Raw genomic sequence first — 72089 nt, 5'->3', positions numbered from 1 at the left:
GCAGGCCTACTAGCAGTCTCCTGACTCACCTAAATTTGGGATTAACGCATGCCCCCCTAATTTTGGGATAAAACTAGTTTTTATCTCAAAATTGCCACTCAAAACCGATACGAACATATTGATTAGTCTGTTTCCTCCACTGTCTTCTCTGTTCATCGGTATTAAAAGCTAGGGTTTCCCTCCAAACATCTTCAATTGAAAATTCAAAACCCGCACAATCCACTGAGTGTCTACGCAATTAAATCCCAACACACTGAATCCTTACAACTCTGCGATTATTGCTCTGATGGCGTCCATTGACAATATCCTAGCGGTATGCTTCCTTTTTTGGTTTCTCTAAATTCTCCTGCTCTATCATCCCTTTCTTAATTTTTGATTTCCTTGTCTCTAGGATCTCCAAAACCAAGTCTTCATCCCGCTTGAGGACAATGTACACAAGATTTTCCTAGGCCCGATAGGTGATCCAGATCCTAGCAAGGTCATTGTCGCCGAAACTAACAAAGTTCCTTACAAGGAGTCCAACATGCACTTAGGCCTTTGGGACAAAAGGACTTCTTTAGGGAACTGACCCTCAATCATTATAGGCTGGAGGAACTAGCTAATCAAGGTAGCAGCCAAGAAGAGAGTAGACTGGACTACCAGAAATTTGGACCAATGCATCTCCTTATCCCCCTTTGATATTAGAAAGAATGAACCGATGCTCAAAGCTGCCTACTTCTTTTGTCCAATACTTACAATGCTTTCCTCTTTAGGCAAGGCCCAATGTCCCCAACATTAGCCGATGTTCACATGCTGATAATCACAGGACACATCAACCATTTTAGTCTACCGGTGAAACCCACTGCTAAACTAGATAGCACAAAGACTAGAGGTTGGTCCCAATACATCATCAAACACAAGGCTGATGGCATATCTGTATCTGATAGAGAGCACATGACTTTTCTGAACATGTTGCTGGACAGATATGTCTTTTGTGGTCAAACCTGTTCTCCAACTTCCAATTATCTGACCTTGGCAGAAAAGATAGCAGACAACTCTGAAATCCCACTTGGAAAGATTCTTCTTGGAGCTTTATACAATCTACTGAACAAAGTTTATCAGCATTTGATGCAGAATGAAACTGTTCCAACAATTACAGGCCCCTGGTGGCTGCTACAGCTATGGCTCAACTTACATCTGCACAAGTTAGTGACTCCAAAGTTGATCAACCTGTCTTTCCCTTCCTTGGAATATCAAGAAGAACAAGAGGAACATCTTCTAAAAAGCCAAAAATTTCACCGATGTATGTCCTTTGGTGAGGCAGCATCGGCAATAACCATTGATGCATCGATTACTGACTTCTTCAAGCTTTTCTACAAAGATTTCCCAGAAGCAACTCTGGAATAGTTTGTATATTCAGATATTCCAGAATTTGAACTCCCAGCTTCATTCAGATTCCAGAATATTTATAGTTATGCTGAGGAATTCAAAATCTTGAGTCATCGGGTAAGGCCATGTCTTCTACCTGTTGAGATCAGGCATGGCAGAGAAAAACCCCCAACTTCTTATGAGTTCTATTGTCCTTCAATAGTAGCTAGATAGATGGGTTTTGGCCAAATGCCCCTGGCTTTATATTTGGCTGATAAAGTGAAGCCGAGGGAAGCCATTACCACTGGGACAGAATATAATAGGCTTCTTCACTTTGAGCAATCTCTATTGCTATAAGCCATCAGTGGATGGGAATGTACCCCTTTTACCTACATAGCCTTTGATCATTGGTGGCAAGAGTGGAGCCAGTATATTTTCAATGCACCAGTATCTACTTACTGCTCCCTCCTAGTCCAGATTTTCAAGCTACACCTGAGGTATGTTTTTATGCACTGTATTCCCAAATTCCCATACCTCAAAATGTTTTTACTTTGATTAACCATAGGATCTTGCTAGCTTGGTCCCTCCATTGGTAAATTATGATATATGGTGCCCCGACCCAAGACTGGGTAATGATGCACCTTCATTAAAAGCTTTAATGAAAAAACCGGTATCAAACCTGCCCGATGATCAGCCGATCACTACACTAAAAAGGAAACATCCGGCTGCCTCTCAGAAGACAACTTCAAAGAAGACTAAGACTACTTCTAAGCAACTCAAATCTCTAGTCGATGCAGCTATCAAGGTATCCATTCATAAATACATAATATACCCATGCATCAGCTAACTTTCTAACTCTCTGACTTTTCAGGATGTTGTCTAGAAATCTGCTGTTGAAAAGGAACCTGAACTTCCTAATCCTTTAGATGATGTATCTTTCACCAGCAGTGACCATGATATCAATTCTGACTCAGGCAACATTCTAGAAGTTTCTTCAGGTAATATTTCACACAATAGCCGATAGGGTGAACTCTTTACTTATATTAACTTATTTTCATGAACTCAGATTTTCAAACTCTTGAAGTCACTTCATCGGCTATTCCCAGCTCAGCTATGATCTCAGCAGAACAGGTATGTCAAATCATTCATCTTCACTTACTGATATCTTCTAATAAGTACTAATCTATTTATTCATTATAGGAACAAGCTTCTTCACCTAATTTGCCCTTTGCTCTGGATTAATATCTTGATGAAGAGCCAATCTTGATCTCAAAAGACACACCTCCAACCATACCTGACTTCATCAAAGCCCAACTACAAAGATTGATCGATCACCTAGAGCTGCATACTTCAATCTTGGTTCAAGATGCAGGATCAATTAGAAAAATCTTCAACCAAATTAAAGATGATCTTCCTTCTTTTCTGAAAGAAATAATTCAGCCAGCTGCATTCTTGGAAGGCAATGGCCCCAAATTCTTTAATGCTCAATCCAGACTAGCAGCTTGAGAGGCTCAGAAGAACTCAACTATTGCAGAAGGCCAATGTATCCAAGAAATCCTATCAGTCAAGAAGATAGTCGTTCTGCTCAAAGAGTCTCCTGCTGAAATCAATAAAGATCTGGCTGCTCTTAATGAAGAAAGGACACAGTTATTAGCTTAGCTGAAGACTGTTGAAGATGCCATCAAACAGAAGGAAGAAGCCTTATCCTAGATCCCTGCATCTTTAGCCGATCAGAAGAAGAATATGGCAACTTTGAAGGCCAAGCTCGACCAAGCAAGACAAGAAGGCCAAGATTCCTGGATCAGCTGAAGAAGATCAACAACAAATAGCTAAAGTAGATAGCATCAGGCTTTCTGCTTTGAATTCCATTAAGTCTGCTCTGAATATGTAATCTGAATATTCCCTATACTTTATCTTGCATTTTTTAACTCTCACACTTAACTTTATTTACTTAGACTCATTTTTTCTTTTGGCAATTATATATTTTAAAATCTTATTAGCAACATTATCTGAGTCCAAGTAAAGTAGAATCTCATCGGCAAAGTTAGCCGAACCACTACTTAAACTTCCCGCAGTCATAGTTAAGCTGATCAGCCATCTTCTGTCACCCATGTCCCTAGGACTACGGAGATGTTTTAACTTTAGTCGATCCACTTATTCCACATTCTAGGGATTGTCTTCACAATAGCCGATCCACTTCCTTCAGGGGATTAACTGCACGCTGCTTCAACCTTCACTTACCCCATAATAAATAATACTAGAGCTCCAAGGGGTAAAAGTTACACAGTCAGACTCGCATCCTCCTCCTTTCAATCTTCAAACCTTCTGCCTTCTCACCTCAGAAACCCTAAGCTCCTGATCAATGGCGGACAACAGAGGCAAGCGCCCAGCGTCACCCTCTGAGGATGCAAACTTCGCTAAGCGTCGGCGCCAAGATAGGTATCCTTGATCAATATAGTTCTCAATTTTGTCTTGATCGGCTATTCATCCCCTATTCTTCTAGTAGCCCTGCCCCCCATGTTAACCTAGGGGCAAGCCCGAGCCATCCTGTTCCTGCTACGTCAGCTTCTTCCCTGCCTCTGGTGACAGTGGCCATTGAGGAGGCTGCTGCAAGCCAGGCAGCCGAGGCAAGCTAGGCAGGCTCAGAGCCGCTTGGCGACGATGATGCCACCGACAATGCCACCTTCGAGCATGAAGACACCTGGGGTTTCCTCTAGCGTCTTAGAGTAGCCTAGGACCTCTACTCCGAGGAGTGCAAGAGGTCCCACCACCTCTAGGAGCAGCTCGACGCTTTGGAGGCGGTGTTATCCAACACCGAGGGATCCTTGGCCTGAACCAAGGAATAGCAAGCAGAATCTGACTCTACAGTCGTCAGTAAGTTCACTCCCTCTGCATTTTTTCAGTTGATCGACTAATCTGCTAACACATTTACTTGTTTTGTCGACCGCAGGACTATAGGAACAGTTCAACACCCTCTCCGCCACCATATCTGCCGTCACCGGGATGGTGAACGCGTGTGGGGAGACTCAGGCAGAATGCCTCCAAGACGTACCTGACCATGTCTAGGAAGCCATCCTCCACAGCGTTCGTTCAGGGGTGGCAAACGCTCTAGCAGCAGCCCAACTCCACCACAGGGTTCAACTTTCGGAGTCCCTAACCCCGAACTTCATCGCGGAGAGCAACGAGGAGGGCTTTGAGGAGCTGATGGATGAGTTTGCCCCTATGCCGACACCATGGCGCGATTCTCGTCAGCTGATGACATTATAGCATGTGTCTTCAACGACGAGGATTAGCTTTAGGTTTTTTTTATTTCATCAATGTAAAAACTTCCCCTGATCCATGAAGAACACTGCCCTGGTGGCAGTTTTATCTCATCTTGTGTTGTTGATCTATGCCATTTGTTGTCTCTGTAATATTGCCCATCGAGGCAACCTTAATGCAATTTTGTATCAGTAAAATTGTTCTGTGTTCTTGATTCTTGTGCTAAAGGCGATATCTATAATATCGGCTATAAAACCATGACTCTGGACATTTGAACAAGACAGACACTGCATCAATCTCCTTAACTGTCCAAAATTCCTTAATGTTTAAACTAAAGGCGATACTCACTGTATCGGCTATATTCTAAATGTTCCAGTGTTTTGAATTCTCAAGCTAAAGGCAATACTCAGCGTATTGGCTATCAAAACACCTATCTATATGACTTGATCGACTAAAGAAGATCAACCCAGACACTAGGGTAATACTTCTTAAAATATTTTCTATTAATAGCTCTGGAATACTCTTCTCCTTCTAAAGTTTCATAAAAGTAAGTATTTCTAGGAGCAACCCTAGTAATCCGATATGGTCCTTCCCAATTAGGTGACCGCTTGCCAAATCTACTATCTTTGGATCCAACCGGCAAAATCACCTTCCAAACTAGTTCACCTTCACTAAATCTCCTTTCTCTCACTTTCTCATTATAGAACTTAGCAATTCTGATTTTATTAGCTCTAATATTCTCTAAAGCTTTTAGCCGATGAAAATTCAAATCATCCAAATTGTCCAACATAAGGTTCTTATAATCGTCGGCTATTAACTTATCCTGCTGAGATATCCTCCGAGATCCCAAACTGATTTCCCAGGGTAACATAGCCTCATGTCCATAAACCAATTCATAAGGTGAACATCTAGTCGATCCATGACAAGCCATCCTATAAGACCAGAGAGTTTCACTAAGTACTGAATGCCACTTCTTTGGATTTTCTCTGATCTTTTTCTTGATGATCTTAATAAGAATCTGATTAGAAGCTTCTGCTTGTCCATTAGCTTGAGCATAGTAAGGCAATGAATTAATTAACTTAAAACCTATACTGGCAGCAAAATCTTCAAACTCTTTAGATGTGAATATCTTTTCTTGATTAGTTGTAATGGATTGAGGAACTCCAAATCTATAAATGATATGTTCTCGGATGAACTCAATCACATTAGCTGATGATGCTATCTTCAAAGGAATAGCTTCCACCCATTTAGTAAAATAATATGTTGCTACCAATACAAATTTATGCCCTTTACTTGATGATGGAAATGTCTAGCCAATTAGATTTATTCCCCAACCTCTTAATGGTCATGGTTTCACAATAGGATTCATAGCCGATGTTGGGGGTTTTTGAATGTTACCAAATCTTTGACATTCTTAACATCCTTTATAATATTTAAAATAATCCTCCAACATGGTCGGCCAAAAATAACCTGCCCTTCTAATCATCCACTTCATCTTATGAGCAGACTGATGAGCACCACAAACTCCTTCATGAATCTCTCCCGTCAAAACCTTAGCTTCTTCTTGGCTGAGACTAGGGATGAAAATGGTACAGATATTTTCCGACCGTATTCGAGATCGAATTTGTTTAGAGGGGTTGAGACCTGTCTGTATCCGAGTCCGAATGTTTAATATCCGATACCGTATCCTGTATCCAAATACTTAAATCATATATTTATGGTGTTGACATCCAATCGTAGCTTATCCAACATTTTTGACATTATCCGTATTCGAATTCGAATCTGACCAAAAATATGAAAACAAATATGATATCAGTGATATCCGTCCGTATCCGATCCATTTTCATACCTAGCCGAGACACTTAAGGAGTACACCATCAACTGTTCTATGATATAGCTGATCATCTAGAAGAACAAATTTAAGATCTTTGTACTTCAACTTCCTAGATACTTGTTGTGATGGATTTTTCAAATACTCAATGATATCCTTCCTCCAATCATCATCAGCAACAACCTCATCGGTTAAAATTTCAATAACTTGTTGATATCTAGAAGCACTTTGAGCTAACCAATTAGCTTCCTGATTCTGATTCCTAGGAATATGCTTTATAATTACAGAAGAAAAAGAATTAAGAAGTTCTTGGCATTCTTCGTAATATTTCCTTAGGGCATCATCTTTGCACTCATATAGGCCGAGCAATTGGTTAATCACCAATTGAGAATCACCAAAGACTTCAATACTCTCGGCCTTTACCTAATGTAGATGTTGAACACCTATAAGAATGGCTTCATACTGTGCTTGATTATTAGTAGATGTCAGTTTTATAGGAATAGCATATTCAAAACTTATACCTTGTGGAGAGATCAACACAGTACCGACACCTCCTCCTTGCTTATAGGTAGATCCATCAAAGAACAAAGCCCAAGGGGTTAACTCCAACAATGTTACCTCCCCTTCTATATGATGAGTAATAAAATCAGCTATAGCTTGACCTTTAACTGCCTTAGTCAATTCATACCTTAAATCAAATTACGCAAATGCAAGAATCCACTTACCAATCCTCCCATTCAAAAATAGGCATAGATAGCATATGTTTGATTACATCAAACTTGGACACCACCGTGCCCTCTAAAGACAACAAATAATGCCGAAGTTTAGTGCACGAGGTCTTAAAGCAAGTCCACCGACCGGTCTCAAGTTGAAACATCATTGACCATAAGAGTATTCCACAACAACCCTTCAAACTTTCTTGTTTGAAAACCTATCTAGTAGCAGGGCTAAGCATCACTACGCAGTTTTAAAATAAAACAGGTGCCAAGGACAAGATAACAAATATCAATGTAGTAAATGCAACAAGTAGGTTAACCCAATTCTCAACTACCTAATGCAGCATTTTCAATCCATAAGTGATAAAAGATTTAAAACATTGAAGGAGGGGTTAATGCATCTGGGGCTTGCCTTGGTTGCAGAGCTGAGAGGGACCCTCGGAGACTTCCCAAGTCTCGGATCCTATTTCCTCGAAAGGAGCACCGACCTCGGGGTTCGGTTCAACGGTCGCTCCTTTGGTCACGTGAACATAAACATATCTTTTCAATAGGAGAATATCTGGTTTCTGGATCCAACAACATTCTACTGAAATAGAAAATCACTCTTTCTTTTCCTTCAAATTCTTGCATTAAAGCCGACCCAATAGTATTGTCACCGGCTGCTACGTACAACTTAAAAGGCTTTCCCTTCTGAGGAGGGACCAAAACTGGTGAAGATTTCATATACTCCTTGATCTCTTCAAATGTCTTTTGTTGTTTGTTTCCCCACTTGAATTCTTGATCACTTTTTAATTTCAACAATGTAGAGAACGGCAAAATCTTAGCTGATAAGTTCGAAATAAACCTCCTCACAAAGTTGAATTTGCCGATCAAAGATTGCAACTCAGTCTTTGAAGTTGGTGGTACTATCCTGCTAATTGCTTCAAAGCTCTTTTGTCCAACTTCAATATCTTTTTCACGCACCATGAAACCCAAGAACTGTCCAGCTGATACTCCAAAAGCACACTTATGTGGATTCATCCTCAATCCATGCTTTCTGGCACACATAAGAGTCTTCTTGAGATCTTCTAAATGTTCCTAATAACCCTTTTCACAACCACGTCATATATAAATTTCAACAATTTTGCTGATCAACTCGTGAAAGATATAATCGATTGCTCTCTGGTAAGTAGCACTGGCATTTTTAAGTCCAAAAGTCATAACCACCCACTAATATAAACCCAATGCACTAGGACACCTAAAAGTAGTTTTATGAATATCTTCTTCTGCCATGAATATCTGATTATATCTGGCATTATCATCCATAAAACTAATTACTTTATGTCCTGCTGCTGCATCAACTAACATATCAGCAATAAGCATAGGGTAGCTATCCATCGGGGTAGCTTTATTCAAATCTCTAAAGTCAATACGGCCTCTTACTTTACCATTTTTCTTATACACAGGAACCACACTTGAAATCCATTCAGCATATCGACATTGTCGAATGAACTTTGCTTCATATAACTGAGTGATCTCTGCTTTTACATCGGCCATTACCTCGGGCTAAATTTTCCTTGGAGCTTGCTTAAAAGGTCGATACCCAGGTTTAATTGGTAGCCGATGCTCAACTACTTTCTATCAAGACCAGGCATTTCATAATACTCCCAAGCAAAACAATCTTTATATTCTCTTAACAAAGATACTGACTTTTGTTTGTACTCAGGATCTAACTTAGCACTCACATATGTCGGCCTAGGCTTATCACCATCACCTATATCTACTGCTTCTAACTCATCAGCTGATATAAATCCTTTGCCCATCTTGCCTACATCTTCATCGACTAAAGAATCCATCAATTTAAAACTCTGAGAGCCGACTGCTTGTATCGACTATTGATCATCATCAAACACTTTGATGACACCTTCTTCGTATATCTTCCCATAGAAACATTCCATGCCTTCAAAATTACATTCATCTATTCCAACATAAGAGATACTAACAGAAGAATCAGCTAGAACAACTTCTACATCATCCTCAATCCACTAAATTAAACTTTGATGCATAGTGGATGGTATACAACAATTAGCATGGATCCAATCTCTTCCTAAACGCAAACTATATGTGCCTTTAGCATCATCCACAAAGAAAGTAGTAGGCAAGCTCTTACTACCAACTGTCAATTCAACACATATAGCATCTTTGGTTACTCAAATGTTGCCACTGAAATCTGTCAATCTCATATCGATCGGACATAAATCTTATGTCCTCTTACCAAGCTTTCTGAATGTAGATACGACATTAGATTGACACTTGCACCTCCATCGACTAGCATCTTGGTCAATGGCTTCCCATCAATAAACCCTTTGAGATATAACGCCTTTAAATGCAGATGCTTTTCAGGTTTCTCAAAGGTTGCATTTTTTGCTTGACAAACCCACTAAGCTAGCTACTTCTCCATCTGATTCTACTTCATTACTGGCTCTAAATTCAGCAGGTAACATAAAATAGCAGAAATTCTAGCTGGTGCCTTACCTTTGTCTTTGTCAATTGTCTATTTAACTTGCCACACTTTGTCTCTTTTGATGCAACTCATCATTTCTCAGACATTGAACCCTCCTCTTTTGACTTCTGGTAAGTCCACTTGGGCACCATTGATTTTTCTGCCAAACATACTCCTTATCGACTATATCTTGATCAACTATTTTTGCCTCGAGCCGATCATGAATATTTTCTATTTTACACGCCGACTTGTTCTTTCAAAACTTAATCTTTTATGTATAGGTCGGCGGTTGACCTTTGCCTGACTATACTCACAATACTGATAACTGCATTCAGGGCAATTGTTGAGAGTTGGCAACTTCAGGCCTTCATTCCAATAGTGTTGAAAGAAAGGACAATTCCATTGATACTCATTTTCTTTCTGAATTCTCTTCCTTTCTTATTCTTCTTGATACTTCCAATAATCTCTTTCTTGACGCATTTGTTCTTTTTCCTTCTGTCTTTGCCATTTGTTTAATAAAATTCTGACAGTAGGGCATCTGCGCATCTCACCGCTTTTAGAGGTTTTTGGAATGTCTGATCGACTAATTTGCCGATCTTGTCTCTTCTTCATCTCCTAATACTCAACAGCTGATATCTGCCTTGCAAAATCTACTGCTTTAGTTTCCTTAGCTCTCTTAGAGGTGAGTACTTTGAACTTTCCTTTTGAAAAAGAAGAAGAAACCATATTTGCTGGGAAAGGATGTACTTCTATACCCATACCACCTTTAGCTTTTTCCATTCCAATCTTTCCTTTATTGATAGCTTGCTGGATGATATCTCTAAAAACCTTGCAATCATTAGTATTATGAGTATTAGAATTATGGTATTTGCAATACCATCTCTTCTTAAGCTCTTTAGCCAAAGGGATCTTATGATTTCCTGTCAGCCTAATTTGTCCTTTCTCCAACAAATAATCAAATATTTTGTCGGCCTTAGTGATATCGAAGTTGAATTTCTTCTTTTCTTCTTCTATCGACTTGTTCTTGTCCCATGGAATATACTCAGAATATTTCCACACCCAATCTACAGCAGCCACTTCATCATTTTTCAACTTCTTCATCACTACTATCGACTGACTCTAGGTCAGACTCACAGCCGACGTTATTCACCTTCTGAGGCCTGTCGAAGCGTGCATATTTGAACTGAGTCTTCATGCTAGATAATTTTCTGGCCAAAGTAGCTAAATTAGGACAATCAAACCCAATCTTCTCTTTGATAGCTGATATTAGCCCTCGAATTGCAATGCTAACCAATTCAGCTTCTGAAAGTGTCAAGGTATAGCATTGATTCCTCACTTCTTTGAACCTTTGTAAATAATGAAGTGCAGATTCATTGCACCTCTGTCTCACATTGACTAAATCTGTAATGCCCTTCTCCATAACTCCAGAACCAAAATAATGAGGAAACTTGGTCTCTAGATCTTCCCATCCTTCAATGGAGTTATGTGGCAAAGATGCAAACCATGAAAATGTTGGACCAGACAGAGAAAGAGGAAAGAACCTCACTTTGAGTGCTGGTTCATCAGCAATCTCACCCATTTGAGCCAAATATTGGCAGATATGCTCCATAGTCGATAATGAGCCTGTTCCAGTGAATTTAACAAAATCTGGCAGTCTATATCTCGGAGGTAAAAAGACCTGATCGAACCATTCTGGATATGGCTTTTTGTACGACACCATCGTATTTTTAGGCTTTAAACCAAACTGTTGCTGCACCATATCAGTAACTTGATTCATTAGTTGATCTATCTGAAACTGATTTCCATGCTGACCATTCGGTTCTAGATACCTTTGATTCTGCATTCTCTAAACATTTGGTTGATATCTAGGGTTTTCACAACCATTTAAAGTATAGTGCTCAGCAACATAGTGATAGCTAGGAGGTACCTCTCCAGGTGCCAATCTTTCTTGATAAGGTGGAGCATTGAAATCTCTAGCAATCCTCTAGCTCTGAGGAGCAACTTTTGTAGCCGATTGACCATAGTCTAATATTGGTTGTTGCACTGACTGCTGAACAGTGTTGCAGTGTTGATTCATATTTGGAAATTCTCCAGATGCTTGATCTCTCGATGTTTGTCCAATGAACGTCTGCCTATTTCCAGTAGGGACAGAATATGTCAGTCCTCTATTCTGTATATCCAGATTGAAAGCTTCCTTAATGGTATTAGTGATACCTTCAGTAATATTTCATTATGATTAGTCAAGGTTGACGCCATGGCTTTGCTGATAGTTTCACTCAAAGCTTGATGTTAGATCTGAACAGCAGGATGACGTTCTCCTTCCAAAATTACTCTCGCGAAAAGAGTCTTCTGGTATACCTTCTTATCTCTAGTTCTACTAAAAGAAAGCAAACACTTTTCCTGATATTGGTTCACAGTAGTTTTAACCAATTCCTTTAACGAATCTGGGAGTTCATCCAGAGTGACATTGAGCACGTTCTCATTCTCCATGTTGATGACTGATGGTCCTACCGAGCGTGCCAAAAGATGTGTTGGTGCAAAAATTGGTTTCTCACACCAACAATCTCGAGGGCTCTCAGAGGAAGTGCAGGAGCTGGAGTCCTAGACCTCCTGAGCCACAAACACACGAGCTTGGTAAATTGATTTCGGGGCGTGCCAATCAATTTAACCTGAAAATTGACAAGGTAGAAATCCAAATGTCAAATTAAGGAACCTACCGGTTATTGCCAGACAGTTACGAGATGTATGGCCTTAAGAAGCCATTGAATGAAGGAAATTAACTAGAAAGTCAACTCCTTGAAATGATGCAAAAAGATAAACACTATCGATTGGATAGAACAATTGCATCTTACAGGTATAAATTACCGGATCAGCTATTTAGCCGATACACTATGTATAATGATAAAAGATAGCTCACATGCATTATCCTTTTATCCATTACATAAACAATAACTTACTAAAACTGGTCTAACGGCCTGAGATTTCAGCATATTACTTTCGTAATTTGTATTAAATCTATATTCACCTGGTCTAACGGCCAGCGGGCTTCAATAAATCCAACACAGATTACTAGTTCATTTAATGCATAAACAAATCCATGCACACGCGCTATTCGTTAAGCTTAACTGGATCGACTATTTTAGCCGATACAGGGTCCATAAAGCATGAACAAGATCTATCTATATTGTTATAGTCGGGTTTAATTATTAAAACCAAATTAATCATAACAAAATAAATATCTCAAACACACAAGATGTAACGATCAAGATCAACAAGTTAGCCACCTTATATTCGCTTAATAATTGTTATTTACTTGAGGTTTATGATAAGCATTTAGAGTTGAAGCTTGAGCCAACTCGTTAAACCTTGATTGGGCAGAATATTGTTACAATAAATAAAACATTAAGCTTTGAACAATATTGATAACTTGATGAATCTATTAAATTGCCAATTTAATAGAGCTGATAACTAACTTGAACCGAGATTTATAAGAGATTGAAACAATGTAGCCTTACAAACATAATTCAAGTCGATAACTAGTTCATAATTAAGCCTGACATGAGGTTGAATGATGCAGCCATGACAAACTAAACATGAACCATGACACTACTTACAAGCAAACCGAAGGTCGAATTCAACCGATGCAGCTCGATTTGTTGAAGGTCTCGTCGAGATCTACTTCTACTCCTACTCCTAAGGTTGGTGGCCGGAACCAAAAGGGTTTGTATTATCATTATGTATATTTTTACAAGGATCGGGTTTGTAATATTTATAGTCCGGAGTCCTAGTCTCATGTCCTAATATGACATTTTCCTCAAAAAGGTAACCTAGACTCTAACTTTTCCTTTCTAATTGAACCTGACACGTCTTCTTTCCTCATGCCTTGTTCTGACACCCTTTTGATCGACTAATTTCATTATGCTCCTGGTTTAGTCGATCCACTCATCCGGCCGCCCCTCCTTCTACGAAGCAGGCCCACTAACGGACATGCAAAGAGAGGAGGAAAATGAAAGGAGAAAGCTAGGAGAGCTACAAGCCAAGTTGGAAGGCATGAAAGTCAAAGATCTAGCACTCAAAGCAAAGAAATCAAATCAACAAAGTAGTTGCAGCAAACCTAAAAACAGCAAGCAACCATCAACAACCAAGCCCAAGAAAGCATAGCAAGTGCAAGAAAGTGATCCACTTCTTCATCCACAAGTGAAGATGAAAGTGATGGTGCCGAATATGAGAAGATCAATGATGTTGCTTTCTTCATAAGGAAGTACAACAAGGGGTTGAAAAAGCAAGGCTACAAAGTTGTACCAAGGAGGTTCTCCAACAAGAAAAAGAGAATGTGCTATGGATGTGGCAGCACCGAACACCATATTGCAACTTGTCCACTTGAGAATAAAGAGAGCAATCACAAACATAGCAAGAAGGAAGAAAAATATGAGAGCAAGAAGAACTACAAGAGAAGTGGAGAGGCACACATTGGTCATGAGTGGGATTCAACTCAAGAGACCTCAAGTGATGAAGATGAGAAGATTGCTACCATGGCTGTCCTCAAGGCATCTTCCTCACCAAGGCTCTTCAATGACATGACCAATGATGATGATGATGATAGCCTCTCCCACACTTGCCTCATGGCAAAAGACAAGAAGGTGAAATCAAAATCCAACATTCTCTCACCCTCTCACAATATCTCAAGTAGTGATCTTAGTGATTCATCTAGTGATGATGATGTCTCTAGTGATGAAGAAATAGATAACATTACAAAGAATTGAGATCCTAAAACTAAACTCTTTATCACTAAGCTCTTAGAGGAATTAGACGGTGTTCATGCTGAGCTTGACGCTAGAGATAATGATCTTGATGCACAAGAGAAGATCTATGTGTCTTGCAAGGAGGCACTTGCAGTAGAGAGAAGTGAGATGGCTGCCTTAAAGAAATCTTTAGTAAAAGAAAAAGAAAGTCATGCTCTCACAAAGAAGGAAAGTGTTGCTCTCAAAGAAAAGTATTGTGTCTTAGATAAAAAGCACGAAGAAAAAGAGCTGCAATAAAACCTTCTTCGGGAGAGCCACTCACAACTCTCTAGTGATGAAGGTTGTGGAAAATGCTATAATTTTGATTTGAATATGTATTCCACTAATCTTGCAAACATGGAGGTCATGAGGAAAGAGATCACTAGACTTAATGATCTGCTGAGGACAAAGTGTAAAAATGCAGCAAGTGGCAAAGAAAATCAACCAAAGAGGCCATTATACAAGGATGGAAGACATCCACACATGAAAGATGGGCTAGGACACACCAAGAGTGGAAAATGCAATGGAAGAAAAGTAATCAATGGCTATGAATGTGTCAAATTCATCAGTAATGGTAAAGTTGGTACAAAACAGCCTGCACACAAGGTGGCACACAAGTCTCCCCAAGCAGCACAACCAGCCAAGGCCGGCAGTGCCGCTGTGATGGGCGACACTGCCGCCCCCCACAGAAAAAGGGAAGGCTACCAACTTTATCTCTGAACAGATCAAGCTAAACCAGAAGGTGTATCAGCCTAAGAAGAAGCCCCAGGAAACAAAGAAAACCATTTGGGCACACCAAACAAGTACTCCTATCAACCAAAGGCATTAGCACAAAGACAAAGTTTAAGTTCTTGTTTTGTGTTAAAGAACAATAGATATGGAGCAGTGGTTGCCAAGTATATTGGCAGTGACAGAAACATTTATCTTAACACTTCTATTTTGGTACCTAAGTTTCTTGTGACTAACATGCAAGGCCCCAAGAATGTTTGGGGACCTAAACCAAGGAAGTAAATTTGTTTTATAGGCATACTCCTCCGGTGGGTCAAGTTGGGTGCTTTACAGTGGTTGTACAAATCACATGACTGGAGAAAAGATTATGTTCTCATCATATTCCCCAACAACTAATTCAAATGAGACAATCATATTTGGTGATAATTCTAAAGGGAAGTGATTGGTCTTGGTAAGGTAGCTATCACGCTTGATCATTCAATCTCAAATGTCTTACATATAAATCCGTTAGGATACAACTTACTATCGGTTTCACAATTGTGTGCAGCCGGTTACACTTGTCTCTTTACGAATAAGGGTGTGGATGTCTCTAGGAGAGAGGATTCCTCTGTTATCTTTATGGTTCATTTCAAGGGCAATCTTTACTTAGTTGATTTCAACAAAAGTGAAGCAAAGCTTGAAACTTATTTAGTGGCAAAATCTAGCAAGGGCTGGTTATGGCACCGCCGACTAGCTCATGTTTGGATGAGGAACTTGGACAAACTCCTAAAAGACAACCACAATCTTGGACTAACCAATGTTGAATTTGAGAAAGATAGGATATGCAGTGCTTGCCAAGCCAGAAAACAAGTAGGTGTACCTCACCCACCAAAGAGCATCATGACCACTACACAACCATTGGAGCTGATTCATATGGATCTCTTTGGACCGGTCGCTTACATAAGCCTCGAGGGCAACAAATATAGTTTAGTGATTGTTGATGATTATTCACGTTTCACCTAGGTGTTCTTTGTGTATGATAAGTCAGAGGTACAAGAAAAGGTGAAGATCTTTGTGAGACGAGCACAAAAGGAATTCAGTCTCCCTATCAAGAAAATAAGAAGTGACAATGGAACTGAATTCAAGAACACTCAAGTTGATGAATTTATTGATGATCAAGGCATCAAGCATGAATTCTCAACTCCATACACCCCGCAGCAAAATGGTGTAGTAGAGAGGAAGAATAGAACACTCATTGATATGGCAAGGACAATACTTGATGAGTACAAGACCTCTGACCTATTTTGGTGTGAGGCTATCAACACTGCTTGCCTTGCAATCAACCGTCTCTACCTACACAAGAAGCTCAAGAAGACATCATACGAGCTGCTAACCGGTAACAAACCATAGGTGTCTTATTTTAGAGTGTTTGGCTGCAAGTGTTTCATACTTAACAAGAGACCCAAAACTTCTAAATTTGCACCTAAAGTTGATGAGGGTATTCTTCTTGGTTATGGATCAAATGAACATGCCTATCGCATCTACAACAAAACCTCTGGTAGAGTTGAAGTTGTTGTAGATGTGTCATTTGATGAATCTAGCAGCTCTCAAGTAGAGCATCTTGATGAAAGTGTTGTAGGAAAGGAGGATCCACCATGTGATGCAATTAAGCATTTGGCCACTGGAGAAATTAGGCCACAAGAGAACAAAGACACAGAAAAGGAGGATCCCTAAGATGTTGCTGCAAATTCTTCCACTGACTCTCTTGATGCAGATGTGCAGGCCACACCTACTGCTGACTAGCAGGGCGGCAGTGCCGCACATCCCTCTGCAGCAACAGAGACAACACATGTACAAGGATGTGATGTCTCACCTATTCTTGAACTTGAGGTTGATTAAGTCTTAGCTGATGATCAAGAAGATGTGGAGCATCCAATACTACGCCAAGCAATTCAAAGAGATCATCTTGCCGATAATATTCTTGAAAGTCTACAAAAGGGAGTTGACTCGAACTCATTTAGCAAGTTTTTGTCAACATTTTTCTTTTGTTTCTTCTATTGAACCAGATAAGATAGAAAAGGCATTGGCGGATGAGGATTGGGTCTTGGCTATGCAAGAAGAGCTCAACAACTTTGAGAGAAATCAAGTATGGACTCTTGTTGAGAGACCCAATACAAATGTCATTGGCACCAGGTGGGTTTTTCGCAACAAGCAAGATAAAAATGGTGTGGTGACAAGGAACAAGGCAAGATTGGTGGCTTAAGGATACACACAAGTTGAAGGATTGGACTTTGAAGAAACATTTGCACCGGTGGCAAGGCTTGAAGCTATATGGATGCTTTTGGCCTTTGCTGCCCATAATGACTTCAAGCTACATCAAATGGATGTCAAAAGCGCATTTCTTAATGGTCCCATACAAGAATTGGTGTATGTTGAGCAGCCACCGGGTTTTGAAGATCCCAAGTTTCCAAATCATGTCTACAAACTCCAAAAGGCGCTCTATGGGCCCAAACAAACACCAAGAGCATTGTATGAATGTGTCGGTGTTTTCCCCATGGGGGGTCACACTGACGAGTAAATTTGTATGTGTGCTCCCTTTCCCAGATGGTGATGCAAGAAGACACAAAGATTTATCCTGGTTCGGGCAAGAGAAGGCCCTACGTCCAGCGGGGGAGGGAAGTTTGTATTATCTTGCACCTAAGTGCTTGTACAGGGGTGAATACAAGCGCGGTATGGAATGGAGTATGGGAGTTCTACTGAGTATGGTGTCGTGTTGTGTCCCTGTTATCTATTCTCGGGTCCTTCCTTTTATAGCACCAAGGAGAGATCGAGGGTACATGCATAGGTGTCAGAGTAGGGGTCGATAGAAGCATGGCGCGCTGACCTACTCGAGGCCTCCGTACCGGCGTGGTCTCGAGCCATCCCGTCTCGGTAGCTTGATGATGATTACGCGGGCTCCTGTACCCTGCTCTGCGCGCCGTCTTGGGCTGGTTCACCGGTCGCACGCTTGTACGGTATGGCGGCAGATCTGGCGCAGTGGTTGCGGTGTTGTCAGTCGACACCCAACTCGTCTCCAAGAAGGAACCATGTCTTGGTCGAGGGCCGGACGCCGTGCAATCCCCTGATATCCGGAGCGCTGACCTTGGTTGTCTCGAGGGGGTCCTGATTAGACGTTCCATTCATGTTTCCCACGTCCTGACACGCCCTGGGTCGTTTGGTGGGGAAGGCTGCAAAAAGAACGACGGGATGGGTGCCTGTTCCCTATCACGCTTTCCGTGATCAGCGCGTTAGGTGGGAAAGCGACAGGCGCATTAAATGCCCTGGCTCTCGTGCGCGCGTCAGGCGGCGGGCGGCGTCCTTGCGCTCGACGCCTCCTGGTTCGCGCAAGCCTGTTTCCGTATTCGACGGTAGCTGGTGCTCGACCCCTGATCAATTCGCTCGACGTCATTTCCGTCTTCGAGGCTGCGGCCGTCGACGACCGCGCATATGTATGACCAAAGCGTCGAGTTGAGGGCCTCGACCTGCATACGGGTAATCATGTTATGTGCATCAGTGAGGGTACCCCTTACTGATACCCTCGACAGTAGCCCCCGAGTCTCCGTTTGAGCGGTGGCGCTCGAGTGGAGGCTTTGTTTTGCGATCGAATTTCCGTGGGGGCGCGCAAGCGACCCCGCGGGGGTAGCCCCCGAGCCTTTGGAGGAGTTTTTGACTCCTTCGAGGGCTATATTGCCTAATTCGCAGAAACGCCGTCGACACCTGTGGTGGAGGGTTCTGATTGGCTCGTTTTGTGCGGAGGTTTTGACGTACTCTCGATAGAGCGAGCGTCATCCACCCCAAATTGAGTTCATAGCAGGTAGTCCAAGTGAGAACCTGTGCCCCTTTCGAGGGGGTCAGCTGTAGCCCAGAGGCGTTCTCATAAAGCAGGGTCGACGTGGTCGGGGATACTGGTCTCATTCGATAGAGTCCAGCGGCTCGACGCCTCCCGTCGGGGGGATTCCTCTCGACTGTCTCGACCCTTCCTTGGACATCACCGGCGAGTCTTCGAGGCGGGCCTCGATCTTCGATCGCTCGCTGGGGATCCCTGACTCTGGTGCTCGAGATCGGCTGTCGAACCCTTTCGGTGGGCCAGCCATCGACCTCTCGAGACTCTCGTGGACACATCCCTTGGCTTACAAGGTAAGGAAGGAGTCGTGGCGGTTCGCCTTTTTGCCCGTTGGGCACGCCTTTTTAGGTGGAGACGTTACGACACTACGTCGGCGTGAAATTCGGAGCGCCCCACCTGTGAGGAGGGAAAGGACTGTTAGATGGCGCATTTATGGGTGGAGTTACCTCATTTCTCGGATCTATCCATTGGCGGACTGCTGCCTATAAATACGCCATGGCGTCGCCGCCGTTCATTCTTCTGCCTCCCGTCTTCATTCTTGCCTTAGCCCTCTCGCCGCCTTAGCTTTCTTGCCGTCTCACGCGCACACACCCCCTCGAGTAGTAGCGGATCCGATATCCTTCCGGTCAGGATGCCTGTGAGACTTGTCGCTGCCGACGACTGGCGCCCGTCGTCGATGACGGAGCGCCGGCTGCAAGAGCTTGAGAGGGAGGGACTCCTGCGCCGCCGCACCTCGCTGTCGTCGCCGGAGTGGATCGCGCCGCCGGCGGACCACAGGGAGCCCAGGCCGCCCAAGGGCTATGTGGTTTCGTTTGCCAAGTTCCACGGCCATGGACTGGGTGCTCCCCCGAGCCGCTTCATGCGGGCGCTCTGCCACCACTACGGGGTGGAGCTTCAGCACTTCTCCCCAAACGCCATCACCGTCGCGGCGGTCTTCGCCGCGGTGTGTGAGGGCTATTTGGGGATGATGCCCCACTGGGAGCTGTGGCTCCACCTCTACAGGGGCGAGCTCTTCAACGCCCCCACTGGGACCACCGACGTGAGAAAACCTGTTCGGGCGGGTTGCCTCAACCTCGTGTTGAAGACCGGGAAGACGGAGAGGCCGCGCGAGTACATCCCGGTGGGACTGTCGACCAACCACGCCGGCTGGGATTCCCAGTGGTTCTACTTGAGGAATGACGACGACCTCCTGCCCGCCTATACCGGGCGTCTGATCACGGAGCGTCCGGAGAATTAGACGTACGGCGTCGTCCAGGTTCATCAATCTCGGCTCGACCCCCTCCTCGACATCATGAAGAAGCTGCGCTCGGAGGGCTTGACCGCCGCCCTCGTCCTCTCGGCTGTCCACCACCGGAGAGTTCTCCCGCTGATGTCTCGACCGCTGAGGATGGACGAGATGGCTCCCGGCGCCTCATCTCGGGACCTCGAGGCATGCCGGATGACAAGCGAGGCTCCGGCGAACGACGAAGTCGCGGCTCGGGTCAGGGCCGCCATTGCTGGTGACTTCAAGCCGGAGCATGTTAACTGCTTCCCCATGAGGCCAGATGCTGGCTCGATCGATCTGGTATGCTTTCTTTTCGTGCGCAGCTTTGATTCTGGGTTTCTTTTCTTCCCTTTTTTCTAAGTCCACCTTTGTTTTGGCAGGGACGGATTGATGTCCGGTCCTCGAGGCCTCCAGTAAAGGAGGACGAGGTTGATCGTGACGCGCGGCGCTAGTCCGCCGAGAAGCAGAAGTCCGCCAAGGATTCTGCGAAAAAAGGGGAGAAAAAGAAGAACCTCGACCGCCAAGCGTTAGAGGCGCGTCGGGCTAAGTCCAGGCAGAGGGGGGAGCCTGAGGAAGAGTCCCCCAGTGACGATGATGGTGGGGATGAAGACAGCGACGACTCTGAGGGGATGGCCTCTCGCCTCGACCGGATCCTCGATGGTCCGCCTCGAGGCGACGTCGGCGCCCCACGGACGGAAACGCCGAAGGAAGGTCCAAGCGGATCTTACCGCTCCCGTGCTGACACTCCTCCCATGCCCGCGACGGGCCAGATCGCCCCGTGCCCTCCTCCGGTGCTGAAGATGGGTAGCCATGCTAAGCCCCAGGCGACGGGACCGCTGACCCGCGGTCGTGCCGCGGCCTCCGAGAAGGGCGAGACTGGGCGCAGAAGCGCTAGTCCCGGGGCCCGCCTGGCGGAAGGTGCCGAGCCAAGGCCAGCGCCTGTCCTCGAGGAGCCCAGGATCTTGACGCGGGGTGGATCGAGACCTGACGGTCGGGGCACCGGCAGACGAGCTGTTCTCCCTGTGGGGTAAGCTCTTCGACGTTGTGACTTTTGTTCTCCTGTTTTCCTGCGTTTCCTCGTATACCAACCATCTTATGTTCGTCCCTTTTCCTCAGATTAAAGCGGACGCTCGAGCAAGCCCAGCCTTCAATGGCGAAGAGGCTCAAAGCGGGAGCGGCCTCCAAAGAGCCAGGTTTGTAGCTCACTTCTGGGACTTGTGATGTTCTTATGTTTGGTCGTCATAGTGACCGGCCTTTGCTCTTATGTTTTACAGGCTCCTCCGACTCCCATCCTTCGACTGGTGCCGACAGTGCTCCGCCTCGTCCCGAGTCTGCCTCGTCGCCGCCGGCGCGGACCGAGGCGCCCCGGAACCAAGGGCAAGAAGGAGCCCCCGAGCCTCCTCGATCGGGGGTCGAGGAGGATCCCATTACCATCAGCAACACATCTGGTGGCAACGAGATCTCGAGGGATGCCCGCCCCATGGAGGAGGACGCGTCGACCTCCCTCATTGCGGGACGGACTCCCTGGCCCGCCGGTCTTCGCGTCCTCGAGGAGCAGAAGAAAAAGGAGGAGGAGGAGGAGGAGGAGGAGGAGGACCGCCAATGAGAGCTGCTAGAGCTCAAGGGGCATCAGCAGCAGCAGCCGCAGCAACAGGAGCAGCAGCAACAGCAGCAGCAGCAGGAGCAGCAACAGCAGCAGCAGGGGCAGCAACAGCAGCAGTAGGGGGAGCAACAGCAGCAAATGCTCGAGGGGCAGCAGCAGCATCAGGGGGGCAAGGAGAAGGACCGCTCGAGCCCCCACCTCAAGAGCCCAGAGAACAGGAAGAGGATTTGCCGGTGTACGGCCCTCCGACCCCAGCGTGGCTCCTTCCGGGGGTGCCCGCCTCGATCCGGGCAGAGCCGGGGCGGGCGGATGGTGTGGTGGCGCTTGCCTGCATGATGCGCACCCCCACCGACCCCGAGTCCGAGATCAGGAGGACGATCTACGGCATGGACGGGATCACCCCAGGGTTCCTCCGGGAGCGTTGGGCGTGGGAGGACCGTTTTCCCTCTGAGGAGGACGAGATCGGGACGTCGGGGAGTAAGGACGGCACCTGGAAGACGGTGGACGATGACGGGTGGTTCCCATGCCTCGTCGACCTGTTCTTGCGCCATGGGGGCTCCCTCGAGACCGTCGAGGACCTTATCCGCGGCGTCAAGGCGCGGGCTAACCGGGAGATGGAGAACTGGTGCCCCGATCGGATCCGCATCCGGGCTTCCACCGATCCGTCCGAGCCCAACATCTTCCTGGACGATAGGAAGGAGGCGGAGAAATGGGAACACGTCGAGGAGCTCCGCCTTTGGATGAAGCACGTGGTGGGGCTCTTGTCGGACGTCATCAACAACGGGCTTGGGCCGGCCTACTTCGTAAGTATTTTTCGGTCCTTAGTTCTCATAGATCCTTTGGTTTCGTGTTCTAACCGTTCAACCCCCGGTTCGCAGGACATGAAAAAGACCTCCCATATCAAGTCAAGTTTCATTCACGCCACAAGAGGAGGCTGGGAGCAGCTCCCTGTCCTCAAGGACCAACTCCTTGAGTCGCAAGAAAAGCTCCTTAAGGCCTATAAAGACCTCATAGCGCTCGAGGAGGAGAAGAAGGCGAGGGAGGCTGCCTTGGTCGAGGCTCGAGAGGCCTCAAGGAAGGCGGAGGAGGAGACGACGCTGCTACGAGAGCGGGCTCTAACGGTCGTGGAGGCCACATCCAAAGCCCGGGAGGAGGCCCTGTCCTACAAGCATGTCATTGCCGATCTGGACAAGGAGAAGGGCCTTCTCAAGACCGACCTGGACTCCCTCCGAGAATCCTTCCAAAAGATAAAGGTGGCGTATATGGACAGTGAGGTCGGCAGGGGTGCCGCAGAGGACGCAAAGAAGAAGGCCCTCGAGGACCTCGAGGTGGAGCGGGCTCAATCCCGCAAGCTCTCTGACGACGTCGAACGTCTGAAGGGAGAGCTGTTGGAGAAGAGTGGGGCCATTGCTCAGGCTGGCAAGGCGATCGAGGATCTCCGCGTTGCCAACACTGAGCTGGTCCGCTCCAACAAAGAGATCGAGAGGGCCAATACCAGACTAGTCCGCGAGAACACGGCCTTGGAGGAGAGTGTCCGCGGTACGTTTCCTTTGTCAGATTTCTTTTTTGAGGTGTGTTTGGTTTTTTCTAAAGTTTCTTGTATTGGCATTTACAGGGCTTAAGGACGAACTCTTAGCCGCCCAAGTCGAGGCCCGTAGTGCTAAGGCCCAGCTCGAGGCGGAGGTTGCTTTGAACCGTCGAGTGCGGACGGCGATAAACGACCTCTCGACCTCTTGGGAGGTCGAGCCTATGGACGAGTCAAAGGTGGACGCACGAGGCGACACATTGGTCGACCAGCTATGCTACTTAGCCGCGACGCTGAGAGATCGGGTGCGCGATGCCCTCCACATCGGGGTGAAGCGGGCGATGGCGGTTGTCTGCTCGGGCTTCTCCTACGACATGGAGGTGGTGTCCCACGGCTTCGTCACCGACATCTCTAAGACCGACGCGGAGAACGAAGAGAGGCTCCACGCCTTGATCGACGACGCGGAGGCTCCTGGGGAGAGGCTAGCCAAGCTTTTTGAGCCCGAGGTGCTTCCTCCTGAGACTAGCTCGGGCACAGGCGAGGGTGGTGAGGATCGTGCTGTAGACTAAGGCCTGCGAGCCTACTTTGGGTGCCTGGGGCCCCTTGTACAGTACTCTTACTAACTTGTTTTTTAAGTGATATAGTGTCTTTAAGTATTTGTTAAATGTTCATCTGTCTTTCCGCTCGAGGCTCTTTTATTTCCTTTTGCGCCTACGTTTGTATTCCTTGTTCGATCTTTCGTTAAAAACAGCCTTGATCACCTCAAGGGTGGGGAAGCGAGTAGAGTTTCCATAGCACAGGGGCGTAGGAGTCCTCAGGCTCGTTGTCCCTCGGCCTTTAAGGGGCTCGAGGCGCCTCAACTACTCGAACGTGCAAGGTTTACTAAGTAGGGAAGAGAGAATTTCTTGGCTATTTCGACATTTGGGGGGGGTCGTCCCCCTGGTAGCCCCCGAGGGGGTATCGACTATGATGGGTCATAGTGGATACCCCCTTCTAACGTCGAGATTTGTGAGAAAGTAAATCGCTTGAGGGAAAGGCTTCATTTATTCATACATTCATTTACAAGGCCTTGGTACAGAATGTGCGTAGGAACATAAAGTTTTGAACTTCTAGGGGTACAATCGACGTAGCTATTCGATGTTCCATGCGTTGGTGAAGATCGCCCCCTTTTTGTCCGCGAGCTTGTATGTCCCTGGCTTCAAGACCTCGGCCACCACGTATGGGCCCTCCCAAGGTGGAGTTAGCTTGTGGCGTCCTTGATTGCTCTGCCGTCGTCGTAGGACAAGGTCACCCACGTTTAAGTCCCTCTTGCGCACGTGCTTGTCGTGGTAGCGTCGAAGTTTCTGCTGGTATCTAGCAGAGCTAAGGAGGGCCATGTCTCGAGCCTCCTCGAGTTGGTCGACCGCGTTTTCTTGAGTCTCCTTATTTGATTGCTCGTTGTACGCTTTAAGTCGAGGGGACCCATACTCGAGGTCTGTGGGGAGGACAGCCTCAGAGCCGTAGACCATGAAGAATGGGGTGTACTTTGTGGCCCTGCTTGGCGTTGTCCTTAGGCTCCATAGGACCGAGGAAAGCTCCTCGACCCACTTCTTGCCGAATTTCTTCAAGCGATTGTAGATCCTTGGCTTGAGCCCTTGCAAAATTATGCCATTGGCACGCTCGACCTGGCCGTTAGTTCGAGGGTGGGCTACTGCAGACCAGTTCACACGGATGTGATGCTGATCGTAGAAGTCCAAGAACTTTTTCCCGGTGAACTGAGTGTCATTGTCGGTGATGATGACGTTGGGAATCCCGAACCGGTGGATGATGTCGGTGAAGAAAAGGACGGCCTGCTCGGAGCGGATGTTGGTGATGGGTCGAGCCTCGATCCATTTGGAGAATTTATCGATGGCCACCAACAAGTGGGTGTACCCTCCTTTCGCCTTTTGTAGGGGCCCTACTAAGTCGAGCCCCCACACCACAAATGGCCATGTGATGGGGATCATCTGAAGAGCGTGGGCGGGTAGATGCGTCTGTTTGGCGTAGAACTGGCACCCATGACATGAGCGTACGAGCTCGATGGCATCTGCTACGGCCATTGGCCAGTAGAAGCCTTGTCGGAAGGCGTTCCCTACGAGGGTCCGTGGAGCAGCATGGTGGCCGCAAGCCCCTGAGTGTAGGTCCTCGAGGAGTTTCCGGCCTTCTTCCATGGTGATGCAACGCTGCAAGACCCCCGTCGGGCTTCGTCGATATAGCTCATTGCCTTCGCCATAGATCGCATATGACTTGGCCCGTCGAGCGATACGGCGGGCCTCAGATCGATCTTCTGGCAGCTCGCAACGGACTAGGCAATCGAGAAACGGTGTGCGCCAATCGAACGGTCGACCGGGCCGCTGGTCTACCTCCATTACCTCGACTGCCATCAATAGTGCGTCGATGGTGTCGGTTTGCTGGGGAGGAGCGGTGTCGACCCCAGCCCCCGAGCCCAAGTCGATGGATGGCTCGTGAAGATCTCTTGAGAACGCGTCAGGTGGTACCGTGCCTCGGGTCGACGCGATCTTGGCGAGTTCGTCGGCTGCCTCCTTGTAGCATTGGGCGATGTGGACGAGCTCAAGGCCGTGGAATTTGTCCTCGAGTCGACGGACCTCCTTGCAGTACGCCTCCATTTTCAGGTCGTGGCAGCTCGAGGTCTTCATCACTTGGTCGATGACGAGTTGGGAGTCGCCTCGGATATCCAGGCGTCGGACTCCCAGCTCGATGGCTATCTTGAGACCGTTGACAAGGGCCTCGTACTCTGCGACATTGTTGGATGCAACAAAGTGAATTCTGATGACATACCTCATATGGACGCCCAAGGGCGAGATGAATAGCAGGCCGGCTCCGGCCCCCGTTTTCATGAGTGACCCGTCGAAATACATCGTCCACAGCTCCGACTGGACCTGAGTCGGGGGAAGCTGGGAGTCTGTCCATTCTGCGACGAAGTCCACCAGGGCTTGCGATTTGATGGCCTTGCGAGGCGCGTAAGTGAGAGTCTCACTCATGAGCTCGACCGACCATTTAGCTATTCTTCTCGTGGCCTCCTTACTCTGGATTATCTCGCCCAGGGGAAAAGACGAGACCACCATGATAGGGTGGCCGAGGAAATAGTGCTGCAGCTTGCGGCGGGCGAGAATTACAGCATAGATCAGCTTTTGGATTTGGGGGTAACGTGCCTTGGTCTCCGAGAGCACCTCACTGACGAAATAAACTGGCCTCTGGACTGGTAACGCATGCCCCTCCTCCTTCCTTTCGACCACCACTGCTGCACTGACAACCTGGGTTGTCGAGGAAACGTAAAGGAGCAGTGGTTCCGCAGGTTGAGGTGGGACCAGGACTGGTGCTGAGGTCAGTGTTTTCTTCAGACTTTCGAGGGCTTCCTCGGCCTCGGGGCTCCAAGAAAAACGCTCGACCTTCTTCAGAAGTCGATACAGCGGTAACGCATTTTCTCCTAATCTCGAAATGAAACGGCTCAGCGCCGCTAGGCATCCCGTGACTCTCTGCACACCTTTGATGTCTCGAATCGGCCCCATTCTTGTGATGGCCGAGACTTTCTCGGGGTTGGCCTCGATGCCGCACTGGGAAACAATGTAGCCCAAGAGCATGCCTCGAGGCACACCGAAAACGCATTTCTCGGGGTTGAGCTTGATCTGATTGGCGCGTAAGCAGCTAAAGGCGATCTCGAGGTCCTGGATCAGGTCTCCTTGCCGCTTTGATTTGACGACTATGTCGTCGACATAGGCCTCGACCGTCGACCCTATATGCTTGCCAAATACGTGGAGCATGCAGCGTTGGTACGTGGCTCCCGCATTTCGAAGCCCAAACGGCATGGTTATATAGCAATACATCCCAAAAGGTGTGATGAAAGAGGTCGCGAGCTAGTCGGACTCTTTCATTTTTATTTGATGGTAACCAGAATATGCATCAAGAAAAGAAAGGGTTTCACATCCCGCAGTAGAATCAACAATTTGATCAATACGTGGTAACAGAAAGGGAACTTTTGGACATGCTTTATTTAAACTCGTATAATCGACACACATCCTCATTTTCCCATTCTTTTTCTTAACTAGTACAGGGTTTGCTAACCAGTCGGGATGGTGAACCTCCTTGATGAATCCGGCCGTCAAAAGCTTGTGGATCTCCTCGCCAATGATCTTGCTCTTCTCCTCATCGAATCGGCGCAATCGTTGCTTCACTGGCTTGGAACCGGCTCGAATTTCCAAGGAGTGCTCGGCGACTTCCCTCGGTATGCCTGGCATCTCCGAGGGACTCCATGCAAACATGTCGGCGTTTGCACAGAGAAAGTCGACGAGCATAGCTTCCTATTTGGGGTCGAGGTTGGCACTGATCGTCAGCACCTTGCCATCAGAGTTGTTGGGGTCGAGTGGGATCTTCTTGGTTCCCTCTGCCGGCTCGAAGCTGCCCGCGTGGCGTTTGGGCTCTGGAGCCTCAGCGGCCAGGGCCTCGAGTTTCGCGACGAGCTCGGTGGAGCTCTCGAGTGCCTCCCCGTACTCGACGCACTCGACGTCGCACTCGTAAGCGTGCTCGAAGGAGGAGCTGATGGTGATGACGCCTTTGGGACCGGGCATCTTCAGCTTCAAGTAGGTATAGTTGGGTATAGCCATGAACTTGGCGTAGCCCGGGCGCCCGATGATGGCGTGGTACGTACCCCGGAACCCGACCACCTCAAAGGTGAGGGTCTCCTTCCTGAAGTTGGCCGCCGTGCCAAAGCAGACCGGTAAGTCGATTCGACCCACTGGCAGTGCCTTTTTCCCTGGTACGACGCCATGGAAGACGCCGGCGCTTGGTTGGAGCCATCCCCTGTCGATGCAGAGGAGGTCAAGAGTCTCGAGGTAGATGATGTTGAGGCTGCTGCCACCGTCCATCAGCACTTTGGAAAGTCGGGCGTTGACGATGATGGGGTCGACGACGAGCGGGTAAACGCCTGGGGCGACTACCTTGTCGGGGTGGTCCTCTCGATCGAAGGTGATGGGAGTGCTCGACCAGCTGAGGTACTGGGGTACCACCATTCTTACCGCAAAGACCTCACGGCGCTCCCTCTTGCGCTGCCTTGTGGTCAACTGCGTCGAGGGCCCCCCATAGATCATGTAGCAGTCGTGGACGGCTGGGAAACCGTCGTCGTCTTTGTTGTCCTCCTTGTTGCCGCCCTTCTCCATCTTGGAGTCGTCACGCGCGTCCTTTTTGAACCCCAGACCGTCAAAATGCTTTTTCAGCATACGACAGTCCTTGAGCTTGTGGTTGGCGCCTCCTTTATGGTAAGGGCATGGCTCTTCGAGCATTTTGTCGAAAATGCCTCCATCTGGAGGGCCTCGAGGCTTCTTCCGCTCCATGGTGGCGACGAGGTCGTCGTCGAAGTTCTCCTGCTTGAACTGCCGCACTTTTTGCTTCTTCTTGTTCTTCTTGAGCCCTCGACTGGGAGCCCCGTCTTCATCGGCAGGCTGCTTGCCTTTCCTTCCTTCACAACTAAAGAAGGCGCAGACTGCTTCCTCCCCTGCTGCGTAGTTTGCCACTACGTCCATCAGCTCATCAACGGTCTGAGGGCGATTCCAGCCCAATTCCCGTACTAGGTCTCGACTGGTGGTTCCAGAGACAAAGGCCAAGATGACGTCGTGGTCTGGGATATGTGGCAGCTCGGTGCGCTGCTTCGAGAAGCGTCGAGCATACTCTCGAAGAGTTTCTCCTGACTTCTGTTTGCACTTGCTGAGGTCCCACGAGTTCCCAGGCCGTATGTAGGTCCCTTTGAAGTTGCCCTCGAAAACTCTAACCAAATCGACCCAGTCGTGGATCTGGTTTGCTGGAAGTTCCTCGAGCCACCGACGGGCGGTGTCAGAGAGGAAGAGCGGCAGCTGTCTGATGATGCCTCAATCATCTCCTCGAGCGCCTCCTAGCTGACAGGCCAGCCTAAAATCGGCCAGCCACAATTCTGGTTTGGTCTCACCATTGTATTTTGCGATGCTGGTCGGGGGTCGGAACGGACTGGGCAGGGGCGTGCTGCGGATTGCCCTGCTGAACACCCGTGGGCCCGGTGGCTCGGGGGCCATCCGATCCTCGTCGCTGTCGTACCTCCCGCCATGATGTGCGCTGTAACCGCACTCTTCCGCGTCCCCATGCCGGCGGCGTCGATTCTCTTCGATGTCGTGGGACGCGTCGTGTCGACGCTGATTGTCGACGGGGAGAACAAGCGTGGTCTTTTTTCCTCGAGGGGGTGGCAGTTGATGGACTGATACCTCCTTTTCGTTTTGGGGTGGCTCGTTGCGCTTTTCAGTAGCAGCCCCTCGACGTCGAGAAGCCGAGCTTTCGGCTTGTTGAACCGCCGCTACCTGGAGCAGGGTCTGCACCTCGTCTCGAATGCGTCGAGCCTGGGAGTTCGATGGCTCTGGCATGTTGTGTAGCAGCATGGTCGCCGCCACTACATTCTGCCCTGCTAGAGGGAAACGACTGACAGGCTGCTCTGACTCTGCGTCTCCGACGATTTGTCGGTGTACCTCTCGAGCGCGTCTGCGGACACTTCCGCCAGGCTGGTAAGGCAAGTCTTGCTCGAGGATTTGCTCGAGCAGGACGAGGCGCTCGCGATCCTCGTCAAGCTTGGTCTTGAGCTCTCGTAGCTATGCGAGTTGTGCGGCCCTGTCTTCCTGTGGAAGCGGGTCGACCTGTCCGTCGTTCCCAGGTGTCCTGGGATCTTCTCTTGCCGCAGGGGCTCGACCGCCGGCAGCCGCATCCTGCGTCTCGTCGATAGTTTCTACCGCCCCGTCGATGTGATAGCATTCCCTTGTAGGGTCGTAGCTATCAGTCTCGGAGTCGGAATCTGGCTCGGCGGCGTAGTAACATCCACGCCCTTCCTCCAGCAGCCGCTCCCTGAGCGAGGTGATCGTGTATCGCCCAGGGCCTAGGCGATGGAGGCCTCGTACCTGGGAGAAATCCGGCAGCCTGGACGTCGGCTGCTGTGCTTCAGGGTTACGCGGGAGGACCATTGGTCTCTCCACGTACGTCTGGGCATTTGGGCATATTGCTCTGGCGAGCGACGCCGCGGCGTTGTCCAATCCGAATGGCAGTGCCTTTCTTGGAGTGAACAACCCGTGTGGAAGTAAACTGGCGGAGAGTGCGTCACCTCTTGTCGTCGTGTGACGCTGAACCGGCATGTCCACGGTTCTGGCACGCGGGGCTGCCGACTCCCGTGTCACCTCCTGCCTAGCACGAACTGCTAGTCGTGACGAGGCAGAGGGGTGACGATGATGCTGTCCACGCCTCTTCTTGGGCGGGGAGGCGTGGTGGCGAGGGCATCTCTGGGCTCTCAACCGTGCTGGCGTAACGCGGGCATCCCCGGTCCTTTGACTGAGAGTAAGATCATGTCATAGCCGGAGCCAGTCGACATGAACTCAAGACTCCCAAACCAAATCACCGTGGAGCGCGGAATCGGTGAAACGAGAGTGGCCATCTGGAAAGGAGTGGGAAATCGATGAAAAACACGCAGGACCCCTACCTGGCGCGCCAACTGTCGGTGTTTTCCCCACGGGGGGTCACACTGACCAGTAAATTTGTATGCGTGCTCCCTTTCCCAGATGGTGATACAAGAAGACACAAAGATTTATCCTGGTTCGGGCAAGGGAAGGCCCTACGTCCAGCGGGGGAGGGAAGTTTGTATTATCTTGCACCTAAGTGCTTGTACAGGGGTGAATACAAGCGCGGTATGGAATGGAGTATGGGAGTTCTACTGAGTATGGTGTCGTGTTGTGTCCCCGTTATCTATTCCCAGGTCCTTCCTTTTATAGCACCAAGGAGAGACCGAGGGTACATGCGTAGGTGTCAGAGTAGGGGTCGATAGAAGCATGGCGCGCTGACCTACTCGAGGCCTCCGTTCCGGCGTGGTCTCGAGCCGTCCCGTCTCGGTAGCTTGACGATGATTACGCGTGCTCCTGTATCCTGCTCTGCGCGCCGTCTTGGGCTGGTTCACCGGTCGCACGCTTGTACGGTATGGCGGCAGATCTGGCGCAGTGGTTGCGGTGTTGTCAGTCGACGCCCAACTCGTCTCCAAGAAGGAACCATGTCTTGGTCGAGGGCCGGACGCCGCGCAATCCCCTGATATCCGGAGCGCTGACCTTGGTTGTCTCGAGGGGGTCCTGATTAGACGTTTCATTCCTGTTTCCCACGTCGTGACACGCCCTGGGTCGTTTGGTGGGGAAGGCTGCAAAAAGAACGACGGGATGGGTGCCTGTTCCCTATCACGCTTCCCGTGATCAGCGCGTTAGGTGGGAAAGCGACAGGCGCATTAAATGCCCTGGCTCTCGTGCGCGCGTCAGGCGGCGGGCGCCGTCCTTGCGCTCGACGCCTCCTGGTTCGCGCGAGCCTGTTTCCGTATTCGACGGTAGCTGGTGCTCGACCCCTGATCGATTCGCTCGACGTTCCGTCTTCGAGGCTGCGGCCGTCGATGACCGCGCATATGTATGACCAGAGCGTCGAGTTGAGGGCCTCGACCTGCATACAGGTAATCTTTTTATGTGCATCAGTGAGGGTACCCCTTACTGATACCCTCGACAGAATGCCTTAAGGATTTTCTACTGAAGAAAGGCTTTGAAATAGGCAAAGCTGATTCTACCCTTTTCACTCGCAAAGTTGGTAATGATATATTTGTGTGCCAAATATATGTCGATGACATAATATTTTGTGACTAACCAAAGATTTTGTGAGGAGTTTAGTAGGATCATGACAAAGAGATTTGAGATGTCCATGATCGGTGAGCTAAAGTTCTTCCTTGGATTTCAAATCAAGCAATTGAAGGAAGGGACTTTCATTAGTCAAACCAAGTACACCCTTGACATGCTAAAGAAGTTTGACATGGAGAAAGCAAAGCCAATCAATACTCCCATGACAACAAATGGACATCTTGATCTTGATGAGAAAGGGAAAGTCGTTGACATCAAGGTATATCCTTCCATGATAGGCTCCCTACTTTATTTGTGTGCATCTAGGCCTGATATAATGCTTAGTGTGTGCATGTGTTCTAGATTTCAAGCTAACCCAAAAGAGTGTCACTTAGTGACTGTGAAGACAATCTTGAGATATTTAGTACACACTCCTAACCTTGGCTTGTGGTATCCTAAGGGCTCCAAGTTCAATCTACTTGGCTATTCAGATTTTGATTATGCCGGTTGCAAGGTAGATAGAAAAAGCACTTTGGGGACATGTCAATTCCTTGGACAATCCCTAGTGTCTTTTAGTTCTAAAAAGCAAAATTGTGTAGCCCTTTCCATAGCCGAGGCTGAGTATGTTGCAGTCGGTGCATGTTGTGCTCAACTACTTTGGATGAGGCAAACCCTTCATGATTTTGGATGTCATTTATTGAAATCCCACTTTTGTGTGACAATTAAAGTGCCATAAAACTTGCAAACAATCCCATAAGTCATTCAAGAACTAAGCACATAGACATTCGACATCACTTCTTGAGAGACCATGAAGCCAAAGGAGATATCAAAATTTGTCATGTGAGCACCGAAAAGCAACTAGCAGATATCTTCACTAAACCTCTCAATGAGTCAAGTTTTGTGCTTTGCTTAGTGAGCTGAATATACTTGATTCTCGTAACGTGGTTTGAATTCCAGCACACACCTTGTTTGATCTTTTAGTATGCATAAGCAAAAGAATTTGGAAAGTTCAATTATGTCTTTCAAAACCTTTTTAAAAAATTGTCTCAAATATCATGACTATAGCGTGAATGTTGTTATGATTCTAGTCATGGTGTTTGAGTGGTATGTGTTCATGTCTGAAGCAATGGGAAGAAGTATAGAGTTAGTATAACTTCCTGTTATCAAGGAGGGCGGCACTGCCTGTTCTTGGCGGGACACACTTGAACAGATCCTCATGGGCCCACTTTTCTCTCTTACTTATTCTTTGGCCCGTGATCTCTCTCCTCTCTCCAACCTGTCGTGCCGCCTTTCTTCCTCTCGCTCGCGTGCCTAGGAAGGCTGCAGCCCTATCCCTCTCTCGTGGGGAAGAAGGGGGAAGGAGGAGGCCATCTTTGGCCTTCTTTAGTGCTACAGCGGGCTCTGCTACTCCCTCTCCAAGGGGGCATTCTTCTCTCACCCTCTCAATCTAAGGAGACAAAGCAAGGTGAAACCCTAACCGATCTTGATCTATGCAATGTCTACTTTTAGGCATGGATTTCTATCTCTAGTGGATGGATGATGAAGTTGGAAGAGGTTTAGTAGATGGATTTGAATCAATTTGATTTTTCATGATATATTGAAAGGTGCCCTCCGGCATTGCCGGGGCTAAAGGTCGGCAGTGCCGGCCTTGGCAACTGCATGACTGCAGTTTCAATATGTTGAAGGAAGATTAAATAGGTCAAAATCCATGGATTAAATCTATCCTAGTTCATTATTTCACTTCCTTTCAAATCTATGCCCAACTAGATATAGTCTTGCTTATGAACTGTTTTAGGAATTGTATGATGGATTGTGGGATAGTTGTAAGACAAGTTAGATGAGCAAGAAGTAGACTGCAAACTACAGAAGTCTGTAGGGTGGCAGTGCCGCCCTCAGAGGGCTGTAGTGTCGCCCTACCCTGACCAGCACAGGTTGGGTGACTCCTGAAGTTTGTGTTCACTCTTCTTGCCTGTCTAACTTGTTTTAAAGGTGCCCCACTACTTATCATTTGTACAGTTTTTCATTTAGTCCAACTTTTGGCATAGATGGACCATGGAAAGCGAAAGATGACCACCAAGCAACAAGTTTGCAGAGGCAGGGGGAGAGGCAGCAGCTCTGGGATATTCTTTAGAGATGGTCGTGCAGCAAGGCAGCAGTACATACATCAAGAAGAGATGCTACAGCAGGCTGGGTACACCATCTCTCCTAGAGGTTGTCCTAGCACCCCTTTGCACATTGTTGAATTTGATAACAGCTATATGAGGGACAACACTCATGAGTTTGAGCTAAAAGCTCCTAGTTAATTATGCAACTAGTTGGAAAGCTATGGAGGAAGCTAGAGAGATGGATTCGTATGCTCACAGCAAGATAAGTGGTGTTGATTACCATTTTTGGAATGTTTTTCATTCAAACTTCTATGCCACTGCTATCCTACCAACTAGAAGGGGTAAGATTTGTGAGATGCATTTCATTGACTTTGATGCTATGCAAGCAAAACAGGAGCCTGATTTTGATGTTGCAATCAAAGTGTGGTAAATTTGAGCTCTCTACCATCATGTCTTTTTAGTATAACTAGAATAGAGAGATCCTTGCTCAGTTTTAGGCTACATACTTCTAGAACAGAGATAACAATGAGGTACATTGGATGACAGATGGCACACACTATAGGATTGATTTACACACTTTCTGCAGAATATTGGGTTTTGGACATGAGAGAAGGTTTGAGCCACATGAAGCGAGTTTTATGTGGGAGGATCCAACCCATGTAAACAACAGGAGGACTGGGTTGAAGAGTTTTTATTATGTCATGAAAAATCTCATCAGGATGACACTCAACCCAAAAGACAATGCCACTAATCTAAATGGGCATATCACCAATGTACTGTCTAGATTTCTACATGGTGACAAGTTCAATGTCCCAAGGTTCATATGGGTAGAGCTGGCCTATGCTATGGATGATGGGAGGAGAGCACTCCCTTATGCTCCCTATCTAATGTTTATGATTGAGAGAGTGATAGGGGTCAGATACCCAAAGGACTGCTACCACAAAGTGTACAAGGAAAACGAAAGGTGGTAAAACAGCCCGATCTCCTGCAGTAGAGAGCTCTTATCATAGTTAGGAGGGTCCTAGTAAGCCACTAAGGAGAGGTGGAAAGAAGAAGCATTTTCAGAAGCTGGCAGAATGGGTAAAGGCTATTTTTGGCACTTGCTCTTACATGGCACAAAATCAGTATGATGACAGGATGGAGAGCAGGCATGCAATAAATGCAGTAAGAGAGGTTCAGGGGTTACCTCCTCTTCCACCTATTGCTCCACCTCCTTAGTTCCCACATCTTCCTCACCAGTCAGACACAGAGAGTGATGAAGGGGAGGATGGCAGCCATGAGAGGCACTAGGCCTATGATGATGATCCAGATCTTTAGGAGACACTTGGCAACTTCTACAGACAGTATAGGGATGAGGCTAGACAGCAGCGGGCTAGCACTTCAGAGATAGCTCCTCGTCGTTCCACATGTGCTTCATGCTTCACCGCTACTACTCACCATGGAGGCCATGTTGTTATTGAGTCAGATGATGATGAGGAGTGAGTTGATCCTTCTCTCTTTCTCTTTTCTTTTCTCTTTTTGGTACTTGATACCAAAGGGGGAGAAAATTAGAGGCTGGAGGGGGTCAATTTCATTTTGTTTGTGTAGTTCCTCATGTTCAGATCCGTTGAGAGTAGCTGCTAGCTGTTAGGGTGTGAGTTGAGAGTTTGAGAGTCGCTCAAAACTCTATTTTATGTAATAATTGCTACCTATTTTTCTTTAGTTGCTTCAGGTATGAACATGTACTTGTTGTGTGCTCTTAAGCTTGTCTTTTCTTTACTAGATTTTCTCTAAGTTGTCTTTTAAGTAAGCTTTTCCCTATGCTAGTTCTGGTTTTCTCTTGTTGGTGAAGCAAGGCCGACAGTGCCGCCCCCTCAGGTCGGCAGTACCACCCTCTGCTTCAGCGACCAAACTCTGTAGTGTATAATCTGTCATATGCATTCACGTTTTCTTTGTGACACTGCTTGCAGCACCCCCACAGCAGCCACGGACATAGGGGGAGGTCCCAACACAAAGCTAAAAGTATGAAACTTGGCCTTTCAAACCAAGATGAGTATTCAAGGCTCTCTTCATACATTTAGGGGGAGCTCCTATGATCTTGGCTAAAGTTATCTCAGCTTTATTCATATCTTTTGTAAGCTCTAATTGGGTTGTCATCAATCACCAAAAAGGGGGAGATTGTAAGTGCAATCAAGCCTATTGTGGGTTTTGATGTTGACCACCGAATTAGGGAATTAATGATCTTTAGTGAGATGATAAGCAGGGAATTAAGAAAGAAGGATGTTAAATAGGTTGGAGGGTCTCCAATCCAAAAGAAAAGGCTTTTCTAGAGGTTTCATGAAGATTTACTTTTGATCTTGTTTAATTCTTGACTATAGGAAAAGCCATACTATCAAGAGGGACTCCAGGTCTGTTGATCAAATGTTGAACCAAATGCTCAAATCTACTTACACATCATCAACCTTCAGTCAAACCAGCATGTTTCTCTCTGATCTATCCTGGCTGGTTTGGCTAGGGCGGCAGTGCCGCCCTTTATCTGGCCGTTGGAAGTCAGGGGTATAAATACCCTTTCCACTTGACCACAACGGTTACCTGAGCTCTACACTTCGTCTTCCTTCGTTCCAACCATTATAGAACACCAGTGCTCACCTCTCTCTATCTCCAATGTTGCTCCTCAATCTCTCTTGACTTCCACCATCATTTCTTGAGAGCAAAGGCAGCAAACTGCGATTAGAGAGTAGATCCACTGATTCCCAGAGTCTAAGAGCATTTAGTTCACGTTTGGCCGGTGGACCTAGGGTTTTTTACTCTTGGAGCTTGCTCCTAACCGGCTAGGCATCGCCCTAGAGCTTGCCAACTTGTGTGGCAGCCAAGGGAAGTTTGTAACCTTGACTTGAAGCTAAGAAATCACCCCTTCCTCAAGAGGTAACACTCTTGTTGAAGAACAAGGGAAGGACAAGCCTTTGTGGTGAGTTGATCCTTGTGTGGGCACCTCAACAATGTGGACTAAGTGCAGCTTTGTGTGGCGACTGCTAAACCACGAGATAAATCATCATGTGTTGTTTATGCTCTCTACTTATGTTGTTGAGTTGTTCTAGGGTTTGAGCTCGATCTACCTCGTGATATATCTTCTGCAGGTTATTGTGTTGGTTCTAGTGATTACTAACTTGCAGGGAGCTCGGAAATTTACCTGATCTAAGTTTCTCAAAGTTATTTTTGAATATATTTTCTTGCTCTCTGTGAAGAGGCCGGCAGTGTGGAGTGCTGCCCTATCCCGTGAAACTAATAAAAGTTGAAGTTTTTGAGTTGACAGGCCTATTCACCCCCTTCTAGGCCATCCTAGACTACCAGAGAACCTACCTGTAGCACTTTCATTTTTATTTGACAAACATTGTCCCATCATGGAGTAACCAGGCTTAAAAGATTTGTCTCGCGATTTACAGGCAAACTGTGCAATTAGTTTTTGTTTTCATCTATATTTAATGCTCTATGCATGTGCCGCAAGATTCGATATGACGGAGGATCTTGAAAAGTGTTTGGTTTTTGGAGTGAACTAAACAAGGCCTATGTTGAGTTGTGACGTTAGCAACAATCGCGAGAGAGTTTTAGGCTATGCATGCCGGACGCTAAGGTGCATCTGGTGGACCACCGTCGGACGTGTTTGACACACCGCGAGCAATTTCTAAACTCTCTGAGTAGCGTCCTGTGCCTAGGCAGCGCACCAAACACGTTCGACGCTCATTAACTATGAACTACATTTAAGTGACCATTGGAAATCAATGGGTCACGTTTAACTAAGGACATGTGACAGCGGTCCAGCGGTGCTGTCAAGGCAGTGTTGGACGCTGTGCGGCGTCTGATGCCTAAGCGTCAGCGTGTTTGACTCCCTCGACAAAGGTTGTTTCCAGAGCCTAATGGCTCTATTCGTTGAGAGGGCTTATATATAGTTGTTGGCTGACTCAAGGGTGTTTCTCTTGGAACTTTTACATACTTGACATCCTTGTGAGCCTAAGCATACACCTCTCACTCATCTCCATCATTGATTCTTCATCATAGTGAGGTTGAGAGTGATTCCAATTGTATTTGCATGAGTGATTGCATCTAGTGGCACATGGGGATCGTTGTGGTTGTGGTTTTCTTGTTACTCTTGGTGGTTGAAGCCACCTAGATGGCTTGGAGCAGTGGAGGAGCATTGACACGAGTTGGTGATTGTTCGTGGCTATCTCCTAGTGATTGTGAGGGGTTCTTGTGCCTTCCCCGATGCAGAGCCAAAGGCAACTCTAGTAGATTGCGCGTGGCATTGAGCTACCTCACTTGTGGGTAGGTTCTTACGGTGTCCTAGTGAAGACCAGGTTTGTGCTACACCTCTTAGCTGCCGAACCATCAAGTGTTGGTCGACATAATGGGGACTAGCATGCCGGCAAGCACGTGAACCTCAGGAGAAAAATCATTGTGTCCATCTCTTCTGATTGATTGGATTTATCTCGATGATTGGCCTTCATATCATTGTGATTGGTTCATCCCCTTCACGATAGTATAAAAGTTCACATCTTATTCTATACAATCCTACAAACTAGTGTAGCTTACCTTCTTGTATAGAAACTTTATGTAGCTCTCTAGTGTAAGTAGTGACTTAGCCTTTGATTTATCTTAGAGATTATAGCAACTAGAATTATTCGATAGGTGGCTTGCAACCCTTAATTAGAGCTAGAGAAAAAAGCTTTACTTTGTTATATAATAACTCTTGGCTCTAGTGCTTTGTAGATTTTTAAATAGACTATTCACTCTCTCTAACCATATTAGGACCTTTCACCCAGCCTCCAGTCTTCTTAGGTCTATGCCCGGGTAATGTGATCGTATACGGCTAGTACGTAGTTGGCCGCATATTCCTCTGCGTCTCGGATGTACTGCTTAATGCACCGCCACGAGTCTGCACACCTTCCAATAAACGCATTTGGTCGGGACAGATGGATGGTTGCTGCTTCTTCTGGCCCTGTCCACACCAGGTTAAAGATCGGCGTGATTCCTTACATTACCGCATGGAACCTCCCCGCCCATCGCCTGGACTCCTGCACAAGGACATCAAATTATGCCTGTGTGTCAGTGCCTCGCTACACACATTACTCATGCTGAGCATGATGGTTTCAACACTGTTCACAACTGGTAAGTCAGACTTACTATCGATATCTTTGTTGAGCTTGTGCACCTTCTCAACAAGCTCCTCCTCCTTCGCTAGATGGGCCCCCTCTTCTCATAGCTGAGCTCTCTCTGTCGAGCAGGAAATTGCTATTCAATTCTAACAAAGGAAAGTTGTTCAAAGTCTACACTGTTGAAAATCAAAGTCTTCACAAAGACTAAAAATAGTGTATGAATGGAAGACTTTGAGTGTGGCCAAATTAATGGAGAGAGGGAAAGAAAGTCAAGAAGTTCACACACATTGCATCCTCTATAAATATGAGGTGATCCTCATCAGATGTAAGCAATGAAGAAAGAAGTGAATGAAATATAGAGCTCCCCCCTTCCTCCATCTCTCGGTGTGTATTTATGTCTATGTTTCTAAGTGCGATTGTGAGCGATCGAGCAAACGATTTCTAACACACACCACATACCTTTTTTCTCTTGGTCGGCAGAGGTGAGCTTTTCTTGGAGGTGTGTTCTCTTTGCCTTGAGACTCTCATTCTCCTCCACCACCGGGGTAATGGAGTAAAAGCACTATTTGGGGTAATGGGGTAATTGAGACTCTCACCTCAGAGTTGATCAACTTACCGGTGGTGGTGGCAGTGATAGTTTGTACACCCTCCCTTCATTCTCTTGTCCAACTCGTCTCTCAGATATTCCTTGGGCGTCTCTTGGGTGGTTTCACGAGTGCCCTTGTACTCATATATTGGATGCACCCTATCTTTGCACGGATGGATTTGACAAAATACAAATTTTGACGCAACAATGACGCCATCAATGGTCTCCCTGTTGATCAGTCCGAGCAGCTCCTCTACTTGTTCCATCTGATCAAAGTTTGGCCTATCCGACCAGCTATCCTGCAGCTAGGGAATTTGGGCAACATTGCAAGCAATCTGATGGTCGCCTCCCTCCATCACATAGAACCACTTCTTGTGCTAATCCTTCAATGAGGTTCTCACACATTGAGATACTAGGACTTCATCCCATCACGCAACAAGATATACGGCCCCAACTACTTTCGATCCCCCACTCCCTTTTTCTTGATATAGAAGAAGTATCAGAATAGACTGAAGTGGGGAGGAATACCAATGTATCCCTCATAGAGGTTGATGAAGATTGCAACAGAAAGGATAGAATTTGGATGGAGGTTATAGAGAGAGATCTTGTAATAATCAAGTAGCTTCCTAAGAAACGGATGACATAGAATACCAAATCCGTGTAGATAAAAATCTTCGAAGACAACAAGTTCACCTGGATTCGGCTCCGGGTAGCTCTCGCCGTGGGGTGGTCTCCAACCTCCAAGGGATTGTTTCGAGATGACTCTAGCATCAACAAGTTTGTTGATGGAGACCTTGGTGCTCAGCGACTTGCTCCATTCCGCCGTCATCTTGGAGGCCTGCGAGCTCTGGCTATCGCACGCCATTTCTCTCTCTTCTCTGGTTCTTCCCTTCCGCCTCGATGCAGACAGAGACTATCGAGGTGAAGGCAGCAAGGTTTTATAATTACAGGACGGAAGCAAGATGATTTTTGTGGTGGCGCTCATTTGGATCTAGGGTTTCGGAGGTAGCAGAGTCTACAAATCTAGATTCAGGATGTGCAACGGATGAAGAAGGCAAAGTAGTGATTTTGAGCAGAGTGAAGTAGTGAGGCAGCGCTATGTCGCTATTTATAAGGAATAAAGTGACCCTTTGACTTCCAGGGTTTCTGGGGGACTGTTCCCTATGCACCACATCCGCTCCCACTAATTAATGCCTAAACAGACCGATAACTAGGCCCCGCTTCCGCGCTATGGTCCCTAAGTGGGCCTACTTCACTGCTTTACAATTTTTCCTAAGTCCACGCACGTTAGGATTTTTCTTTTACACATGGATCGACACACAAGATTTTTCTTTTAGACATGGATCGACACACTTGGGCCCACACAGAAAAGCTGGGGACTGAGCCCACATCACACTCTGGGACTATCATGGGCACACTTTACCTAGCGATGAGTGTGCTTCTGCAATTTTTTGAGTCCTGCGAATCCAAAGACCGTCTTACAGCCGAGCTGGGGACTAGTCGGCACATACAATAGAAGGCGTTTTTGCGACGATTTTTGCGCCATGGTCCAAAGGCCAATCACCTTCAACAAAAGCAACCACCCCGATCATATCGTCAAGGGCAGTCGATTCCCTCTGGTAGTTAGCACGATGATCAAGACCGTGCGGACAACCAAGATCTTGGACAAAGGGAGCAGCATCAACCTCCTCTAATAGGAAGCTTTCAAGGAGCTGAAGATTGGCACCAAGAGGATGCGCCCCAGCTCCAATCCACAGAATTGTCCCAGGCCGACAGGGCACGGTCACCCTCAGAGTCAAGTTCGGCAATGCGGCACACTACTGCATGGAGACACTCTTAATTTGGGTCGGGATAGAAGAGGTGATATGATATCTGGTAGATATGCTCTAAAGGATGAGCCTTAGGCCTTGTTCAGTTTCCAAAAAGTTTTTGCAAAAATATTCCCCGTCACATCGAATCTTACGGCACATGCATAGAGTATTAAATATAGACGAAAACAAAAAACAATTTCACATTTGCCTGTAAATCGCGAGATAAATTTTTTGAGCCTAGTTAGTCTATGATTAGATAATAATTGTCAAATAAAAAGGAAAATGCTAGTGTCCGAAATCCCAAAATTTTGGGAACTAAACAAGGCCTTAATTTGAGTTGGGATCTGCAAGAAAAAGGTATCTCCCTCAATTTTGCCCACAAATTTGAGATATTTATGTTATTTGGTTGGAACTCTAAGATGAGCTTGAGGGCAAAGTAATTTTATCTTGTTTGGTTAGGGCACTGAAATTTATTGGCAGATTTGCATGTTCAGCGTTCTGAGTTTGGTCTCTCTTTGCTCCAAAATCTTGACATGCCTTTCGGCCAGCTATAGCATCAGCACCATTATGAATTGGGGGTATGTCACACTTTTCAATCACCTAATTCGGTCCTTGAACAGAAATTTCACGTTGCCTGTAGTTGACTGCCTCTTAGCAGTGATTTCAATCACAGCACCATCAGCAATCATGCGCTGAACCACTCTTGCAATATTTTTTGAATCGTCTATCCCGAGATGGTGGTTTCCAATAATTGGCAGTTGAAGTTCCCTCATCATTGTCATCATTCCAGTTGCCTGGAAAAACGAAAGTGAGCAATAATCTGTAAGGTTCACGATTCAGTTTAAAGATGAACTGCACATGAGTTATCAAGTTCTGATCAACATAGGTAAAAGCACTACATGGTACATTTAATTACCCTTCTGCTATAGAAGTTGAGGTAGATATCCTTTAAGTTAATCCACTCCATAAAATAGCTAGGTAACTTTATTTTTGAAACCTTGCACTGCTCAGGGACCTTTGTCTTCAAATCCCAGTTCCCACTGCCATATTTCGAACATGAGAAGTTTAGTCTCTAAAGTCTGGAACATTGAAACAATTAGCCACTTACAATTAGCCAACTCAAACACATTTTTGTTGAATGATTTGGTGGCAGAATTTCAAGAGATGGTTAACAAAAGTTCATGAGTAATTTGCTTTAATGTAGCTACAGATGTATTAAGTTACCAAGTGACAAATGCTCCACGGTTGAGTGATCCACCTTGCTCCTTTTTCCACAGGTTGTGATTTCCAAGCCAGTCCTCAAACTCTTGCAGCACTTCCTTGAAAGGGACAGCAGTGTCATGCCAGACTCTGTTATGTAACAACGGAGCTGTTAGTGTGCACTGATAAAAAATAACCAGAGTTAAGGAATAGATTCCACTTCCAGATTATTTTGGTGCGAGCACTCATATAAAAAGTTTTTTCTATGGTTGTGATTTATATTATTTTTTTGCTTTTACAATTCTTATAGTTTTTTATTGGGTGATATTGCCCTGCTCATCAACACTATGATAATAAATCCTAGCAATTCCTTGCGCAGGGTCTCATGCACGTGCTGCGTGGAGCTGCATGGCACTGACCATCCAGAGCCACAACGGGGTCAACAATTTGGGCCTTCTCTTTAAGAATTTCCTAAGAAATTACAAGTTATGGATGTTGATCTGATCTGGATGGCCCTAGCCCAAGCAGCCAGACATCAACAGCTGATAGGCCGCAAACAGAACACAAGGGCAGGGATAGGAGAAGGGGCTGGGATAATTGATCTGTTCTTCTTGCTTTTTTTTTTAATCGGGTACAACTTTGTTCTTCTTTCTTTATTAGATGGATACAACTCCTAGATAGGCTTTTACTCCCGTAAGAAAGAGACCTTATCTATAATTAACTCTAATACTAATGTGCCACACTGCTGAACCCGGTCCAATAGGCCTCGCCGACTGCCCATGACATTACTCCGCCCCTTTTGAGCAGCTCATCCTCGAGCTGCAGCATAACTAAGAATAATAAGTAATAACATACAATGACTCGACTTGACTGGACATAAATCTATCACATATAAAAACAAGCCTTTTACATCTCAGCTAATTTCCTTATTTGTGACTTAAAAAAAGTGACCGAATCTTTATGTGATCCTCCAGAAAGCAACCTGCAGATCAATCCACCAGCAAATGCATGACGTGTGTTCATCCAGGATCCCATGGAAGGACATGTGCAAGTTCCTGCACTGCATCGTCACACATGTTGTCCTTTGAGCACATGAATGCAAGTTGCGCTTGCAGATCAAACCACCTAAGGCAGCATCTCCTCACGAATGAACTGGGAACCATATCCACAGACGCGCTGCACACCGCAGATCGCGTTGTTCGCTGCAGCATTTCAGAACGGACTGACGGAAAGAACCCCAGGCGAAAACAAGTTACACTGCAGGCAGATGCGTGGCAGGCGCCTCCTGGATCCCATTGAAATGCCACAGGCATGGACTTCATATGAGTTGTAGCCTGCCAGGCAGCAAGAGGCCTACATGGTTCGTCCACTCCATCCATTCCGGCCAGCAACAGGCTACAGGCCCACCCCCTTGAAGTTGTCGATGTGGCATCTCAACACCCAACACAACCTCGCATCCAACATGCCCAGCTCCGTAAGAAACACCGGAACCACCGTCGATGATGGTGCTGTCCATTGATATGCGTCAGAATTGATGCATCGTGGCATGGACTTTGTGCAACTGAAGCCAATGAAAATGAGCTGCCAGCAGCCTGCATCGGAGAAAGGCAGCGGCAACATGATTCTCGGTTGCCTTGCTTAGAGTATCGGAAGACCATGGTGGACCGATGCCCTCTCGCCGTGAGGTCTCATGGCAGCTCATGGTGTTTGAAGAAATCAGAGCTGCTCTCCAAGAGGATGGCACACTGGACGCGGTCAGGAACAAAGCTCAGGAAGGTCTGGATGGCTGCAGTATGGCTGCTGGCCTATTGCTCAAGGACGGAAAGGTGTTTGTGCCTGACATATCTTCCTGGGCACAAGCAGTAATTGCTGCTGCACATGAGGTTGGTCATGAAGGTATCCAGAAAACACTACGTACAGTTTGGGCTGATTTTTGTAATTCCACGAGACAGTGCTTGTTGTACATGCCAACCAGTGGCGGAGCTACAGGGTACGCCGGGTATGCACCGGCATACCCTGTAATTCCATGTACAAAGCAGGTATGTATACATATTTATATTAAAAAAAAAAGAGAAGGCACTCATTTGCGACTCGGCGGCACAGCACAACTTCATGAGCTTGTGGCAGACCGCGAGCGAGAGGCATGCCGCGACTAGCCGACCACGCGAGCGATCGGTTCGACTTCGACCTCGAGTCTTAACGCTGGCCCATGCAACCAGCGATGGAGAGTGAGATCCCAATACAGAATTAGCCAACTAGGCAATACGCATCGGTTCGACTTCGACCTCGAGTCTTAACGCTGGCCTACGCTGGCGGCATCGCGCCAATCATTCACGCTGTCACGTCGTCGGCAGCCAGCTGTCGCTCGCAGCCCATCGTTGTCCAGTCGTTCTCCTCGTGATCTCGTCCCGTTCGGTCTTTCACTCTGTCCTATGACCGCATCGGCATCTAGAGGTGAATTTGTGATCATGATTGTTTAGGTGAGAGTGAAATAGTAACAAAAATAGCATTATAAGTCTCCATTTCTCTTTTATGTCTTATTTTAATTATCGGTGTGGCTTTTGAACTATTTGTACTATATTTAGTGGATGGTTTGGATTATCTATGAATTTGAGCCTTTTTGTGTTATTTAGTGCATATATACCGAAACACTTTCTCAATTTTACAATTACTACCAAACAGCTAAATAGATTTACCGAATTATATATGAAAATTTTTGGCCGGCATACCCTTAGACAAAATCCTAGATTCGCCACTGATGCCAACAGAACAAGACAGAACAGCTGCGTCCAGCGGGGTTGCTACAGAGCCTGGAGGTTCCAACTTCAGTTTGGGCAGACATTGCAATGGACTTTGTCGAGGGACTGCCAAGGTTGAACAGCAAATCTGTGATCCTTAGTTCCTTACAGTGGTAGATTGGTTCTCCACATCAGCGAACTTGATCGCGTTGGGTCATCCATACACTGCTACATCAGTTGCAACATGCAAGAGTTTTCTTCACGAACATCGTACGACTTCATGGCATCCCAAGCTCTATAGTAAGTGATCGGGACCTGTTTTCACAAGCAATTTCTGGCGGGAGCTGTTCAGGTTGTCAGGGGTGCAACTCAACATGTCTTCTGCGTTCCACACGCAAACAGATGGTCAATCGGAGGCTACCAATAAGATTATAGCCATGTATCTTCGCTGCCTGACAGGTGGTCATCCTTGAAACTAGCTGCAATGGCTTCCATGGGCTGAGTTGTGTTACTTCATTTTAAGCATCACTGGGCACCACTCCAATCAGAGTTGTCTATGGGTGTGACCCACCATCACTGAGAGCTTATGAACCAGGAGAAACATGATTACCGGCCGTCGCTGAGCATCTTAAGGAGCGAGATGAGTTTCTGGTGGAGATTAGAGAGCGTCTAGAGCAAGCCCAGCAGTATCACAAATCTCAGTATGACAAGAGGCACCATGAAGTGGACTTTCAGGTAGGGGACTTAGTTTGGTTGCGCCTTTTACACCGTCCGACTTAGTTTGGTTGCGCCTTTTTACACCGTCCTTTGGCCTCCATGGACAACAAAGGGCACAGCAAGCTTGGGCCTCGCTTCTACGGTCCTTTCATGGTCCTGGAAAAGATTGGGGAGGTTGCCTATCGCATTGAACTACCGGCTGGAGCAAAGCTACACAATGTCTTCCATGTTGGGTTGTCGAAGCCATTCAAGGGAACACCACCGGCTACACAACCGCAGCTGCCAGCAATCAGCCATGGCCATGTGTGCACTGAGCCAGAGTCAGTGCTCAAAGGTTGTTTGGCAAGAGGAGTTAAACAGGTCCTAATGCAGTGGAAAGGACAGGAAGCTTCAAGCATGTCATGGATGCTGCTGTCCAATTTCCAGCAGCTCTAACCCAAGTTCCAGCACGAGGACGAGCTGTTTGCGCAGAAGGGAGAGATGTCATGTGCGGGCACAAGTACCGTAGGTACGGCAACAAAGACTGAGGGGCAACCGTCGAGGTCGACATTACAGCCGCTGTCCTGTGTCCTCGTACACGAGGAGCAACCAGTGCCTCTCCTAAGGCAGCGCATGGCCTGGCACAGCCCGAGGAGGCTGGGGCGGCTGAAGAGGCCTTAGTTATGAAGGCAATTAAGAAGAAGATGAGGAGATCAAGGGAGTATTAGCTGGCCGGTAGTTAATAGCTGGCGCCAGTAACTAGGAGCTGGGCGCCAGTAAGCTCCTATATATGTAACTCTGAACTCAGTTGAAGGAATCAAGCAAGAAGGTATCCCTAACCTCTCTCTCTTTGCTGCTCTTAATCTCACCTCTGCTGCAGTAGTCAGGCAAAAACCCTGGCACCACCATTACCCAGTTCCAAGTACGAACTAAGGAGCAAAGGGCCTGCTACCCTAGGCGCCCAGGTCCTTGACAACCTGGTATCAGGAAACCGGCGATCCTCGTCCACTTCTGCTCCATCATCTTCCACCTCCGACCATCAACCGCATCCAGCCACACCCACCTTGCCAGCGCCTGCCTCACCAGCACACTCAGCCACGTCAGCATCAGCAGCCATGGCTGAGCCAACCAACGCCGATCTGGTCAAGCTCATCGAGTCCATGAACATCACCCTCACCAACCTCCAGGCACAAGTCACAGCTATGCAGCAGTGGCCACTGTAATCATCCGGCTCAGGATCACAGGGTTCGGGCTACAGTGACCATGGTGACCGGACCTCGATTCCAGAAGTTGGATTTTCCTAAGTACGACGGCAAGTCGGATCCACTGGCCTTCATCAACCGGTGTGAATCATATTTCCACCAACAGCGGATCGCAGCCGAGGAGCAGGTATGGATGGCATCTTACAACCTGGAGGGCGGCGCCCAAATGTGGTTTATCCAGGTCCAGAGCGAAGAAGGCACTCCATCATGGCGCCGGTTCTCGGAGCTCCTCAATCTTCGCTTCGGGCCACCCATCTGCTCCAACCCGCTGGGCGAGCTCATGGCCTGCAAGCCGACCGGCACCGTCGCAGAGTACAAGGACTGATTCGGGGCACTGCTGCCCCACGTTGGAATGCTGACAGAGGTGCAGCGTGTCCAGGCGTTCACAGCAGACCTCCAGCCCAGCTCAGCAACAATGTCGAGATCCACAATCCACAATCCCTCATCATCATCATGAGTTTGGCTCACAAGCTGGAGCTGCGTGAGCAGTACGTGGCCCTCAAAGCACCGGCCCCTGCCGTGCAGCGCCTGCCAGGTCGCGGCCTCTTGACGGGGCCAACTCCATAGCTGGCTCTGCCGGCGCCACCGGTCCATGCTGCTCCAGCTCCCCTCGCTATCGAGGGTCAGCCGGAGATGGAGGAACGCCATGGCCTTTGCTTTAACTGCAACAAGAAGTACGATCGTGGCCACAATCGCGTCTGTAAGTTCCTTCTTGACCTGGCAGAGGACGATGAGGAGGTGCACCACGAACAGGAGAATGCTGCGGCGGACTCCCCGCTCATCTCCCTCCTCGCCATGGCTGGTGTCCGCACCATAGAGACCATGTAGGTCCGCATCCAGCTCGGCAGGGCGTCGCTGCTCGCCCTCCTGAACTCTGGCTCCACCCACAACTTCGTCTCCAAGGAAGCAGCGGCACGTACGTCCCTCAAGATACAACCCCAGGGCAACATGAAGGTCACCGTGGCCAACAGCAAACACGTGGTGTGCCCCGGCTTCTGCCGCGCCATTCCCTTCTCCATCGGTGGCGAGCCATTCACCACCGACTTCTTCGCGCTCCCCCTCACTGGCTACATCTTTCCTCGGCACGGAGTGGTTGGCCTCCCTTGGGCCGATCCTCTACGACTTCGGCGCGGTTAAAATGTCCTTCTGGCACCGGGATCACCGAGTTTGTTGGACAGATATGGCTAAGGCGACAGGGCCGGCCCCCCTGTGGGCGTGCAGCGCGGAAGACCTTCGGCCGGCCCCGCTGGATGAGTTCGCAGCAGTCTTCGCCGAGCCAACTGGCATGACCTCGCTGCGCTCCCGGGACCACTGCATCAACCTCGTCCCGGGGTCTGCGCCGGTGGTTGTCCGTCCATACCACTACCCCACCTACCACAAAGATGAACTCGAACGCCATTGCACCACCATGCTGGCTCAAGGTATCATCCAGCGCATCACCTCAGCGTTCTCATCCCCGATTCTGCTCGTGAAGAAGGCAGACGGGACATGGCACTTCTGCGTCGACTACCGGGCACTGAACGCCATCACAGTGAAGGACGCCTATCCGATTCTGGTGGTCAACAAACTCCTCAATGAGTTGGCCGACGCTCGATTCTTCACCATGTCGGACCTTCACTCCGACTATCATCAGGTTCACATGAACCCCGCCAAAGTGGAGAAGACGGCATTCCGGACCCATGACAGACTCTATGAGTTCCTCGTCATGCTGTTTGACAACATTCCAGGCGCTGATGAATGATGTCCTGCGCCCGTTCCTGCATCGCTTCGTCCTCGTCTTCTTCGACGACATTCTGATCCATAGCGCATCCTTGGCTGAACATCTCCACCATGTCCGCGCCGTCCTCACCGTGCTGCACCAACACTGGTTGTTCGTCAAGTGCTCCAAGTGTGCGTTCAGCGTTGACTCCATTTCCTATCTGGGGCACATCATCTCAGCCACCAGGGTGGCCATGGATCCAGAGAAGGTCCAGGCTGTTGTTGATTGGCCACAGCCCCGCTCGACGCGCGTAGTTGGCTTCCTTGGGTTTACGGGCTACTACCGCAAGTTCGTCAAGGACTTCGGGGCCATTGCTGCTCCCGTGACGGCACTGCTAAAGGAGGGCTTCATCTGGTCTGAGGCAGCCAGCGCAGCCTTCACTGCCCTCAAGACAGCACTAACATCAGCACCGGTGCTGGCCCTGCCTGATTTTACCGAACCCTTCGTGGTTGAGTGCGACGCGTCGACACATGGTTTCGGAGCTGTTCTTCTCCAAGGCCAGCATCCTGTGGCCTTCTTCAGCCGCCCAACAGCACCTCGACACCAATCTCTGGCAGCATATTGTCACACTCGGCCCAATTTGGAATTTGGCCATGGTGGCCCATGTGCATGTTATGAGATAATTGTGGAGGATTTAGTCCCACCTTGGCTGTTAAGGGTGGGTTAGACCAACATATAAGGCTTCTAGAGTCCATCCCACCATCATCGGGTTAATCCTTTTACGCGAAGCAAGGACGAAAGCGTAAGTGGGATGGTGGTGGCAGGTGTGGTTCACTCAGCGTGCAGAGTGGATTTGAACAGTTTGGACTCTAGGGCATTACAAATGGTATTAGAGCCGACCTTCGCGGCCACGGATGCGTGCAGGTCAGGGGCGTGGAGATGAGGTTTATTGTGCATGTAGGCCCTGCGGGGTGCACAGCGTGGCACATGTGCTGGCACTGGACGTACGATCGTGTGTGCTAAGAGAGAACGTTCCTAGTCATTGTTTGCCCGGTTGTGGGTGTGTTTGAGACATCAGGTCCTTTGAGGGGGGATATATGTCACACCCGACCCAATTTGGAATTTGGCTCGAGGTGGCCCATGTGCATGTTATGAGATAATTGTGGAGGATTTCGTCCCACCTTGGCTGTTAAAGGTGGGTTAGACAAAATATATAAGGCTTCTAGAGTTCATCCCACCATCCCCAGGTTAATCCTTTTACGTGAAGCGAGGACGAAAGCGTAAGTAGGATGGTGGTAGGTGTGGTTCGCACAGCGTGCAGAGTAGATCTGAGTCGTTTGGACTCTAGGGCGTTACACATATGAACGCGTGCTGATCGACTGGTCCTTGCCATCCGACACTGGAGGCCATACCTCTGGGGCCACTGTTTTTTGGTACATACCGGTCATTTCAACCTCAGGTTCCTTTTGGACCAACACTTGGCCACAATCCCATGATGACTGTGACCATGAAGGCATCAAGCACACGCTCCACCGCCTCCATCGAGACTTCCACTCGCCCAATCTGTGAGCCGGGGTCCAGGACCTGTCAACACTACAAATCAGAGCATCTGCACCCAGATAGCCTACTCCTCCCTCTACCTGTGCCGGTGTCCGTATGGACCAACATTGGCATGGACTTCATCGAGGCCCTGCCCCCATGTTGCTGGGCAAGTCAGTGATTCTCACCATCGTTGACCGTGCGACCCAATGTTCACCTCGCTCTTCTGGAAAGGGCTCATGCGCCTCGCAGGCATCAAGCTCCACATGACGACAGCGTTTCATCCACAGTCCGATGGCCAGACCGAGGCTGCCAACAAGGTTATCATCATGTACCTCCGCTGTCTTATAGGTAGGGATGAAAACGGATCAGATACGGACGGATATCACTGATATCATATTTGTTTTCATATTTTTGGTTGGATTCGGATTCGAATACGGATAATATCAACCATGTCGGATAAGATATGATTTGATGTCGACATCACAAATATACGATTTAAGTATTCGGATACGGATACGGTATCGGATGTTGAATATTCGGACTCGAATACGGACAGATCTAAACCCCTCTAAACGAATTCGGTCTCGAATACGGTCGGAAAATATCTGTACCGTTTTCATCCCTACTTACAGGTGACCGCCCCGTCAGTGGCTGCGCTGGCTGCCATGGGCAGAATACATCTACAGCACTACCTACCAATCAGCGCTCAAGATGGCGCCATTCCAGATCGTCTACTGCCACGACCCGCCCTCCATCCGCTCTTATGAACCAGGCGAAACTTCTGTTGCTGTTGTGGCCAAAAACATGACGGAACACGATGAGCTGCTAGCTGATGCCCGCATCCGCCTAGAGCAGGCCAAAGACGTCTACAAGCGCTTCTACGACAAGCATCACCGCGACGTCCGCTACAATGTCGAGGACTGGGTCTGGCTTCGCCTCCGTCACCGCGCCTAGGCTTCACTCTAGGGCATCACCAAGGGCAAGTTGTGGCCTCGCTTCTATGGGTCGTACCACGTGGCGGCCATCATCAACGACGTCGCCTACCGCCTCGAGCTTCCTCCCCACGCTCGCCTACACGACATTTTCCATGTGGGCCTTCTCAAGAAATTCATCGGCACACCACCAACAGCTCCTCCGCCCTTGCCGCCCATCCACCATGGCGCAGCCCAGCCAGTGCTCGAACGTGCCACACGCACCTGACTGGCCAGAGGTGCCAAGTCCTGGTGCACAGGCAAGGCGAGCCTGAGGCCTCTGCCACCTAGGAGGACGTCGCTAGCTTCTAGGATCACTACCCCACCTTCTAGCTCAAGGACGAGCTGCTCGTGGGGGCGGGGGGGGAGATGTCATTTGGGACCGACATTACAGCCGCCGGCCTCGTACACGAGGAGCAACCAGTGCCTCTCCCAAGGCAGCGCATGGCCTGGCACAGCCCAAGAAGGCCAGGGCGGCTGAAGAGGCCTGAGTTATGAAGGCAATTAAGAAGAAAATGAGGAGATCAAGGGAGTATTAGCTGGCTGGTAGTTAATAGCTGGCGCCAGTAACTAGGAGCTGGGCACCAGCAGCCTAGAGCTAAGCTCCTATATATGTAACTCTGAACTCAGTTGAAGGAATCAAGCAAGAAGTTATCCCTAACCTCTCTCTCTTTGCTGCTCTCAATCTCACCTCTGCTGCAGTAGCAGGCAAAAACCCTGGCACCATCATTACCCAGTTCCAAGTACGAACTAAGGAGCAAAGGGCCTGCTACCCTAGGCGCCCAGGCCCTTGACAAATAGATAGGCTAAATACAAGAAACATCGTCAAAAGGAAAAAGCACAAGCTGGAAGGGAACAACTACAATTGTGTCCCTTGTAATTGTAACTTGGAAGAAACTGCCTTCCACCTCTTATTTGGATGCCCTTTCAGCCAAGGTTGTTGGGAATACCTTGGCATCCAATGGGATTTTTCCATGGACTTCTTCCTGATGACAATTCAGGCTAAACAGCATCTCCAAAGTCCCTTCATGGAGGTCTTCATCATAGAAGCTTGGCAAATTTGGAAGCGAAGGAACAACTTTATCTTTGATCGAGGCCGCTCTTCAATTTCTGGAAGCAATGTTTTTTTAGATGAAACCGAAACGCAAGCTGTTAGATTTTACTAAACGTTCAGTCTGTCTTTTTAGCCTCCCTGGGATGATGGTGCCTTGGTGGGTCTTCCCCCGGGCTGCTCTTGTTTTCTAGCTCTCTGGCCTCGTTTTCTTGCCTGTTTATTTTCCCCTTCTTGTGCTCTTTGCACAACTGTACAGTTGTTTTCTTTTGCTTTTAAAAAATGCTAACAGTGGGGGCCTCCACTGCTGTATTTATTTTCAATAAAAAAACAACTGAGCTGACCCAATTCGTCTCGCTCCTGCTTTGCTACCTAACCGTGCCTTGCCGGAGTCTTCAACGATGGTGAGCACCACTGTGGCCCTAAACTCCTCCACGCGAAGTCAAGACCCAAGTAAGGTTATTCTTCTTACTCTTTTTTCACCTCCGGCCAACCAAGTTCAATCCTTATCTCTATCACTTTCGCCCTACTCCAATATTGCAGGTCATCCATGGCTTCGCTGAGACCAAATATTTGTGGGGGCAGCTCCAATCCGGCAGTCAACGGCCCCAACTGCATATCCTCTGTGGGCAAGACTCTTCATCATCAATGTGATGGTTGCTGGCTTGCCCCCTTCTCTTCCTGTACCAGTAATGGCAGCAATACCTGGCAGTAGGGAGAGAGCAGCGGCGACCACAGCAGGTCTAGCCTAAAATCAATGAGGACGGGCCCAGATCTACGAAGGTGAGTGCAGGCTCCTCACGGCTGCAACCTCTCTAGGAGGCTAGAGTGCAGCGGCTGCCACATGGCCTCGGGGATCGGCGAGACTCTGGGAAGGACCTGATCCAAGATGCAATCTTGGTCCTTGGATTTGTGTTTTTCCAAACCTTGTGTGATGAGCCAGGGCTCATTCGAGCCTGAGGTTAAACTCTCCCTGTTCTTCAATTTGGGACTGGGGCAGGGCTATAAAGTGGAGAATTTATCATCTGATTTTTGTTCTGACATTAAATTCGATTTGTAGCATTCTTGTATTCATTTCGATTCAATTTGGGGATTTGTATGACATGGGAAAGGAGGTTGCGGCGAAGTGTCCGACATGGGCATGGAACCAGCAACAAACATGGGATTAGTGAGCGTACACACATTCGTGACTCAGAGAGTGGGCCAGAATGAAAAAAAAATGGGGGAGATATTTTGGCTCTTTAATATTAGATATAGATAGAAAAAAACCCTGCAATTAAATTAGATCTAGTTTACAAAATACCAAACTGAAGTTCAAAACTCACAATTGATAGAAACAAAATTACTCAAGCCCAAAAATCATTGGCTAAACTGACAATACTCCATCCATGATCCAACCAGCAAAGATCATCATATTTGGTTTCACCCAGATACCATGGCTAAGTGAAAAGCCATCATTCTCCATTTAATGGACTAGTTGTGCGGGCTAGAGAGCTCCTAGCCATTTACTACAGCATAGTAAATGATTGGTCGTGCTGTAGGAGAGAAAAGAAATGTATGCACATAGTTGAGGCTAACTGGATCATGTGACAACCATTCACTACAGCCGAAAGCCAATGTCTGCTCACGATTCCAAATGTTATGAAAAGATTTATCTTGAATTTGTTTTTTTTTTCAAAACTAAATACTAAGATCGCTCTAGGATGGGGTAATTCTTAAGTGAACCAAGATAACTAATTTGAACAAAATTCCTTGACCATTAGTTTAACAGAATAAGTCGATTTATCACTTGTTGAAATTGTTTTGAATCATATAAATCACACTGAACAGAGCAACATAATAGTAACAGATGCTAAACATACCGGTCAACCCCAAATTTTCCGTATTTCCCTTCTATGTATTCTGTTGTTCTTTGCTCACTCATTGCAGTTGGACGCACAAACCTATGATCAACATACAAGAGAGGAGAGAGGCCAATTCAGAAAAATAATAGAAGTAGAATCCACTTAAGTACAATACGGTGTGGACTATATATATATATATGAGGACGTGCATTAATCGTTAAGTTTGGACCTTACATTCTTGAATAAACTGAGATCATACTATCAAATCATTTATACAAAAACAATAGAGAGTATAATGTTACAACTTACAAGCCTTCAAACGATCATACTATCAAATCATTTATACAAAAACAATAGAGAGAATAATGTTACAACTTACAAGCCTTCAAACCTCACATATGGTCTGCATAGTGATAATCACTTGTATAAAAGTTATATACAGCACGAGTAACAGTCGCAATCTCTTATCAGTAATTACAAATGAGGTAATACCTGTGAAATGAATCAATAAATTCTGTGCTTTGAGCGTCAATCATCACAACCGGAAACTCAAGAATTTCAACCCTACCCTCCAAATCAAGAATCAAAAAATACTCCAGTTTCTGAGGCTTGAATTTATCTGTGGCTGATGCATTCACTGGAAGGTCCATCTTCAAATTGTGACCGAACTTCTCCAGATGCATAGCATCATTCATCTGAAGAACTAAAATATTTAGTTACAATAGTGCTTTGCTAGTTAAAACAAGTATGAAAATCTTTAACTGCAGAAGACCATAAAAACAAAGGTGACCGAAGTGCCCAAAAGCATTAATGTAACATTTAACAACTAAAACCACAATGCTTCAATCAATAAGACGAGGATAAAAATAATCAACTGCAAAAGGACCGAAAATAGAAAGTTACCAAAGTGTCTAAAATCATTTTATCGTAACAGTTAACAGGTAAGAGCTAGTGTCTTTGTAAACCAACAAAAAAATAAAAAGAATGTAACAAAGCCAAAATTATCTCAATATACTTGTTCTATTCGTGCTCAAAAAGCATGTCCAAATGAAGTCATGTTATACAAGGTAAGAACAGTTGTAAAGTGTAGCCTTGGACAGTAATCGTGATTAATTGGGCATCTAAGAAAATAATATATACAATTTAAGATGCACATAGATCACATTATCAAGAATGCAGAAGTAATTGAGAAATTAAACATTCTCCCCACCACGGGCCATGCCTGAATTTCATTACTTAAAGGCAACGGAATTATAAAGTGACACCAAGATCAAAACTAATTTAAAATATGTTTCATTGTTCTATGAAGCTCAAAGTTAACAATATCAACCATCTGTAATTTTCAGGGAAACATACCTATGAGATTCTAAGAGATCAACTCATATCTCTCCTCCTATGTGATCTTTTCATATTTGTGTTTGTCACTTCCAAACATAAAATGAAGCATGGCTTCTACAAATTTAGTGGTTTCCAAAACTATTCTTGCCTAGCTTTATCTCTGCTTTACTTACCAAAAATGACATGAAGGAGGTGCATAAGTTACCTAACCTCAGACATTTTACTCACTGGTTCCTCAAACAGCTAACATCAATTACAGGAGACCATGCACCAACAGTACTTGTCAAATACATTACAAGTGCTACATCTTCATAGGGGACAAATGCTCACGGTTGACTCTCTAGGCCATGTTCGTATTTCCAGTTCCCCGGCCCAGGTGCCATGCCCTTTCTGGAGGCATGCACAACCTGTCTAGGCTTCCAAACCATACGGACCGTGAAACCGCGAGAGTTGGCCCTGATAGCATTTGTAACGTCCCAGGCTCGGCACACGGCTTAGATCCACTCTGCCGAGGGGTGGACCCCACCTACGTAGCAACCTACTTGTGCTTTCGTCCTTGCTTCGAGCAAAACGGTTAATCAAAGGTTACTACGCGTCCTTGGCCTGGCTATTTAAGCTGGTCTGGTGAACCTTGAATTCAAGGTATGGTACTAAACTCCAGCGCTACAGTAGCCAAGCCTAACCGCAATTCGGCCCATGGGCTGGGTCTCACATCCACCCACCTTTATGGATTCGACATCCTCATTGAACTATCGAACTAGCTTCATACAGGACAAATGCTCAGGATCGAATCTCTAGGCCATGTTCATATTTCCAGTTCCCCGGCCCAAGTGCTATGCTCTTTCAGGAGGCATGCACAACCTGTCCAGGCTTCCAAACTATACAGACCGTGACACCGCGAGAGTTGGCTCTGATACCATTTGTAACGTCCCAGACCCGGCACACGGCTTAGAACCACTCTGCCGAGGGGTGGACCCCACCTACATAGCAATCTGCTTGCGCTTTCGTCCTCGCTTCGCGCAAATAGTTAACCGAAGGTTACTACGCGTCCTTGGCCTGGCTACTAAATTGGTCTGGTGAACCTTGAATTCAAGGTATGGTACTAAACTCCAGCACTATAGTAACCTGGCCCAACCGCAATTCCGCCCATGGGGTGGGTCTCACACTTCCCATCATGTCAAACCATTAAGAGGAACTTTGAGATTAACATGTGCTCTTTACAATAGAGGCAAAAAAGGAACTAAAATGTAAAGTAGGTCCAAAATCTTCATTGAAAATAACTCCCCATATACATGTCCAAACATCAAACACACATAGCCATGCACTAAAGCCAAGCACAATCAATACCATTTTGTGTCAAGGGCGTGATCTAGGGTAGGCGGCCCTCGACTACGGAGTTCGTAGTCTCCTGCCGTGTCTTCCAGTAGCGGAGGTTATGCCCCTCCAACTGCCTAGGCTTGGGAACTCACTAGAGAGAGAGAGAGAGATAGGGTTTAGGTAATAGTTCTTTCTTAAACCAAATCAATGTGCCGAGTACAGATATATATAGCCCGAGGCTTGCTAACAATACTGGAGTAATTCCCTCCTAAATCTAAGGCATGCATATAATCTATTTCCTAAACTTAGCCACTGGTTGGTTGGACGATCTCCTGCTGCGCCACCTGGGCCTGAGCTGCAGCGCGCTTGGCTGCCCTGCACACGTCGCGGGCACGCCTCCTCCTGGTGTAGGGGATGCCGCACATGACATCTCTCTCCCCCCTCGACGACCGGCTCATCCTCGAGCCAGAAAGCTGGATACTTGGCGACGAACTCCTCCTTGTCTTCCCACGTCCCACAGGAGACTATGAACTCCGGAAAGCTGGATACTTGGCTGAAGTACCTGGGCTGTAGCTTCCCTTTGGTGGCGATGGCCAAGGACGCCATTGGGCGCTGACGTAGGCGAAGAAGCACCCAGTCCCCCACGGCATAAGACACCGGCCGGTGGGACTTGTCGTAGGTGCGCTTCTGGGAGGCTTGTGCTTGCTCCAGGCGGTGCTTGATGTCTTCCAGGAATTCGGCGCGTTCGGCCATGGTTTTGGCAACCGCCGCCATGCGTGTGTCACCCGGCTCGTACGACCGGATGGTAGGTGGATCACGGCCGTAGACCACCCGGAACGGCGTCTCCAGCAGCGAGGACTGGTAGGCAGTGTTGTAGGTGAACTCCGCCCATGGCAGCCAACGGAGCCACTCGCGCGGACGGTCGCCGATGAAGCAGCGGAGGTACACGGCGATGACGCGGTTTGCCGCCTCCATTTACCCGTCGGACTGCGGGTGAAAGGTCGTCGTCATGTGTAGCTTGGCTCCCATGAGCCGCATGAGCTCTCGCCAGAAGGTGGAGGTGAAAACGAGGTCCCTGTCCGAGACCATGGACTGCGGCATGCCATGGAGTCGCACGATGTCTTTGAAGAACGCCTATGCCACAGACTCCGCAGAGTAGGGGTGAGCCAAAGGAATGAAATGACAGTATTTACTCAAGCGATCCACCACCATCAAGATGACGGACTTGTCGCGCACGCGTGGGAGGGCCTCCATGAAGTCGAGCCCTATGTCCGACCACACCCCGGACGGGACCGGCAATGGCGGTAGCAAGCCGGCCGGCTATAGATGCCCCGTCTTGAAGCGCTGGCAGGTAGCGCACGCGCGCACGAAGTCCTGGACGTGGCGGCGCATGTCGAGAAAGTGGAAATCGCATCGGAGGCGGTGGAGCGTGCGCTGCACTCCTTCGTGTCCATCCTCATGCACGGTAGTGAGGATCTCCAGTAGTAGCGGCGAAGACCGCGGGATGTACAGCCGGCCATCAAACGTGACGAGACCGTCCGTGACTGCCCACGGTGCACCGCGTAAGCCTGCTGCGATCTCGTCCCGTATGGCAACCAGGGCTGGATGGCCGGCCTGGTCCTGTCGAAGCGCGGCGCGGAGATGGCCAGCACCGTGCCATCTGGTGTGTCACGCCACGACAGGGCATCGGCAACGACATTCTAGGCGCTCGACTTGTACTTGTAGAAACACCGCACACCCTAATCAGGGGGGGTGACTTTCATTATATAGCCTAATAGGCTAGGGTTACAATGTACATGGGCCAATAGGCCATACGCCTAATATGGGCTGTTACAATTACATTCTAACACCCTCCCTCAGTCTAAGCGGAAGTGTCACAAACACAAAGACTGGACCTAAAGTCAGTGAATAACTGTACAGGTAAGCCTTTGGTCATAATATCCGCGAACTGACGAGACGATGGAACATGGAGCACCCGAACCTGTCCCAAAGCAACCTTCTCACGGACGAAGTGAATATCTATCTCAATATGCATCTCAATATGCTTCGTGCGACGATGATGAACTGGATTGGCAGTCATGTAGACAGCACTAACATTATCGCAGAAGACAATCGTCGCCGAAGAGATGGGTGCGTGGAGCTCCTAAAGTAACTGACGAAGCCAACAAGTCTCAGCCACAGCGTGTGCAACAGCACGATACTCAGCCTCCGCACTCGAACGAGAGACTGTAGTCTGTCGTTTGGAGGGCCAAGAGACTAAGTTGTCGCCGAGAAAGACACAGTACTCTAAAGTGGAGCGCCGAGAGTCGGGACAGCCAGCCCAATCAGCATCGGAGTAGGCAGTCAAGCTGGTAATGCTACCTGTGCCGATGTGAAGCCCAGTGGAGAGAGTGCCTTTGACATACCGCAGAACACGCTTGAGCATCGCAAGATGAGGCTCTCGCGGGTCGTGCATGAAGAGGCAAATCTGCTGAACTGCATAGGCAAGGTCCGGACGAGTCAGCGTGAGATACTGCAGAGCACCGGCGAGGCTGCGGTACTGAGTGACATCCGCCACCGGAGCGCCGTCCGTAGCGGAAAGCTTGGCCTGAGTGTCAACAGGAGTCGCCGTAGAGTGACACTCAGCCATGCCTGCGCGCTGAAGCAGGTCCACAGCGTACTGGCGCTGAGACAGGAAGAGGCCATCAGTAGAACGCATGACAGAGATCCCGAGGAAGTGATGGAGATCCCCGAGATCTGTCATGGCGAACTCGGAGTGAAGAAGCTCGGTGAGGCGTCGAAGAAGCGAGGTCAACGAAGTTGTCAAGACGGTGTCGTCGACGTAGAGGAGCAAATAGGCAACATCAGCACCCACTTTGTAAACAAAGAGGGACGTGTCGGAAGTCGAAGTTGTGAAGCCGCACCGCCAGATGAAGCCGGAGAACCGCTGGTGCCACGCCCTGGGCGCCTACTTGAGTCCGTACAAGGACTTTTGCAGGAGACAGACGTGGTCAGGAGCCGCCGAGTCAATGAAGCCAGATGGTTGCTGAACGTAGGCCGTCTCGTTCAGATGGCCGTGAATTAAGGCGTTCTTCACATCCAGGTGATGTATCGGCCAGGAACGAGAGGCGACGATGCTGATGACGACCCTGATGGTGGCCGGCTTGACAACCGGACTGAACGTCTCGTCGTAGTCGATGCCGTACTGCTGTGAGAACCCACAAACGACCCATCTGGCTTTGTGACGAGCCAGAGAGCCGTCAGCACGATACTTGTGCTTGAAGACCCACTTGCCACTGATGACATTGGCACGAGGAGGTCGAGGTACGAGACGCCAGGTGCCATTGTCCATGAGCGCCTTGTATTCTTCAGTCATAGCCGCGCGCCAATTGGGATCAGCGAGCGCGGCGCGGGAGTTGCCTGGCAACGGATAAGCCAGGCTGGAGTGCGACGCGGTGAAGTCGTAGCGGTCCATAGGCGGAGGCAGGGAGCCTGTCTGGGAGCGAGTGGCCCGAGTAGATCGCTGTGGTGCAACGATCGGCAGCACCACCTCCTGTGGGGCTGGGATCGCAGCTGAGGCCGGCAGCACCACCGCCTGTGGTGCTACAGCCGTGGGTGCCGCCGCGGCCACCCTGGCCGTCGGCTGTACTGAAGACCAAAGCGGCTCCCGGCGACAGGAGCTGCTGGTGTAGGAGCAGCGACCTGCCGAGGAGCAGCAACGACAGGGGCTGCTGGTGGGGGAGCAGCAACCTGCCGAGGAGCATCCGTCCGAGGAACAGCAGCAACGACAGGGGCTGCTGGTGGGGGAGCAGCAACCTGCCGAGGAGCATCCATCCGAGGAACCTGAAGCATCCGATGAGCAGCACCATGCCATAGAATGGCCGGATCGAGGCCAACATGATCACCGGCGTCATCCTCGAGAGTCCGCGTTCGCTCAACATCCAAGGTGGAAGGAGCTGGCGCGGGAAGTATGTCCTGTAACAAAAAATCAAGCGAATCCGGTTGGGGCTTGGAAGCCGCAAACGGAAAGTGAGTCTCATCAAAAACAACATGCCGCGAGATAATGATCTTGCGGGTGGAGAGATCAAGACACCGGTAGCCCTCCTGTGAAGGAGGGTAACCGAGGAAGACACACACCGTGGAGCGAGGGGATAGTTTGTGGTGAGTCTTGGCACTAAGGTTGGGATAGCAGAGGCAGCCAAAAACACCACGTAGGATGGAGTAGTCTGGCATTTTGTGGTGAAGAATATGATATGGTATACCGTTCGTGATGGACGCGGACGGTCGCCGATTCGTGAGGAACACGGCGGTCAAAAGAGCTTCGACCCAATAGGACGAAGGCATGGCGGCATGAATCAGAAGCGTGCGAACACCATTGCTCAGGGTGCGAAGCATGCGTTCAGCCTTGCCATTCTGAGCTGATGTGCAGGGGCAGGAAGTCCAAAGAAGAATGCCTCGGGCAGCCAAGAAGACAGCAGTGGCATTATTCAGGAACTCGGTGCCATTGTCGGCCTGAAAACAGCGAACAGAAGAACTGAACTGTGTATGAGCATAAGCAACAAAGCGAACAATATGATCGTGAACTTCGGATTTATGACGAAGAGGAAACGTCCAGCAATAATGTGTATAATCATCCACAAAATAGAATTTATAACCAGAAATACTCGACACTGGAGAGGTCCAAACATCACAATGAACGAGTTCAAAGGGTACTGATGTTCTAGAGACCGAACTAGCAAACGGCAGCCTAACATGTTTACCGAGCTGGCAAGCATGAGAAATGCGACGAGCTGCTTTATTACATTGAATAGCTGATAATTTATTAAGGGTAGCGACGACTGCAGGTGCAGGATGACCAAGACGGGAGTGCCATAGCTCCGGGGAGACGACAGCAACATGACAGCGAGGTGGTAGGCGATGTGGGATGGTATAGAGGTCCCCGTTACTATTGCACCGAAGGAGGACCGTCCTGGTCTTGAGATCCTTAACAGAAAAACCAGAGGCGTCAAACTCAATAGAACAGTTATTGTCGCGAGTAAGCTGTCGAACGGATAACAGGTTACGAGTAAGATGTGGAGCGACAAGAATATTATTAAGATGAAAGGAATGATCAGCTATTTGTAAAGAAGAAGTGCCACGACTAAGAACAGGAATAGATTGTCCGTTGCCAACCGTAATAGAGGACGATGGCATCGGGAGACGGGAAAGGAGTATACCGTCATTGGAGGTCATGTGAGCTGTCGCTCCGCTGTCCATGACCCAGGGATTGGCCCCTTGAAGTGCCAACTGGTTGAGGGCGGCGATCAGGCTGGTCTGATCCCAGGACCCGTACGCAGGCGGTGCAGAGTACTGGGGCGGCGCGAACGCGGTGTGAGCCTGATGCGGAGGTGGAGGCGGTGGGGGAGGTGTTGATGGCGCCCCCCACTGCTGCTGCTGGTGCTGCGGTGCCCACTGGCCGGCCCAAGGAGGGTAGCAGAACCAAGGGCCGGCCGGTGGAGGAGCTTGGCGCCCACCGGAGGGGCCCTGTTGGGCGCCACGCTGCTGCTGGTTCTGCTGATTGCGCCCTCCACCGTTGTTGTTGTTGCCGCCGCGGCCACCTTTGCCCTTACCCCCCTTGCCCTTGCCACCACCACCGCGATTGGGGGCCGAAGAGGCGGTAGACTGGCAAGAAGGCGAGGTGCAGGAGGGGTTGGTGAAGGCAGCGAGCGCCGACGCCGAAGCTTCCTTGCCCTCGTTGCCAAGGCGAAGTTCCTTGACGCGAAGCATGTTGGTGGCAGCCTTGAAGTCGGGGAGCGGCGACGTGTTGGCGATGATGTCGGCGGTGTTGGCGAAGCGAGGATTGATGCCGCGCAGAAGGTTGAGCACAAGCTGCGAGGGGGAGATGGTGTGACCGACCTCCCTCATAGCGTCGGCAGTTTGCTTCATCTGCTGCGCGTAGGCATCGACGGAGAGATCACCTTGGGTCATGCTGTGGAACTTCTGCCCAAGGATGATCGCCCGAGGCTCCTTGTTCGCCTGGAACAGAGCCTCGCTGGAGACGTACAAGGCGCGTGCATCATGATCGGGCTCCATGGCGAGGTCGAGGACGGTGTCGTCGCAGGAGTTGTACATCCACCCGCGAATGCAGGCGTCGGGCTGGGACCACGTAGGGTCGACCGGACGAGCAGCCTCCGTGCCGTCGATGTGTCCGAGCAGTCCGTACTTCCCGCAAACAGCAGTGAAGAAGGCCTTCCACTTGGAGTAATTGGGACGCTCGAGACAGAGGACGATAGGGACGTGTTGCTTGATGTTGACAGCAGTGTAGGCGGCGTAGAAGGCGGGTGCGAGGCCGTCCACCACCGCACCAGACGTGGTGGAGCCGAGGGAACCGGTCGTGGAGGACGACTGCGTCGACTGCGTCATGACGAATCAGGGACGAGCGTCCTGGGCAGCACGAGAGGAATCGTGCGGTAGTAGCGGCGGCGTCTGGAGGCTGCGACCTGTGCTGCGCGAGAAGGCAGCGGAGGAGGCGGCAGGTCGCGCGGCGTCTTGACTGGGCGGTGGCGCGAGCGGGTGCGTGCGCGGCGGCCTGGGAAGCGCAGCGCGGCGGGCTAGCGGAATCGCGAGTTCGCGACGCGGGCGAGCAGCGCGGCGGCGCGTGCGAGCGAGCGAACGCGGGCGAGCGGGCTCGCGATGGCGCATGGTGCGCGGGCGAGCGGGCGAGCAGACACGCGACGGCGCGACGGCGCGTGGTGCGGTGGCGCACGACCTCGCTGCGAGATCGTACGGGCAGCGGAAAAAAGGGATCGTGATTAGCTGGATACATGTAGAAACACCGCACCCCTAATCAGGGGGTGACTTTCATTATATAGCCTAATAGGCTAGGGTTACAATGTACATGGGCCAATAGGCCATACGCCCAATATGGGCTGTTACAATTACATTATAACAGTACTCCACCGTGAAGTCGAAGCCAAGCAGCTTCCCGACCCAATGGTGCTGCAGGATCGTGGCGAGGCGTTGGTCGAGGGGGAACTTGAGGATGTAATGATCCGTCCGGACGGCAAAACGGCTGCCCCAGAGGTATGGGCGCCAGTGGCGTATGGCGTGTACAAGGCTGATGAGCTCGCGCTCGTAGGCGGCGAGGGAACGGTGTCGAGGCGTGACGGGCCGACTGAAGAAGGCAATGGGGTGCTTGTCCTAGAGCAGCACCGCGCTAAACCCGTGCGTCGAGGCGTCGCATTCAACGATGAATGGCCTCGTGAAGTCCGGGAGCGCAAGAACCGGGGCCGAGGTGACCGCCGCCTTGAGTACCCGGAACGCTGCCGCTGCGTCGTCATTCCAGGAGAAGCCCTCCTTCAAAAGTGCCGTCAGTGGGGAAGCGATGGTGTCGTGGTCGTGGACGAACTTGCGGTAGTACCCCGCGAGGCCCAAGAATCCGCGGATCGCACACGCGGAGCGGGGTTGGGGCCAGTCGGACACCACCTGCACCTTGGTGGGATCCATAGCGACACCTTCGTCGGAGATGATGTGGCCGAGGTAGGTGATGGAGGAGACCCCAAAAGCGCACTTGGAGCGCTTGACGAAGAGCTGGTGCTGCTGCAGCACGGTGAGCACGGCGCGCAGGTGGCGGAGGTGGTCGGCCTAGGAGGAGCTATAGATCAAAATATCATCAAAAAACACAAGCACGAACCGGCGAAGGAATGGACACAGCACGTCGTTCATGAGCGCCTGGAACGTTGTCGGGGCGTTGCACAGCCCAAACGGCATCACCATGAACTCGTAGAGGCCATCGTGGGTGCGGAACGTCGTCTTGTCGATGTCGGCCGCCCGCATGCGGACCTGGTGGTAGCCCGAGCGAAGGTCGAGCTTAATGAATAACTTGGCGTCGTGGAGTTCATCTAGCAGCTCGTCGACGACCAGAATGGGGAATGCATCTTTACGGTGATGGCGTTCAAGGCGCGGTAGTTGACGCAGAATCGCCACGAGCCATCGGCTTTCTTAACAAGGAGAACCGGTGACGAGAACGCCGAGGAGCTTGTGCGGATGAGTCCCTGTTCCAGCATGGCAGCGCACTGGTGTTCGAGCTCATCCTTGTGCGTCGCTGGGTAGCGATAGGGCCGAACGGCAACTGGCATCGCCCCTGGCTGCAACGTGATGTCACGGTCACGGGAACGAGGCGGGGGCAGCCCATGAGGCTCCGCGAAGACGCCGTCGAACAAGGACAACAACTCGTCGAGGAGGGACGCCATGGCCGTGGTGGTGCAGACTGTGGCGGCCACAGGCTCCGACACGACGCGCCAGAGGACCCGCCGGCCCTGCTGCTCGAAGGACATGGTGCGCTGGACGAAGTCCCAAGTCACGGGCCCCAACGTGCCCAGCCACTGGGCACCGAGGACGACGTCGAAGCCTGCCAACGGCATGACAAAGAGGTCGGTGATGAAGGGTGCGCCCTAGATGGTGAACGCTGCCTGACGGAGGACACCGGGGCAGGTGATCCGCTCGCCATTGGCGACCAGGGCGGAGAGGCGCGACCGGGTCAGTAGGGGCAGACCAGTGCGCCGAGCCGCGGGCTCCGAGATGAAGTTGTGGGAGGACCCGAAGTCCAGTAGCGCGACAAGGGAGGCGGACCCGACCGTGACGGTGATCTGGAGCGTGTCGCTGAAGTGGACGCCCGCCACGGCGTGGAGGGAGTAGCAAGGGTTGTCCTTGGTAGTGTCATCCCCCGTCGCTCGATGGTGTCACCAACCTCCTCCTCGAGGGCGCCCTCCATGAAGAACAGGCACTTGCACACCCGGTTATGGCCGCGAACGAACTTCTCGTTGCAATTGTAGCACAGGCCGAGACGACGGCGTTCCTCTTGTTCTACCGTCGAGAGGCGACGGATCGGTCGGCTCTCTGTGGATGTGGCCGGTGCTGCAGTGGTGGCCGCAGGCGGCGGAAGGATCGCTGGACATGGTGGTGGGGCCAGTAGGGCGCGCTGCCCTTGCCGAGGGGACGGCTGCACCGGCCGGTCGGTCTCCATCAACTCCACCTGGCGCGCCAGGTTCATGGCGGCCGCGAGCGTCTCCAGGTTGTGGATGCGGACGGCGAGGCTGAGTGGCGATAGGAGTCCACCGGTGAAGAGCTGGACGCGCTGAGCCTCGTCCAGACGACCCGCGCGAGGCAGGAGGGCCAGGAATCGTTGGCGTACTTCTCCACGGTCCCGGTGCACCGGCACTCGGCGAGCTCAAACAACAGAGCTGATCGGAGGGGAGGCCCAAACCGTAGGTGCAGGAGCTCCTTGAATCGCCCCCATGGCGGTGCGCCCTCGTCCTCCTAGAGTTGTGTGTACCAGAGTTGCGCGATGTCGTCCAAGTGGTACGAAGCCATCCACACGCGCTCCTCCGCCATGGTATGGTGCTGGCGAAAGTAGGATTCGCACTTGTTGAGGAAGAGCAATGGATCGGTCGTGCCATCGAAGCGGGGAAAGTCCCATTTCTTGTGTTTGGGTGGGTGATCCGGCTCGCGCGGCGCTTCCGAACGGCAGCCCTCGCCGCTGTCCGACGACGAGGCGGACTTCTCCTTCATGGCCGCCATATCGGCCTTCATGGCTGTCATGTCCGTGGTGAGGGTCTTCAATGTCTCCAAGACATCGGTGATGGAGGGCTCGCTCATGGCTGTGGAGGGCTGGGCGAAGCAGGAGGGAGAGGATCGTCGAGACCTTGATACCAGGTTGTCAAAGGCGTGGTGATCTAGGGTAGGCGGCCCTCGACTACGGAGTTCGTAGTCTCCTGCTGTGTCTTCCAGTAGCGGAGGTTATGCCCCTCGCGGCTGCCTAGGCTTGGGAACGAGAGAGAGAGAGAGAGAGAGAGAGAGAGAGAGAGAGAGAGAGAGAGGGTTTAGGTAATAGTTCTTTCTTAAACCAAATCAATATGCCGAGTACAGATATATATAGCCCGAGGCTTGCTAACAATACTGGAGTAATTCCCTCCTAAATCTAAGGCATGCATATAATCTATTTCCTAAACTTAGCCACTGGTTGGTTGGACGATCTCCTGCTGCGCCACCTGGGCCTGGGCTGCAGCGCGCTCGGCTGACCTGCGCACGTCGTGGGCACGCCTCCTCCTGGTGTAGGGGATGCCGCACATGACATTTTGTAGGCCACGTGATTTATTTCTTTGGCTTAATTCCGTTCCCTCAAATGTTGAGAATTATAACTCTGAGCAGGATCAATAACAAAACGTATGCTTCAAAAATATAAAACTAGATATTTCTGTCAGTACAACAAGCTTTTAGTTCCATAAAAGAAATATAGAAAATACAGGTAGGAAATAATTTTCATGGCATAATCATAAATGCAGCCATGTGGTTTGAAAATAACAAGAGATTGATAAGCCTATAAATAATGTTGACTGTTTTTAAAGAAGTCTTCAGTCCTGCTGAAACTCAAAACCCATTAGACAAGAAACTTTTGGTTCCCTCCGTGGTTAAGAGCAACTATAGTAATAGCCCCTAAATCAGGGCCCCTACTTTTAATTTAGAGGCTTCCTCTACTTTTGGGTGCCCAGTTTTCTAGTCTAAACTCTATAAACAAATCAGGGTACCTACTTTTCTGGGACACACCTGTCAGTCACATAGCTCTTATTATTTTTTATTTTTTTCTCCCATCTCTTATTCCCCTGCTCCTGTCCCTGCGGCACCCCTACTTTTCTGGAACGCACCTTCAGTCACATAGCTCTTACTCTTTTTTATTTTTTTCTCCCATCTCTTATTCCCCTGCTCCTATCCCTACTGCATGCTGCCTGGAGCCCCGTGGCCATGGTGTCATGCTGATGTCCCCGCACAGGTTCTCGTTCAGCAGGCTCAGTGGGGGGAGGACCTCAAGGCAAGGGCCCTAGGCAACGAGGAAGGGCTATTTGTCAGTGGAGGCAGCCAAGGAGGAACTGCGGGCAGTGGAGGCAGTCGGAGGAGAATGTGTAGTCGATCAGGGGAGGAAGCACGGCAGTGGTGGCTAACACAAACAGTTATGGCCGCATGGACATTGGAGGCAGCCGGAGGGAGGGGCAAGCAATGGGAGGTGCTCGGGCAAGAGGGTGCCTGAGGACTGGAGAACCTATCAGGAGGGCGGCCGGGGGCCAATGGGGCGAATCTAGCCAGCAGGGACTGACTGAGGCGGCAACGACAGCGGCGAACAGGAGGGAGATGAAAGGCCACAAACTGAAAAGTAGGGGTCTCCTCCAGAGCCAGGAATGAGGGCTTGCAGGATGATTTTGAGGGCATGCTACTTTGGGGGGGGCCAAGGTCATGCTGAAGACCTACAGTAGGTTTCTGCCCTCTTGGTGCTAAAAGTAGTATGGGAGCCTAAATAGGGGCCCTGCTGGAGTTGCTTGTATATCCAAAATCATGGTCACGGGGCATCTTCTTGTCTATATAAAAAAAGGCTAAGCCATGTAATGTTTTCTTTTATACGGTTGAGCAGTAATGTTTCTCACTGTTCCTCACCATGGTGAATTCTACCTTTTTCCAAGTCAGCATGCAAACTTCTCGATGGTTCCGTCACTGTAATTTTCGGATGGCTCATATCTTTGTCCTCATCTGCCTGTTGTTAAGCTTGAGCCCCATACATGATTATACATTCTTATTGTCACCAAGGTTGTTCGATATTGCCCAAAGTTTAATCTAAATGTTAGTCGATAAGTTGGGCTCGTAGAACAAAGAGTAACAAATCTATCTGACTCGTTAGCAATTCATATGAAGCATCAAAGAAGCTTGTACTTTTATTTTTGTGGACATTTAAAGAGTGAGCAGATTATTCTTTCTCGGTGAATTCCTACGGTACAAGATTCCTACAGTACAAGAATTCATTGATCTGAATGTTGCATTTTGATTTACTTAAATAAAAAAAGGCACTTAACATTGTCAGCACTCCATATAACTCTTTTAGTGACCATTATATCATACAAAAACACATTATAATAGCAACTCAATTGACAAAAAATACTTCCTTGGCTAGCATCCTATGCACCTCTGATTAAAACTAGAGCAACAGCTAATTCCAGTAATCGCACATGCTGCTCAGCACATTATGATTACCAACTAAAACAAAATTGGGGTGTAACTCCACCAATGCTGGTTCAGCTACGCTTCATTTGCTTTTAACAGAATTTCCTCACTATTCTGTTGTTTAGTGCTATTGTTAATTTAAAATGCTTAGACCTAAACCCAATTGCTTCTTCAGAACAAGGATCCCCCTACTAATATTAACTCTCCTTCCAGCATCAACTTCTATCCATCTTAGCTCTATTAGCTAACATTAGGCATCTAAATGTCAACAGTAGAATATATCTGCACTAAACTAATAGAATCCAAGATATATAATAGGAACCACTCCGTTTCCAACACGGCCAAAAGCGACCACCATTGCAAGGAGGGAAGCAATCTCACCATTGTGCACTTGCCCTGGGTGTAGTACAAGCACGTGGGCTTCCAAGGACGCCTGGAGCTCGGCCTGGGCGCCTCCATGACCTGCCCCTCCCTCGCAGCGTGGGCAGATTGTGAAGCCAGGGAGAAGGCGGCAGCAATGGGAGAGCTTCTTCGGCGGGAACTGCGGAGGGGAAAGTCCGAGGAGAAAGGGCGGAAGAAGGATTGGAGCAGGGGGGAGCGATGGCCGGCTAAGGAAGACGGTGAAACCCTAGCCAGCGCCATCCCAAATTCCCAAGAACACACTGCGGTTGCAGAACCGAACGGGCGAGCAGTGCTAGCCTTGTTTAGTTCCCCAAAAAATTTTCAAAATTTTCCATATTCTCGTCACATCGAATCTTTAGACGTATGCATGGAGTATTAAATATAGACGAAAATAAAAATTAATTATACAGTTTAGTCGAAATTGACGAGATGAATCTTTTAAACCTAGTTAATCTATAATTGGACAATATTTACCACAAATAAACGAAAATGTTACGGTGTCGATTTTCCAAAAAAATTTTGAACTAAACAAGGCCCTATTGCCATCTGAATCCCGGATTTGGAGCAAGCCTTTTCCCTCGTTATCTCTACAACAAGAAACCGAGTAGACTCATCTACCACATTCATGGTGAAGTCACAACTTTTCTTTTACTATGTCATGATAGGTTATCTTATCGACATAGGCCCCACTCACTCATGCATGCAAAAATATTTTAGCGAATTAAAAAAATTATAACTCTTAAACCGAAGATATAAATTAAATTTTGATTGCACCATTAAATTTCTTATAACAAATTCTTTAAAGCAAGATCACACATGAATATATTTAGATAAAATTTTATTAATGAATATTTATCTCTACAACTAAAAATTATGGAGAGGACGCGTCCACAACTCTCATCCCTTTCGTGGTCTTTTTTACTGCGCGATGACACGCTATCCCATCAACCTAAGCCCCACTCACCTATGCATGCAAAATTGTTTTAGCGAATTAAAAAAAGTCATAACTCATAAACCAAAGATATAAATTAAATTCCGATTGCACCATTAAATTTCTTATAACAAATCCTTCAAAACAAGATCATACATGGATATATTTAGATAAAATTTTAATAATGAATATTTATCTTATAAAGATAAAATATTTTATTTTATTAAGTAGAGACAATATTCTAGGTTCGACAGACAATGTTCTGTCTTTGTAAAAAAATAATATTGATTTAGAACAATAGTATTTTGGTTTTAGGTTTATGAAACTGATATTACAATATACATAGATAAATACATGACATAGATAAAACTAATAAGAAAATCTAGAGTAAAAAGCATAAGAAAAAAATAAAAACACAAAATAGAGAAAAATTTAAATAATGTCAAAGGGTTACTTTTCAAATATCGTAAATATATTTATAGAATATTAACATCACTAAATACATCATAGAACATCATTAAATATATTATAGAACATCACATCTATTATAGATTACATGTATACTGAGTGAACACCATAAGAAACATCATAGAACATCTTTTAACACAACATAGAACACTAAATATATCCAAACATCACATATATATATAGAAAATAAAAATAAAAAATAAAATTACTAAGAAGAAAAAAAATAAAAACAAACATGATTAACAAATGATAAAAAGTGCATAGAGCAAATAAAATAAATAAATAATTTAAATAAAGATAAAAAGAAGATTAAAAGAAATTAAAATATAAAATAAGAATGAAGAAACTTAGAAAACCTGAAACTGAAAAAGAAAAAAGAAAAACAAATAGAAGGAAAACGATAAAACTAAAACCAAAAGAAAAAGAAAATAAAAGGTAAAATTAAAATAAGAAAAGAACATGAAATAAAATAAAATCAAAAAATGAAAACTGAAAAATAAATGGAAAAGGAAGAATATAGACAGAAAAAATAAAATATCAATCAAGAAACATAGAGTATTTGGATTTTAAAACCCGTAACAACGTACGGGCATTAACCTAGTTAAAGACTAGTATAGTGCCCGTGGGCACGCTACGGTTTTATTTTAGGGTGTAATTAAAAATAACAAAATAACGATATTTTTCAATATTTTAAGTCACATTCAATTATGGAAAATGCTAATGTATAACAAGACACAATAAAATACATATCTCGTATATTTCAGCTAATTTATTTGTTGAAGTAGAACTTGGAGTTCTCTGCTCTTCAAGATATTCACTATGAATTCAGTCTTTGCTTCTTGGATGATTTTTTTGAATTCACGACGCCAGAGAAAAATATTGTCGTTCCATATAGGATTTGCTAATTTCATGGTGAGATT

At 48.3% G+C, this 72089-nt stretch overlaps 1 protein-coding gene across 1 annotated transcript; it reads right to left on the bottom strand.

The window, feature by feature from the left end:
• LOC8072906 (uncharacterized exonuclease domain-containing protein At3g15140) lies at window positions 42053-70055 on the bottom strand. Its single transcript, XM_021449951.1, has 6 exons — window positions 69750-70055; window positions 55203-55405; window positions 54729-54809; window positions 42932-43057; window positions 42624-42747; window positions 42053-42501 (listed from the first exon to the last, which is right to left on the bottom strand). Exons 1-6 carry the CDS (start codon window positions 70008-70010, stop codon window positions 42304-42306), a joined length of 993 nt encoding a protein of 330 aa, XP_021305626.1. The 5' UTR covers window positions 70011-70055; the 3' UTR covers window positions 42053-42303.

This window comes from Sorghum bicolor, chromosome 10, assembly GCF_000003195.3.
Source record: "Sorghum bicolor cultivar BTx623 chromosome 10, Sorghum_bicolor_NCBIv3, whole genome shotgun sequence".
NCBI lineage: Eukaryota > Viridiplantae > Streptophyta > Magnoliopsida > Poales > Poaceae > Sorghum > Sorghum bicolor.
This window is presented reverse-complemented; position numbering and strand designations above follow the sequence as displayed.

Coding starts and splice junctions, on each gene's coding strand:
- LOC8072906 (XM_021449951.1), bottom strand. CDS start 70,010: ATGGCGCTGGCTAGGGTTTCACCGTCTTCCTTAGCCGGCCATCGCTCC. Junction 55,406..69,749: donor CCCAGGGCAAGTGCACAATG/GTGAGATTGCTT, acceptor TTAGTTCTTCAG/ATGAATGATGCTATGCATCT. Junction 42,502..42,623: donor TCAACTTCTATAGCAGAAGG/GTAATTAAATGT, acceptor TCGTTTTTCCAG/GCAACTGGAATGATGACAAT.